At 36.4% G+C, this 59,419-nt stretch overlaps 2 protein-coding genes across 3 annotated transcripts; both read right to left on the bottom strand.

Annotated features, from left to right (window-relative positions):
* Window positions 1-4,545: 4,545 nt before the first annotated feature.
* LOC109805835 (1-aminocyclopropane-1-carboxylate oxidase homolog 12) lies at window positions 4,546-8,440 on the bottom strand. Of its 2 annotated transcripts, none has more exons than XM_020368065.3 (3): window positions 7,855-8,440; window positions 5,862-6,105; window positions 4,546-5,000 (listed from the first exon to the last, which is right to left on the bottom strand). In XM_020368065.3, exons 1-3 carry the CDS (start codon window positions 8,373-8,375, stop codon window positions 4,749-4,751), a joined length of 1,017 nt encoding a protein of 338 aa, XP_020223654.2. In that variant the 5' UTR covers window positions 8,376-8,440; the 3' UTR covers window positions 4,546-4,748. The 2 variants fall into 2 exon arrangements, with proteins under 2 accessions (XP_020223654.2, XP_020223653.2); XM_020368064.3 differs by having other exon boundaries at window positions 5,784-6,105; window positions 7,855-8,439.
* A 27,740-nt stretch (window positions 8,441-36,180) lies between these two features.
* Window positions 36,181-39,137, bottom strand: LOC145955729 (1-aminocyclopropane-1-carboxylate oxidase homolog 12-like). Its single transcript, XM_083070821.1, has 3 exons — window positions 38,444-39,137; window positions 37,727-38,048; window positions 36,181-36,949 (listed from the first exon to the last, which is right to left on the bottom strand). The coding sequence occupies exons 1-3, from the start codon at window positions 38,959-38,961 to the stop codon at window positions 36,698-36,700; spliced, it is 1,092 nt and encodes a 363-aa protein (XP_082926947.1). The 5' UTR covers window positions 38,962-39,137; the 3' UTR covers window positions 36,181-36,697.
* Between the last annotated feature and the right edge of the window lie 20,282 nt (window positions 39,138-59,419).

Below are 59,419 nucleotides of genomic sequence, written 5' to 3'. Positions count from 1 at the left end.
GAATATTTTATGAATATTATTTTTATAAGATTATTATACAAGCATACTCCACAATGATGAAATATTGTCTGCTTTGAGCCTAAGCCCTCACGGTTTTGTTCTTGATCATCACCCAAAAGGCTTCTCAATCATTGAAGTATGTTTATGTTATATAAGTTGTTATTTCTTATTTTATTTTATCGATGTGGGACTTGTTTGTATCCCAACAGGTCCACCTTCAGGATAAAATTAAATTTCCTTAATCTTCTGTGTTCATTTATTATGTTTTGTTTTGTAGAAAAACTAAGTGAGACGAGTAATACTAGTATTGGGTAAACGTAGCAACTCACTGTACTTTATTGAATAAGAGATGGCCTTTAAATAGCCATTGTACAACGTACCAAATTAACAAGAAGATAACAAAATATCTTATCAAAACAAATCTTATCAAAAACTATCTTATCTAAAATAAAACAAATAAAACAGATAAACTAACTCGGATATCTCTAAAATTTAAGATTATCTAACAAAACTCCCCCATAAGCTTAAATTTTTTTTTTCATTTCGGTGCCTCTTCTACCAGAGCGCGATACTCCTCCTCATACCATGGCCCCGCGAGCCACACGACGTCCAGCACCCCCGGCGCTGCGGTGGCCGATGCCTCTTTTGGGACACAAAAGTACCTGTTGTTCTTTGATCCACCTCTAAACCCAGAAAATACTTCATGATGCCCAAATCGGTCATCTCAAACTCCCTCTTCATCACTTCTTTAAACTCCTCAACTAACTCAGCTTTGCTTCCCATCTCACTCTTCTCAATTGATCCGATCTCCTCATCCATTTCTTTCTTCCATCTCTCATCAAGTACCGCCTCTTCAAATTTTATGTCTTCTGTTCCTGTCAATAGACATACTACATGTAACTCGTCAGTGGAGTTGTAGATGTCTTGCAAGCTCCGAGTTCTAAGTTGCTCAGGTTCATCATCTTCCTCGGAATGCTCATTGGTCCTATCCGAGCTTCTCCCTATTATCTCTGATCTCTCCCTCTCAAAGTTCGAGCTCCCCGAAGTCTCTTCAGAGTTACTCCAGCTTCACTCGCTTTCCTCATCTACCTGAACATCTCGGCTTACCAGAATTTTTCCTGTAACAGGGTTGTACAATTTGTAGGCTTTTGCCCTTTCATCATACCCGATCAAGATATACTTCTTGCTCCTATCATCAAGCTTCGTTCTGAGCTGAGCTGGAACATGACCGTAAGCAAGGCTTCCGAAGATCTTGAAGTGATGTATACTCGGTTTTTGTCCACTCCATGCTTCTTGAGGTATCACATCATCCAATTTTGAATGTGGGCACCTGTTCTGTATATATATAGCACACTGCACTACCTCTGCCCAAAACATCTCAGGCATATCCTTCCCTTTAAGCATAGCTCGGACCATATCAAGAATAGTCCGATTCTTTCTTTCAGCTACTCCATTTTGTTGTGGTGAATATGGAGCTGTGAGAAAACGTTTTATACCTTGCTCTTCATAGTATTCCATAAACTCTGCCGATGTGAATTCTCCACCTCTATCCGACCTCAAAGCTTTAATTTGCTTGTTAGTCTCTTTCTCCACCATGACTTTAAACTTTTTAAAAGCTTCAAATGCCTTTGATTTTTCTTGCAAGAAATATACCCAGGTCTTTCGAGAGAAATCATCTATGAAAGAGATGAAATATTTCTTACCACTGAAGGATGCAGGAGAGATTGGTTCACACAAGTCATTATGTATCAGGCCAAGTTGCTCCTTTACTTTGTACTCGGACGAGTTCGGAAAACTTGTTCTTGTATGCTTTCCGAGTACACACGCTTCACAAAACTTCTTGTCAAACTCAACACCACGTAGTCCGTGCACCAACTCCTTCCTTGATAGCTCGGCCAAACCTCCAAAGTTCAAATGCCCAAAACGAAAATGCCACATCATGGCTTCATCCTTCACGTCCAGCTTCAAGCACTTATTTTGAAGGATGTTCAACTCCAGTTTATACATCCGATTCTTTTTTATCTCTACTCGGGCTATTAAACGATCATGTTTATCCTTCAAATAAAGCACTCGATCCTTCATCAGAACCGAGTTGCCTTTCTCCATCATCTGCCCCATGCTTAAGATGTTATTCTTAAGCTCGGGAACGTAGTAGACATTCCTTATTTCTCCAACTCGTCCATCCTTCTGCATATGCCTGATGGTTCCACGCCCTTTTACCGCCACCTTTGAATCATCCCCAAATGACACGAATCCAACCTTCACCTTGATGAGCTCGTTGAAAAAACTTTCTTCTCCACACATATGATTGCTCGCTCCAGTGTCCAAATACTAGACCGAGTTGTTTAAGCAACTCGAATCAAGCTCGGCTTTTGACTTCTCATCTGAGCTTGGAAGCTCAACTACTGATCTCTCCACGCAACTCAAGTTTAGTTGATCCTCGGAGGCACAACTCGGACGTAGCTTGGTCTCCGAGCTCTGCGTCATCATCAAAATTCCTGCTTCCTCGTCCTTTTCTTCTGTGAGAATATTCTTCTCTTTCTCTTCACTTCAAATTTTAGCTCGGCAATACTTTGCTATGTGACCGTATTTGCCACAGTTGTAGCAATTTGCCGATCTGCATTCCTTTGCGTAGTGGCCGTGCTTGCCACACTTATAACATTCCACTTCCGACCTTGGCTGACTTCCTTGGCTACGATCACCTCATCCTTGTCCTCCTTCATTATCACCTCGTCCTCTACCTCGTCCTTGATCACCTCGTCCTTTGCCTCGTCCTTGATCACCTCGTCCTTGTCCACTTGATCTTCGGCCCTGGGTGTTCCGAGTTTCATTCAAATCAAGTTGCGCCTGTAATGCTTGATCAAGAGTACCCTTCATCTTCCTCCTCCTTTGTTCGTGGGCTTCGAGTGACCCAACGAGCTCTTCCACTGAGAGAACTGACAAGTCCTTTGACTCCTCAATTACGCATGCAATACTCTCGAAATCATCTGTTAATGATCTCAAGATTTTCTCCACAATTCTACTTGCTGGCATTGGCTCCCCATTCCTTCCGAGACCCGAGTTATGTACTCGGATACTTGTTCCTTATCCTCCATCTTTAAACACTCAAACTCTCCTCAGAGTGTTTGAAGTCGGATCTGTCTGACATGGTGGTTACCTCTGTGCGCAACCTCCAAGATCTTCCATGCTTCCTTTGAAGATGCAGTGTTTGCAATCTTCTCGAAACCTGACTCATCCACGGCATTGTACAAAAAATACAAAGCCGATTTGTCCTTCACTCGTGTCTTTTCCAATGCGGCAATCTGAGCCACAGATTGGTCTTCGTCCTCCTCGGGTTCTTGGAACCCCTTCTCCACTATGTCCCATAGACTTTGAGAACCCAACAGGGTCTTCATCTGTAAACACCAATTATCATAATTGGTTTTCTTTGACAGTTGTGGTACGGTCATTCCATTAACAACCTTCGCCATTACTCTCTCTTTCTTCTTTCTTCCCCTTCACAGGCGCACACTGTTTTCCTCTCACACTCGGCACTTAGAGCATAAAGCTCTGATACCAATTTGTAGAATAACAAGAGAGACAAGTAATACTAGTATTGGGTGAACGTAGCAACTCACTGTACTTTATTGAATAAGAGATGGCCTTTAAATAGCCATTGTACAACATACCAAATTAACAAGAAGATAACAAAATATCTTATCAAAACAAATCTTATCAAAAACTATCTTATCTAAAATAAAACAAATAAAACAGATAAACTAACTCGGATATCTCTAAAATTTAAGATTATCTAACATGTTTAAGAAAGAATAGTTGTATTTTTAAGTTATATAAATTTATACAATTAACCCAATGTAAACCATGTTTGAAACAATACACTAGGGTCTAGGGGTGGACTAGAATTAAGTTCTAACACTTCCTTTTAAATAACTAGAACTCTAAATTTGGTATATTTTTTTATGCTTATGTAAATTTGGTATAATATTACTTTTGTAGACTAATCTCCTAGGTCATTTATTTATTTTCCTAATTCAAATAAAATTAGTGGTCACTCCTTGAATTCTCAGTTTTTGTTACCCAGTGGTCTTCATTTTGGTCGTGACATTACTTTATAATTCTATCCAAATCCTATTCATTTTGATCCAAAGGATGACCATTTCATAGCTTGTTATTATATAACAAGAAATGAAAGCATCACTTGAGAAAAAGGAGTAAGGAGCTTCTATAAATGCTACTGAAAATTACCAAAAGTGAAAACTATATTTAGCAAATTTAACTTTTCCCTTACAAAGACAACTTGACAAAGCCTAAAACCATCTTACAAAGACAACTTGGCAAGCCTAAAACCATCTTACATAACTTTTAAAACTTGAAGACCTATATTCCAAATATGTAAAGGGCTATGTTGACTATAAATTATTAGCTCGAGTAGTACTTGACTCGGTACTTTTAAGAAAGATTTTAGTTCAAATTTTGTGAATTAAAAAAATATGATTTAGAAGAGAGACTCTAATACAAATAGTTAATTAAATTTTTCGATAAAAATAAGTAATTAATAAATATTTCATATCAATAACATGATTACAATAATGAAATAAATACCGTCATGCACTACTTGGTCTAAGTCATAGACTTAGAATAAAAACTTACACAACTTACTCTACCTTGTCAAAAAGTCATGTATCATGCCCATAAGAGTAATTAAATTATTTATTTATGCTAATAATATTTATCCTACATTTCCTATTTCAAATCCTGTAATGTGTAAGAGCACTAGTCCCATCAAGTCCTTTAGCTACATAGTAGGCTTGATAGCCAGCAACTGTAGTTTCCCTGTATTTGGGAGGGTTGTCTTCTGATAATAGTTCCCTTATAGGTCCATAAAGCTTTAAGGATCCCTTCCCAACAGAGCGAAAAAAGCATGCAATAGATATTCTTGGACCAACATCATTAGCAAGCACTCTGTGTTCAGCACTCTTGAATCTATCGTTTGATATGAGCTATAATTCACACTAGCAAACATTAGCTACTTGATTACATCTGATAATGCTCACTCATATAACAACAGATAAAAACAATATGTCTTACTAGGTGCAATCAGTAACATGGATCAAGTAAGAGAATTTAACTCAATCTTCTATACTTATGTACTAATAATAAAGAGGATACTTATCTTTGGTATACACATATTTTTACTGTTTTTGTCCTTCTTCTGATTATGAAAATTACACCTTGTTCACAATAATTATTTAAAAAAAATAACTCCTGAATCATGACAACTATTTACATCCTTTAACCATCTTTTATTTTTAATTAGAAAACTTAACTACATATATAATTAAATCTGACTATACAAAGCCTCAACTACATAGACAAGGCATGGAGTGCCTGTTTTTTCAACTAGTTCAATTATAGAAAATGGCAAAATGCAAACTATTTCGTACCTGGCATTCTTATTTCCTAACACAAGAAGGTGAAATAATACTATTATTTGTTTAGGGGTGAGTTCATTGAGGGTTATGTAGAAGTAGTCATTTTTCTCATACAGTAAGAAACATTATGATGGAAGATTAGATACTCAACATTTTATTTCAGGTTGCATTGCTTTGTACATTGTACAGGACATATTGTAATTACTTCATGTGTTACACTGTTGTGCCTTGATAATTTTTATTTTCACATCTTCCTTAGAAAATGTAGCTATAGATGTACTCACTATTCATCATAAATTAATAAAAGTTGCAGGAAATAAAGGCATAACAGAAGAAAAACAGAAAACTTGCCTGCAAAAGATCACCAATATTAACTACCAAAGCACCAGGTACGGGGTTTATATCAATCCAATTGTCATGATATCTTACTTGGAGGCCACCAATATGGTCCTGTAGAAGCACTGTGAAGAAATCACTGTCAGAATGAGTGGAGGTTCCTATAGTTAATTCTGGTTGAGGACAGGCTGGATAATAATGGCAAAAAGCAGTAAGCCCCTCTGCACATCCCATATCTTTTAGATAGTTTGGATTCAGACATAGAGCTTCTGATAACAACTCAAAGAGTAAAGTCCCCAATTTCATTATGTGTTTCCCATATTCCAGCAATATATCTCTGCAACAACGTGAAATCAATCAGAAGAATGAAAATTCAATGTTAGGCCTTATCAATTTGTGTCAGCTAGCTTCTATTGTAGTTGTATTTTTTCAAACTTTCATAAGAACATGAATTTAAACATAAATCAACTTTACAAAATCAGCTTGTGATAATTATACCACTTATATTCATTACTTTGGCCATATTACTAGTTGATATTACTAGTTGATGTGAGATTTTCAATATAATTCTAACGTTAAGGACTAGATATCTTAAGTGTGAAATTTGTAAAGCTACACATTTGCAAGTGATTTGATAGTGACCCAATAGCCGGTAGCATGATAGACCCAAAAAAATTCGCTAAAATAAGTATTGAAATCATCTTTAAAATGTGAATTTAAGCATAACTCAACTTTACAAAGCTGATTTTGTATAGTTCAGTTAAAATCAAATCCACTTTCCTAAGAAACTACATATTCTTAACTTTGATTTTTTAATATGTGAAAATGGAAATGAACACAACTCATGGGTTAACATAACTTTTCATTAGAAAATTAACAAATATAGGCCTCCAAGTTCGTATACTTTGACCTGAATAAAAGTATAAAACCCATTTGAAGGTGTTATAGGAACATAGCTCTAGATATCATTGTTTGAAGACAGCTAAACAATGAAACCATAAAACAAAAAATTATTAATGAGAGAAGTATGTAAAGAGAAGAGAAAACAAGGAAATTTTTTTTTTTCAGTGCTACCATAATGTTCTTCATATTTTCCATTCATATTTATATGAAACACTGCTAGTCCTAAACAAGAAAGAAAGCTGCCAAAGCAAACCCTACACAATAACGATCCGAGAAACACAAAAAGCACTAAGTACCCAACAAAAACACAAAACGTAATAAGGTAGAAAAACTGCAACAGCAAAATAAGAAGAAAAAAAATTAAAATTAAAAGAACACTACAATTAATGTGGTTTATATCCATGGAAGAAGGAAGTTTTCGATTATATGAAAAACAGGACCAAATCTATACAACAGAACAATCTTTTACACTTATCCATAACCTATTGATCTCTTTAATAGGTTCATCTTTTCTCTCTAGGAGTCTCCGTTATGTCCTCTGCACTTATGTTCTCACTCTCTTACTTTTCCCCTTACTGACACACTTAGATAAGATCCTAAAATAGATATAAATAGATATCCAATACTCCAAAAGTAAGCCTTATAAGACTAAACAGATTAAACTCATCAAACCAACAAAGACAAATTAAACAAACTATACCTATAAAATTATACGGACGATTAGGGACGGAGCCAGGATTTCAATACTGGGGGGCCGAGAATTGGAATGATCAAATGAGGCGCTACATTTTTAAAAAAAAAAAAAAATTCCAAAGTGATACCACATAGCAGGCCGTACCAGAAGTCCAAAAATTGAATAAAAAAATAAATTTGGGTTATTCATTTAATTATACATATGAGTTTATATTAAAAATAGGGGGTGCCATATAGTAATATATATGTATATAAAAAAAAATTAAAATTGTTGGGGGGGCCGTGGCACCCGTAGGTCCCCCCTCGGCTCCGTCCTTGCGGACGATCCACAAATTGAGTCAAACAAATGGACAACCTCATAGCTACTCAACAAAATACTACCAATAAAAGCAAGCAAAAATAATTAATCCCTAAACAAAGAAGTATTTTCGAAAAAATCTACAAGAGACACATACATATTAAGTACCAATAATTACTACCAATTAAGTACCTGCATGCTACAGGAATTTCTTCTGGTTTGGGGGTATCAGGATACAAGTAACACCTAAAAGAATCCCTCCAATTGAGTGCTGGTTGTGAGCCATACAGATCAAAATTGCTATTATACACAAACGATTTTAATCCATCTCGTGAATAGAATTCTCTTTTGGCTTCAGTATCCAGCTCATGAAACCTTTTCACCCCATTTTTCATCTCCTCAAGAACACTCACAGGGATGTCATGATTCACCACCTGAAAGAAACCCCATGTTTCAGATGCTTCCTTGATTATGTCAACAAGTCCTTGGCGTTTACTTGGATCTTTGCCAATACCTGCAAGGTCTATGACTGGAATAATATGCCTTGTGTTGCCTAAATTTGAGGCCTTCTCAAATTTATGAGGTTGATGATGGAATAAGCTTGGTACGCTCTTAACACCTGCATCAACAAGCCCCTTCACACCAGCTTTGGTTTCATCAAATGCTTTGCGTTCCCTCAAAACAGAGTCAAAGTCTGGCTTAGTTGTTCCCATTTTCCTTTGCTTGGTAGTGTAGCAGAGACTGGGAAGTTATGTAACAACAAAGACAAGCATAGAGAAAAGAAACAAATTTCGGAACTATTTGAGATTAAGAGGTATATTGGATGACTTTTTTACTATTAAAAAAATGAGTTAATTATCTATATACTCTCAGGGTAAAATTTTTTTTACACTGACAACTAATCAGATTTATTAATAGTATCATGTTATTTGCTCATTTAATAAAATAATAATAAAAAAGTCACTAATAACAAATCTGATTGGTTGCCAATGTATAGATTTTTAATTCTTAAAAAATTACGGTAAATTTTAAAAGATTTTATAAGAATTTATTAATTTTTAATATATTTTTATAAAAATATGATGACTGGTAATATTTGTTGTAAAACACTTTTTTAATCAAGAATTTATATTAGAAATTTTAAAGAATTTGTATCTTAATAATTTATCAGATTTATGAAAATTTTATTAAACTTTAAAAGACAATATAGATTTTTAGAAAACAAAAACGATTAATAAAAAAATAATATAAATGATAAAATTTAAATAAAAAATAAAATTAATAATTTTTTAATAAAAAATTAGTTCTTTGGTATATAAAAATAAATAACTGATTATGATTTGTGTTTTCTTAAATATCATTTCTTTGCGTACAATCTTTTATATATTTATATTTTCTTATTTATATTATTGAATTTAAATAATATATTCATAAAATTATAAAAAAAATTAATATATGTTTAAAATTTTAATATTTAAATATTAAAAATAAGTTTTTGTTAATTTTAATAATTTAAAATTTTAACAATATATAATATTTAATAATTCAAAATAATCCAACGCACATTAGGCTGTAGTATCTCACGCATGTTAATTCCTTCATTCAGCTCATCACACACCAAATTCTCATATTCATGAACCTGCTCCATGATTGGTTTGTCACCCAACATTTTCTGTCTTCCAGCATAATCAGCGCCATAATGTTTCTGTCAAATAAATTATTTGACTACATTATTTAATTTATAATGTAGAGAAGGAAACAATGTTGAAAATAGGAATAGTGAAACTTATCACATGTCTCATTGTGCCGTGGAAACCCTCTGCCAAGTGAAACCCGGCTAGAACTCGGTGCAATCCAAGGTTATAAAACACATGCATTCGTGGCCTTAGGCTATGGAAACCACAGAACAATTGCCCAAACAAAATTGTGTATAAAGAACAGAGATGGGAGAAGAAGGAGAAGAGCATTGAAAGGGAACAAATGTTTTTCCTCTATGGAGTGGGTGTATTAAATTGGAATTTTAAAGAACTTTTTTAGTTGAAAAAAGTCTTATAGATTTTTAAAAGACTTTGCAGGATTTTTATGAGTTTTAAAACTTGGTAGGATTCAGTAAGTTTTAAAAGACTTCGCAGAATTTTCATGACTTTAAAAACTTAAAAACTTTGTAGGGTTTAGTAAGATTTTAAATAAGGATTTTAATGAATTTTGCAAGACTTTTAAGTCAAGATTTTAATGAATTCTATAGGACTTTGTGGGCTTTAAGAATTTCGTGGATTTTTGGCATACGATAAGTGTTCAAGATTTTTTTTCATACATTCAAATTTAAAAAGAGTCAAAGATAAAAATAAAAAAAAACAACAATGTTTAGATAAATAATAATAATAATTCTTCGTAATATCATGTCCTCCTAAATAACATTCATCCACATATCTATAGCTATACTAATCCTCAAAGCATTAGCGCCTTCTCTCTCTTGCTCCTGGGTTTGAATAATAGGCTCAAAATTATGATCTTCATTAATCGATAAGGTTGAAGATGAAGGCTCATCCATCAGTTCAATTGGAAATTCATCAGAATCATAATGACATTATTTATGAAAAAAGTTATGTAGTGTTGCACATACTACAAGTTCTACTTGTGTCTTAAATAAAAATGGAGGCATTGACTTAAAAATTGTGAACCTTGATTTAAAAATACCAAATATCCTCTCGATCACATTCCTTAAAAACACATGCCAAAGATTGAATAATTCTTTCTCATTTTCAAGGTCATTACACTAACCTGTAAAATCTTGTAGATGATATCTTACACCTTGAAATGAAGCTAAAAATTGACATCGGTTAGGAAATTCACAATCCACCAAGAAATATTTACCTAATTACATATGAAATATATATATATATATATATATATATATATATATATATATATATATATATATGTACTATCCGTACTGCCATGCCGAGCTCGAGCTCGGCATCACAGCGTGAAATGACCTCGGAACATGCATTTGGAGACCTCGGTCTAAACGAGATCCGCAATCCAACCAGATCATCACTGATCTCAAGAGATCTCGGTCCAGACGAGATCCGCTATCTAATTAGATCATAACTGATCTCAGGCCCAAGGCCCAACGCAACCCTAATTCACACTAAGGTACGTGCATTACATATACGAGACATATACTCATACAAACCCTAATTTTGGCATCAGAGTCTCTTTTGCAGGTACCACCCCCATCTTGGAGCACTAGCATACTAGTGAAGGAGGCTCACCAATCTTACTTGGAGGATCATCTCTACGACAAATTCCCAGTAAGAACATTTGGCGCCCACCGTGGGGCCGATCAAGACAGCTCTTATCGGCCACGCTTATGGTATTCACCCAAAGCCATAGTAGACGCGCAATAGACGACGCAGATCACATGACAAGCATGGACAACGAAGCGGCACTGAGAAGGTTGATCGAACAAGTCGAACAGATGCGGCAACAGATCTGCAAAACATGCATGCCAAGCACGAAACTGACCTAGCCGCAATGCGGACTGCCAATGAAGCTGATCTAGTGGCACTACGCGCCGAAAACAAGCAGATTCGCGCCCAGCTCCCTCGACGCCCCTCTGACCATCCTCCTGAGGCGAGCAACCTCCACGAGGAAGAAGGGCATTCGGTCTCTCAACCCCGAACTGCGACTAGGGCACCGACTCCAAGACCTGCCACGCATCGGTCTCATGCACCGACGAACAAGTCGGCCCATGAACTAAACAAGGCCCCTACTCATGTCACGAGGGATCAAGCTGCCTTTCGCCGCCACCCTTTCATGGATGGCATCATGGAGACGCCGCTCCCACACGGATGGAAACCTCTCCACCTCGACCGTTATGACGGCACGACGGACCCAGATGAGCACATCGACCTGTACATAACGCAGGTAAACCTCTACACTAATAATGACGCTATACTGTGTAGGGTCTTTCCGACCTCGCTCAAGGGGGCTGCACTCAATTGGTACACCCAACTCCCCGCTAAGTCAATCGATAGCTTCAGCACTTTGGTTAGGCGATTCACAGTGCATTATGCAACGAGCTGACCTCATCATATCACGTCAGCTGCCCTGGCCAGCCTCAGGCAGAATGACGACGAGCCACTCCAGACGTTCATGGAACGATTTGCCGCCATCTCGGTAAAGATCCGAAATCTGAACCCCGAGGTCGCCCTGCATGCCATGCTCATGGCACTCAAGCCGAGGCCATTCGTCGACAGCCTATGTCGTGAGGCTCCTCGCGACATGGACGAGCTCCGCGCCCGCGCTGCGGGGTACATCCAGATGGAGGAACACTCCGCTTTCCGTGACCAGGTTCGCGGCAAGGGACCAACGAAGCCAGAACAGGGTCACAAGGACAAGATTAAGGTCAACAATGACAGCCAGTTCAAGAAGTCGACTAGGGCAAACAGAGGGGGGAGATATGACTTCTATACTCCCCTGAACACGCCCCGAGTACATATCCTAGAAGAGGCCAGTAACAGCAACCTGCTTACCCTACCCCCGCCAGGTCACACCCCCAACAGTGCCGATAAATCCAAGCACTGCCGGTACCACAGGAATCACGGTCACACCACTGAGGAGTGCCGCACACTCCGAGACCGTATTGAAGAACTCATCCAGGTAGGCCACCTTGACCAATATGTCCAGCGACAGCAGGGTCATCGAGGAGGCTATGGTGGATGAGGACGAGGCAGAGGTCGTGGTTTAGGAGCTCGCACGGACCAACCCTCTGGCTCTCAGTAAAATACCGGCAGAGTAGTGCAAGTCGAGGTAAGTCAGGAAACAGGGTTAGCTCCCCTACGGGGAGTAATCAATACAATTGTAGGTGGTTTCGCAAGGGGAGGCGCCAGCAGCTCGGCCTGGAAGAGACACCTGCGCAATATCAACAGCGTCCATTCCGCTACCTCGACTTCCCAGTGATTATGGAGTAAGCAAAACTTTTAATGTGAGTGATCTTATTCCCTTTGCAGGTTATGATGAGGAAGATGAACCTACAGATTTGAGGACAAATCCTTCTCAAGAGGGAGGGGATGATAGACCATGGGCCAAGGGCCCAGACACTAGAGCTATGGCTAGAAGAATCCAAGAAGAGTTGGACCTCTTGAAGACTAGTGGGCTTTCCAAGCCCAAGGTATTCTTCACTTGGACTACTCAATCATAAAGAGAAGGCCTAGTTCTACTAGTATATTTTGTATAGTTTTTACATAGTCTCTTGTATAGGTCATTTTTACTTTTGTATTTGTGAGGCACTTTACTTGTTTTTTCTAGTGTTTGTATATTGATTTTAAGGTAGGCTACTTGGAGAGTTTAGCTCCATTTAACCTCCCTAGTTGAAACATTCATTTTGTATTTTTTCAGTAGGGAAAAAGGGGTGGCATTTAGCAAAGTTAGGGAGTGTGTTTAGAAATTGGGCCTAAGTTGGGCCTAGGCAAAATTTTGCATATTGGACTCATTTTGCTCCTAATTTTTCATAGATTTGATTTAGCTAGATCTCATCATCATATGATGAACCTAACTAAACCAAATCAAGGATTTTCAAAATAAATCATGGAGCAATTTGGAACCAAGGCCGCCTAACTCATTTGTTCTTCCTTGGCCGAATTTCTAAGCTACACTTCTAGGTTTTTGAAGCTTGCCTTGCAAGCTTCTAAACCTTAGTAGGTTAAGGTTACCTTACCATGGTTCCTAAGTGAACCATGGTCAAGGTTAGCTTCTCCTACAAGCTTTCTAAACCGTGGGAGGTTAGCTAAACCTTACCATGGTTCCTAGTGAACCATGGTTAAGGTTAGCTTCTCCTAGAAGCTACCTCTCCCTATATATTTGTAAATACCTCTCATGTACTCACTTTTGAACATTTTGAGAAATATATCTTCAGATTTCTCTCACTCAAGAGTCCCTCAAAACCGTGGAGAATTTCTCTCTAAGGTTTCTATTAAAGTTCTTCAACTTTGTCTTGGTTCCTCAAGCTTCCTTCACAAGCTTAGGAAGTGGCCGAACCTTCTTCAAGAACTTCTCTTCCATTGAAGCTTCTTCAAAGGAGATTTCAGAGTTATAAAGGTGTCCACCTCAAGGAGCATCTCGGTCCTTGCATGGAAGCTTGGAAGAAAAACAATCTTCTCCAAGTGCTTCCATCATTTTTGGTATCTAGAGCCTAGTGCTCTTGAGGTTTTTGTTTCTAACTTTTTCTACTTGAATCCGTGTTGTCTAATCTTCCTTTTCTATGTCTGAAACTTGTGTTTGCTGTATGGATCTAGTTCTAATACAATGTTTGATGTTTCCTATATGTCAAGTATGAATTAATTGATTCATTTTTGCTTGTTCCTATTCTTGTGAATCAATTTCGGTTTTGAGCTTTAGGTACTCTTGAACTTGTGCGTTTTTGTTTTTGCTTGAGTCTTCTCCATTCATTCACATGTGTCCGTGATTGGACAACATTCATTGAGCATAGATTTTGTTTTTGAATCACTTGTTTTGTCATAGAAGTCATGTGTAGTCCTTTTGCTTGTTAAAACTTCCTAGACTAGCTTGTTTGACCTAACTTTTGCTTTGTGTTGTTGTGTCCAAAATTTTTGTGTCTTTTCCTTATTGAATTTGTACCTTACCATATGTGCTTTTGCTTTACATGTTTGAGTTCTTAATTTGCTATTAGTTCTAGCAAATTTCCTAGAGTTAGGTTTCTATTATGTCTTGTTAAAAGTTTTGTCAAAAAAATTCATAAACACTAATTCCTATTAATTTTTTTCCTTGAGTCTTGTTGCGGCTGAAACCTAATACAATTTTATAAACATTAAAACAGAGAAAAAACAGAGGTTTAAGTGTTCTAAATGCATGAGAAAAACAAAAGAATGAGTGCTTAAAAATTTGACCTAAAAACACTACAAAATTGTGAAGCACTAGTATAAAAATGCATGTGAACACCTCGTGTTTTGTGTGAAATTTTTGTTGCAGTTTTTCTAACCTAGAACCGAGACTTGTAAGTGATCAAAAGGCATTTAAACTCCTGATTACTCAAAGAAAAAGAAGTGAAAAATATTTTGCAAAAAGAAAGAAAGAAAATAGCAAAAGAAAAAGCCAAAAGGAGTGAAAAATCTAGTAAAAATAGCTCTCGGTTTTGGTGTGTGTTTGCTTACATATTTTTTCGGTCCAGCCACATAAATTGTGTCTTATTTTTGTTTCTAATCTTAGCTTTTGTTTTGTAATCCATTCTAGTGCCGTTGATAGGATATCTTTTGTGTACTAGCTTTCAAAATTAGCCTTAATTGTTGCTTGTCATTTTTGTGAAACTCCTTCTAGTTTGTCTCATTTTATTCTACCATTTGGTTTAGCCATTCTAAATTTTGCATTTTCAGTTTTACACTAATACTCCAGTCTTGAAGGTGGTTGAGTTCTTCTTAAAAGGTGTAGGAGGCCAAGTCAAAGGAAGTCAACTTGAAGGCTTTGGTGGTTGCTTAGGGAGCTTGTTCTCTCTCGGTGGCAAGATTCTTGAAAACACCTAGAAGTGACCAAAGTCAAGGTTGCTTCTAAAAAAGAGGAGTGAAACACCTTGTGAGGCTGCAGCTTGGTGGCTGAATTAGAGCAAGAAGGAGCAAAATTGTTGTGAAAATTTTTGTGAAGGATTTAGTAACAAATTTAGTGACGGAAATTTGTCTTTAAAAATTTTCAATACCAAATCCGTCACTAAAATTGTCACTAAATTAGTGGCTGAATTTTTGGTTTCTAAAACTCTTAGTGCAGCCATTAATTTCATTTGAATGTGAATTTACATTTCATTTGGAATGTGAATTTGCATTTCATTTGAAGAAAATTTGCATTTCAATTTTCTTGTAATTTTTTTAATTTCCAATTTTTGTACAAGGCCTTTATTAAGGAGTGTCTTGGAGTGCCTTTGGTGTATCTCCATCTCTCCTTAAGAGTTCTCATAGTAAAACCGTGTAGTACTTGTGAGAGTGGTCCTTGAAGGTCTTTGGTACCTTTCAAGCTCTCACCTAGGTTTAAATTGCTTACAACGCCTAGTTTATGTTTTCTTGTCTTTAAGTTTTCAAGACATTTATGTTTTAAGCAATTTATGTTTTCAGTCATTTAAGTTTTCAAGCAATTTATGTTTTTCTTGCCATTTATGTTTTCAAGCATCATATAAATTGTACACTTAGGCACTTGTTTGTTATTTTTCTTTGAGAAAGGATCTTTGTGAAAATTGTTTTGTGCAAGACAAAAGTACAAGGGGGTTTAGAGATTTTTACTTGAAGAGGCTTCGTTATTAAGTGGCTCTTTAGTAGCTCACCTGCCTCCAAAGTTCAATTTGTACTCTTAGACCTCCAAGTGCTAAGTCTAAAGCACTTCAAAAATCTTATTTTCATAAAAACTATTTTTGTGTGGAAAAATCTTCTTGAATTAAAATGTGTCAAAATTCCTCCAATAGTGAAAGTGATGGCTCTCCAAAAAGTCTTTCTTATATCACTAAAGAGCTCAAATCACTTAAGCTATGGAAAAAGCAAGAGTCCATTCAAAGAGAAAAAGAAAAGATTGAAAGAGAAGGACAACTTTCTTACCTTGAGGAAGAATTGAGAATTTTAAGACAAGAGGAAGAAAAATTGAAAGAAGACATGAGAAAACATAGAAAAAAGAGTAGGAGCTCACATTCCCAATATACATCCCCTAATGAAAGCATGAATCAAGGGAGTCACTACCAACATACTCCTAGGAGGACCACTAGGCCAAGGGAAGTCAAAGTTGACCTCCCACATTTCTTTGGCAAAGATGATGTGGAGTTATACTTAGATTTGGAAATGAAGGTTGAGCAACTCTTTGCTTGCCACAGGGTGAGTGAAGAGATAAAAGTCCCTCTGGCTACCCTTAGCTTCCAGGGGCATGCCATGTATTGGTGGACAACTCTAGAGAGAGAGAGACGCCTCCACAATTATCCTCCAATTCAATATTGGAATGATCTCAAAAGTGCTATGAGAAGGAGGCACATTCCCACCTACTATGGGAGGGAGCTTATGAATAAGCTCCAAAGGCTCCAACAAAGGGATTTGTCTATAGAACAGTACAGGCAACAAATGGAGCTTTTAATGATGAGGGCATGCATAAGGGAAGAGGAAGCTACAACTGTAGCTAGATTCTTAAGTGGTCTTAATTTAGAAATAAGAGACCAAGTGGAGCTACTACCCTACAGGGACCTAAATGACTTGGTCCAACTTTGTGTAAGGGTAAAACAACAAAGAATGAGAAAATCTTATAAAAAGGATAGCTCCCACTCTTCATTTCTAAAGAAAGATTCCAAGAAGGAGGGAAAAAATTTTGAGAAGAAGAAAACTTTTGAACCCTCCAAGAGTCTAGCAACAGAAAAAGATAAGGGAAAGGGGAAAGACACTACACACACTAGTTCTAGGACTAGTGATATTAAATGCTTTAAATGTTTAGGGAGAGGCCACATTGCCTCCCAATGCCCCACAAATAAGGTCATGATCATGATGGGGCATGACATTTATAGTAGCCAAGATGAGGCTACTACTTCCTCTAGTAATAGTGAGGAAGAAGCAAGTGAACGAGAGGAAGGTGTAGAGTCTACTTTTCCTTATGAAGGGGAGCTCTTAATGCTTAGGAGACTCCTCAACAACCAACCTAGTGATACTCTATCACAAAGGGAGAACATTTTTCATACTAGATGCAAAGTTTTAAATAGTGCATGTTCTCTCATTGTTGATAGTGGCTCATGGTGCAATTGTTGTAGCACTAGGCTGGTTGAGAAGTTGGGCTTAACTACTAGTCCCCATCCTAAACCTTATCAACTCCATTGGATTAATGAGGATGGTGACTTAGCAGTTGACCAACAGGTAAAGGTCAAGTTTTCCATTGAGAATTATGAAGATGAAGTGCTATGTGATGTAGTACCAATGGAAGCTTGTCATATCTTAATAGGAAGGCCATGGCAATTTGATAAGAAAACCATGCATAATGGCCTTACTAACGAGATTACCTTCACCCATAAAGAAAAGAAATTTGTGCTTCATCCTCTTACTCCTCAACAGGTGGCTGAGGATCAAGCACAAATGAAACTCAAAAGAGAGAGTGAAAAAAGATTTAAAAAAAGAGGAAAATAGAGAAAAAAAAAGCCTGTGAAAACTAAGGATAGAGAGGAATCTAAGGAGAAAGGAGTTCCCTCCCTAGAGGTTGTTACTCAAGAGAATGTAATTTCCAAACAAACCCTCTTGATTCAACAACCCTCTTATATCCTTCTCTGTAAAGGAACTCTTTCTTACACTGCCACATCTAGTGGACATGAGACTTTACCTAAGGGGGTAAAAGCACTTTTAAAATAGTTTGATGATCTATTTCCTCCCAAGGGTCCAATGGGCCTTCCTCCTTCAAGAGGAATAGAACATCAAATTGATTTGGTGCCTAGGGCTAGCCTACCTAATAGGCCTGCCTATAGGACCAACCCCCAAGAAACAAAAGAAATTGAGTCTCAGGTCCAAGAGTTGTTGGAGAAGGGCTGGGTTCGAAAGAGCTTAAGTCCTTGTGCTGTTCCAGTGTTGTTGGTTCCTAAAAAGGATGGCAAGTGGAGAATGTGTTGTGATAGTAGGGCCATCAACAACATCACTGTAAAGTATAGACATCCTATCCCTAGACTTGATGACATGTTAGATGAGCTTCATGGAGCCATCATATTTTCTAAAGTTGATCTTAAAAGTGGTTATAATCAAATAAGAATTAAAGAGGGTGATGAATGGAAAACCGCTTTCAAGACCAAGTTTAGATTGTATGAATGGTTGGTGATGCCTTTTGGACTCACCAATGCTCCTAGTACTTTTATACGTCTCATGAATCATGTTCTAAGGGATTGTATAGGTAAATTTGTTGTAGTTTATTTTGATGATATTCTTATATATAGTAGGTGCCTAAGTGATCACATAGGACACTTATGGCAAGTTTTCAATATTCTTAGGAAAAATAAACTTTTTGGTAATCTAAAGAAATGTACTTTTTGTGTAGATAGTGTTGTATTCCTAGGTTTTATCATTAGTAAAAAAAGGGTTCATGTGGACCCCGAGAAAATCAAGGCCATCCAAGAATGGCCCACTCCTAAAAGTGTTGGAGATATTAGGAGCTTCCATTGGTTGGCAAGCTTCTATAGGTGGTTTGTTCCTAATTTCTCCACACTTGCCTCCCCATTAAATGAGTTAGTTAAGAAAAATGTGGAATTTATATGGGGAGAGAAACAAGAAAATGCCTTCATAGCCTTAAAGGATAAGCTCACCCATGCACCTCTTCTAGCTCTTCCTGATTTTTCAAGAACTTTTGAGCTAGAATGTGATGCCTCTGGGGTTGGCATATGAGCGGTTTTGTTACAGGGTGGGCACCCTATTGCTTATTTCAGTGAAAAACTTAAGGGTGCCTCTCTTAACTACCCTACCTATGACAAAGAGCTCTATGCTTTGGTTAGGGACCTTCAAACTTGGGAACACTACTTTATTCCCAAGGAGTTTGTCATTCATAGTGACCATGAGTCACTTAAGTATTTGAGGGGTCAAGGCAAACTAAATAAAACGCATGCTAAGTGGGTAGAGATTTTGGAATAATTCCCACATGTGATCAAGTACAAGAAAGGGAAAAATAACATTGTGGCTGATGCCCTTTCTAGGAGACACACTTTGTTGATCTCCCTTGGATCTCAAATCTTGGGATTTGATCACATTAAAGAATTATATTCCAATGACTCATAGTTTAGTGAAAATTATACCCAATGCTTGGCTAAGACTCAAGGAGGTTTCTATATTTCTAAGGGGTACTTATATAAAGAAGGACGAATTTGTATACCCCAAGGATCTATTAGAAAACTCCTTGTAAGAGAAAGTCATGAGGGTGGTCTCATGGGGCACTTTGGAGTTGAAAAGACTCTAAGCTTTCTAAAAGAAAAATTCTTTTGGCCCCATATGAGAAGGGATGTTGAGAGGTTTTGCTCTAGATGTATAGCTTGTTTACAAGCAAAGTCTAAAGTAATGCCTCATGGCACCTATACACCCTTGCCTGTTGCTAACTCTCCATGGGTTGATATTAGTATGGACTTTATTTTCGGCTTGCCCAAGACCCAGAGAGGCATGGATTCTATTTTTGTGGTAGTGGACAGATTTAGCAAAATTGCCCACTTTATACCCTGCCACAAAATAGATGATGCAAGCAACATAGCAAGACTCTTCTTCAAGGAAGTGGTTAGACTTCATGGTCTACCCCAAACCATTGTTTCAGATAGGGACACTAAGTTCCTTAGCCATTTCTGGAAAACTCTTTGGAGTAGGCTAGGAACTAAGTTACTTTTCTCTACTACTTGTCACCCACAAACTGATGGGCAAACAGAAGTAGTTAATAGATCCCTATCTACAATGTTAAGGGCAGTCCTTAAGGGTAACCATAAGTCTTGGGATGAGTACTTGCCCCATATTGAATTTGCTTATAACATGGTAGTCCATAAAACTACCAAAATCTCACCTTTTGAGGTTGTGTATGGTTTTAACCCTCTTACTCCTTTGGACCTAATACCCATACCAGATTCTTCTCACTATTTTCATAAAGAAGGGGTATCTAGGGCTGAATTTATTAAGAAATTACATGAGAAGGTTAAAACTCATATACAACAACAAAATGAGAGAACTGCTTTGGATAGAAGCAAAGGAAAGAAAAACCTCATCTTTTAGGAAGGGGATTGGGTTTGGCTTCATTTGAGAAAGGAAAGGTTTCCTTCTCAAAGGAAATCTAAACTCAACCCAAGAGGAGATGGTCCCTTTCAGGTCCTCCAAAGAATCAATGATAATGCCTACAGGTTAGATCTTCCCAGTGATTATGGAGTAAGCAACACTTTTAATGTGAGTGATCTTATTCCCTTTGCAGGTTATGATGAGGAAGATGAACCTATAGATTTGAGGACAAATCCTTCTCAAGAAGGAGGGGATGATAGACCATGGGCCAAGGGCCCAGTCACTAGAGCTATGGCTAGAAGAATCCAAGAAGAGTTGGACCTCTTGAAGACTAGTGGGCTTTCCAAGCCCAAAGTATTCTTCACTTGGACTACTCAATCATAAAGAGAAGGCCTAGTTCTACTTGTATATTTTGTATAGTTTTTACATAGTCTCTTGTATAGGTCATTTTTGCCTTTGTATTTGTGAGACACTTTACTTATTTTTTCTAGTGTTTGTATATTGATTTTAAGGTAGGCTACTTGGAGAGTTTACCTCCATTTAACCTCCCTAGTTGAAACATTCATTTTGTATTTTTTCAGTACGGAAAAACGGGTGGCATTTAGCAAAGCTAGGGAGTGTGTTTAGAAATTGGGCCTGAGTTGGGCCTAGGCAAAATTTTGCATATTGGACTCATTTTGCTCCTAATTTTTCATAGATTTGATTTAGCTAGGTCTCATCATCATATGATGAACTTAACTAAACCAAATCAAGGATTTTCAAAATAAATCATGGAGCAATTTGGAACCAAGGCCGCCTAACTCATTTGTTCTTCCTTGGCCGAATTTCTAAGCTACACTTCTAGGTTTTTGAAGCTTGCCTTGCAAGCTTCTAAACCTTAGTAGGTTAAGGTTACCTTACCATGGTTCCTAAGTGAACCATGGTCAAGGTTAGCTTCTCCTACAAGCTTTCTAAACCGTGGGAGGTTAGCTAAACCTTACCATGGTTCCTAGTGAACCATGGTTAAGGTTAGCTTCTCCTAGAAGCTACCTCTCCCTATATATTTGTAAATACCTCTCATGTACTCACTTTTGAACATTTTGAGAAATATATCTTCAGATTTCTCTCACTCAAGAGTCCCTCAAAACCGTGGAGAATTTCTCTCTAAGGTTTCTATCAAAATTCTTCAACTTTGTCTTGGTTCCTCAAGCTTCCTTCACAAGCTTAGGAAGTGGCCGAACCTTCTTCAAGAACTTCTCCTCCATTGAAGCTTCTTCAATGGATATTTCAGAGTTCTAAAGGTGTCCACCTCAAGGAGCATCTCGGTCCTTGCATGGAAGCTTGGATGAACAACAATCTTCTCCAAGTGCTTCCATCAGGAGGCCGACGTTGAATCAGCTCGGAGCAGTGGTGTCCACTCCGCACCTCACCATGAAGTTCCCAGGAAGTGACGGTAAAATCATCTCCCTCAAAGAGAATTAGAAGACGGCTCGGCAGTGCTACACCGAAAGTCTGAAGATCTCCTCGTCTGGCGAGCAAAGCAAGAAGGATCCCCCCACCGTGGCTCACATCACCCACGTTGAAATCTTTGATCTCGATCCGAGATCCGACTCCCATGACGAGCGGCCAAGCCCCATTGACGAGCTTGACGACCTCCAGATCGAGAAGCTCCCCAGGCAGTGCACAAAAATCAGTAGGCAGCTGAGCCCAGAGTTGTGACAGCAGCTCGAAGTTGAGATCCTCAAGAACGTCGACCTCTTTGCCTGGTCAAGTGCCGACATGCCAGGTATAAACATTGACTTCATTTGTCACAGGTTAGCGATACACAAGGAGGCAAGGCCAGTGGCCCAAAGAAAGAGGAAGGTCGGTGGTGAAAGGCGGGAGGCCATCATCACCGAGACACAAAAATTGCTGAACGCCGGCTTCATCTGTGAAGTCAGATACACCACATGGCTGGCGAATGTGGTTCTGGTGAAGAAGAGCTCGGGGAAGTGGTACATGTGCGTCGACTACACCGAATTGAACAGAGCATGCCCCAAGGACTCATACCCCTTGCCGAGCATTGACAGGCTGGTCAACGGAGCGTCCAGGCATGCCCTCCTCAGTTTCCTCGATGCCTACTTCGGGTACAACTAGATAATGATGTACCCACCCGATGAGGTGCATACATCCTTCATCACCGACCACGCCAACTACTGCTACCGGGTGATGCCCTTCGGTCTCAAGAACGCAAGGGCCACTTACTAGTGACTAATGGACAAGGTTTTCCACCAGCAAATCGGGCAGAACATGGAAGTCTACGTCGACGACATGGTGGTCAAGACCACCTCGGCCACTGACCATACTACTGACCTCGCCGAGGTGTTCGCCCAGATCAGGAGGCACAACATGCGTCTCAACCCGGAGAAGTGCGTCTTCGGCGTCCAGGGAGGCAAGTTCCTCGGCTTCATGATCACTAGCAGAGGAATCGAGGCCAACCCTGAGAAGTGCAAAGCCATTATCCAGATGCAGAGTCTGCAAACTGTGAAGGAAGTCCAACGCCTAGCCGGACGCTTAGTCTCATTGTCCCGTTTCATCCCCATACTCGTGGAGAAGGCAGGGCCAATCTTCACCCTGTTACGGAAGCCAAAAAATTTCTGGTGGACGGATCAGTGTGAAGAAGCTTTCCGAAGTTTCAAAGCTTTTCTCACAACTCCGCCAATCCTACAGAGGCTGGATCACAAAACCGACCTCCTCCTCTACTTGGCCGTGGCAGAAAACGCCATCAGCACGGTGATAGTGCAAGAACATCAGAAAGTGTAGACATTGATCTACTTCATCAGCAGAGTCCTCCAAGATGCAGAGAAACAGTACCAAATGATCCTGAGAAAGCCGAAGCTCGCTAGGCGAATGATCGCATGGTCGGTCGAGTTGTCCGAGTTCGGCATCCAATACGAGAGTCGTGGCGCCCTAAAAGCTCAATGCCTAGCCGACTTCGTGGCCGAGCTCACGCCCACTACTGCTGAGGAACCCTAGGTATGGACTTTACACATTGACGAGTCCTCCAACTCTAAGGGTGGTGGTGCAGGTATCATATTGGAAGGACCAAACCAAGTCACTTTGGAGCAATCCCTCAAATTCAGCTTCAAGGTGACCAACAACCAGGCGGAATATGAGGCACTTCTCGTAGGATTGAGGCTAGCTCGCGACCTCGGGGCCCGAAGAGTGAGTTGCAACAGCGACTCGAAGCTCATGGTGGAGCAGCTCAGTGGGACGTACCAAGCAAAAGAAACTCTTCTACAAAGGTACTTCCACATCGCATCCCACCAGATCTCGTCCTTCGACGAGTTCACCATACAACATGTGCCGCGAGAACAAAATGCCCGAGCTGACCTCCTATCAAAGCTCTCCAGCACCAAAAGGCCTGGACAACACCGAACTATCATCCAGGAAACTTTGCACTCACCCAGCTTGGACGACAAAGTCGTCAACGTTAGTGACAGCGAAGACCAGGGGTGGATGACGGGCATCTGGAGTTACTTGAAAGAAGGAATCTTGCCTGAAGATAAAGACGAAGCTCGGAAGATGAGGATGAGATCGGCTAAGTTCGTCATTATCGGGGATGAGCTATTCAAGCGTGGCATTTCCATCCCACTGCTCAAGTGCTTGAACGTGCCTCAGGCAGCTTACGTCATCGAGGAAATTCACCGGGGCATATGTGGCATGCATTCCGGAGCTCGCTCAATGGCGACCAGAGTACTCTGAGTTGGATACTACTGGCCCACTCTAAAATCGGATTGCCAGGCGTACGTACAAAAATGCAAAGAATGCTAGAAGTTTGGCAACACACACTGGCAACCGCCCGAAACCCTCCACCATATGATGTCGGCGTGGCCTTTCTCCTAGTGGGGAATGGACATCCTCGGGCCATTCCCCCCTGCGAAAGGACAACTCAAGTTCCTCCTAGTGGCGATCGACTACTTCACCAAGTGGATCGAGGCATGCCCACTCGCAAAAATCACCACCAATAATGTGCAAAGGTTCACCTGGAGGAGTATTGTTTGCAGATTCGGAATCCCTCACACCCTCGTTACTGACAATGGCCGACAATTCATCGCACAGGGATTCGAGAACTTTCTCCGCGAGCTCGGTATCAAGCATCTCCCGACCTCGGTGGAACACCCCCAGACCAATGGCCAAGCTGAAGCAGCCAACAAGGTCATCCTCCGAGAACTTAAGAAGCGGCTAGGGAACTCCAAAGGACAGTGGGCCAACGAGCTCCCAAGCATCCTCTGGGTGTATAATTGCACCCCCTAGTCAACCACGCAAGAGACACCTTATAGGTTGACCTACGGAGTTGACGCAATGATCCTAGTGGAGGTCGGAGAGACATCCCACCGACGCCAAGTTTTCAATAGCGAGAAAAATGCTTAAGAGTTAGCAACCGACCTCGACTTGGTCGACGAGCTCAGAGACGAAGCTGAAATCCACGAAGAAGCCTGCAAACTCCAAGCTTCCCGAAGATACAACACGTGAGTGCGACCTCGCTCTTTCCGAGTTGGCGACTTGGTCTGGCGATTGCTAGGCGAAGCACGGAAAGACACGTTAGAAGGGAAGCTTGCACCGACTTGGGGCGGCCCATTCCGAGTTACCAAAGACTTGGAAAATGGAGCGTACCGACTAGAAGAGCTCAGCGGAAAACCTGTACCGCGAACTTGGAATGCTACACATCTCAAGTTTTATTTCAGCTAATTTTGTACGAATGAGCTGTGCACTCTTTTCCTGCCTCAGTCTTTTATCCCAAAAAATAGAAAAATGAGTTTTGGTTGAGAGGGTTTTTAACGAGGCACACTTACACAATCAATAAAATGACTCATTCTGTTTAACTCATATTTTCTTCGTTCCGGATCATTTTATGTTTTATGCTCAATAGAGGTCGAGTCCGAACCTTCACAAGAGTCACTTAACGAAAACCCGAGGTCGAGTTCGAACCTCGGTATGATTAACTCAAGGTCGAGTTCGAACCTTCACAAAGAGTTACTTAACAGAAACTCGAGGTCGAGTTCGAACCTCGGTATGATTAACTCAAGGTCGAGTTCGAACCTTCACAAAGAGTTACTTAATGGAAATCCGAGATCGAGTTTGAACCTCGGTATGATTAACTCAAGGTCGAGTTCGAACCTTCACAAAGAATTACTTAACGAAAACCCGAGATCGAGTTCGAACCTCGGCATGATTAACTCAAGGTCGAGTTCGAACCTTCACAAAGAGTTACTTAACAGAAACCCGAGGTCGAGTTCGAACCTCGGTATGATTAACTCAAGGTCGAGTTCGAACCTTCACAAAGAGTTACTTAACGGAAATCCGAGATCGAGTTCGAACCTCGGTATGATTAACTCAAGGTCGAGTTCGAACCTTCACAAAGAGTTACTTAACGGAAATCCGAGATCGAGTTCGAACCTCGGTATGATTAACTCAAGCTCAAGTTTGAACCTTCACAAAGAATTACTTAACAAAAATCTGAGATCAAGTTCGAACCTCGGCATGATTAACTCAAGGTCGAGTTCGAACCTTCACAAAGGGTTACTTAACGAAAATCCGAGGTTCGAATTCGAACCTCGGCATGATCAACTCAAGGTCGAGAGTGAATCTTGGAACAATCCACTCTGCCCCGAAACTCAGTCTGAATATCACAAAGAATAAAAATACACAACAGACATTGAACGTGAGTCTCAAAACACGCAAACACGAAAAAATCAAGCCTAACCGAAAAGGCAAAGAAAAGCGCAACGACAAATAGACAAAAAATATATATTCATATACAACAATGTTCTCGAAGTTCCACACTTGAATTCAAGAAGAAAAACAAAGCAACAAAAATTAAACTAGGCTATTACAAAATTAGCCTACGCAGAGGCGTTCTCGCTGGAGCTGTCCTCGACGTCATCCTCCTTTACCAGCTTTTCGAAGCGGACAACCTTCTCCACGTGCATGGCAGAGAGGTCGAACCCCGGCGCAAGGAGCCTGGTCTGGCGAGCTGCCTTGAGGAAACCTCTCTTATGCTCAACTATAATAGATCGCTCGGTTTCCTTAAGCTTCTTCTCCAACGCCGCCCTCTCCTCCTCTAGCTTCGCGAGGTCCACTCTCAAGGCGGCAACCTCCTCCTCCTTACCACCGAGAAGAACCTCGTCGCAGAAACGCTTCTCAGCTGCCACCACCAAGTCACCCTTCAGAGATGTCACCTCATCCTCCAAAGAGCGCACCCGACCCCGAGAAGATGTCACCTCGTCTTCCAGAAAGTGCACCTGATCTCGGGATGAGGCAGCAAGCTCCTGCAGCTCACTCACCTGGGAGGCATAATTCTCGTTAGAATGCAGGGCGATCTCTAGCGACTTCTAGACCCTCGCGAAGTCTCCCCTCGCGGCTCGAAGCTCGGCCCCCTGCATTTTTGCTTCACCAAGGGCGACACTCAGAACCTTGTTCTCCTCCTTCAGGGCTTTGTTCTCATCCCTCAGGGGTTGAACTCGGCCCCTCATCCTCACCAAGTCCTCCTGCTGCTTGGACCACTTGTGCTTCCAATAGTCCACAATGGCCATGCTCCTCTACAGAAAGACCTGGGCGGCATCAAAGCTCCCCACCGGCCCGACCGACTCGATCATAGACTGATCAGTCGTGCTCAGCGAGCCCTTGGGGAAGAACTTCTCCGTGGTCACCGCGGAGCTCCACAAAGATTCGATCTCATCCGAGGCACTCAAATGCTCCAACCGCACCTGAGAGCTTTCCATCCCGTAGCGGTGTGCAAGATACGGACGCTTCGGGGGGCCCTTCACCGCCGGGGCAGAGGTCGGAACATCAGAACTCAACCCCTCCCCACGAGCCTCGGCAGACGAAGAGGTAGGTGCCCCATGCTCAGCACCAAGAACACCCACCCCTGGCGCCTCAGAACTCAGGGTCGCCAAGACCTCGGCGGCCTTGCTCGCCTACAAAAACAACCACGGCACATTTTCATAAGATAACGGTCAAACAGGAAAGCACCATGCACAAGAAAAACCACAGAGTAAAACACTTACCTCAATAACATAGGCGGCCTCCTCAGTAGCCGGGGTAATTACCTTGGAAACCTGAACAACAGGCTCGGTGCCTCGCGCCACCCTCTCGGCAGCCGCTGGAGGAGCCTCCTCGGGCGGGGGACTCCCAGTGAGGTCCACCACGTCAGCATCGGCGACCTTGGAGGTCACCTCCTTGGCGCTTGGAGGGGCAGAGGTCCCCCCGACCTCCTTCTCTCCCCTCTTTCTTTTTTTGTTTGCCTTAAGGGGGGAGACCTCCTCCTCCCGAGGCTCAGGGACCTCGATCTCGACATCATTGTAGCGGTGCTTCAGCTCCCGCCACTTGTTCTTGCCCATTATGCTTGCAAAAACAGAAAATAAAGCACATCGGCAAAAGAAGGTCACACAAACCCTAGAAACCTAAGGAAAACGGAATACTCACTCTCCAAGCCGCTCTCCTTGTATGCTGAGTTCGCAAGCGACAGAACGAGCTTGCAATCCAGCGGACGAGGAAGCGCTGCGAGGTTCTCAACGGCGGCCACCTCCGAAGCCGTCAGTTTCAATTGGCCCACGCCATGAAACCTAGACGGTTTGGGGCACCAATAGAAAGGGAATTTCGGCAACCCGCCGAAGTAAAACGCCCCATCTTCCAACGGGTCGACATCCACAAGAGCAACCCAGAAAAACTCTTGTTTAAAATTTTTGTATGACTAGGAGAAGAGAGTGCATAAACCCCCATCCCTACTCCCACTCAGAGACAGTATGCCGTAAGGCGGAACGACTTTCTTCAACTGGTAAAAATGAAGAAAGACGAGAAGAGACACCTCTATCCCTAGAGCTGAACACAGGACCTGAAAAGCCCTCAAAAAACCCCAACTATTTGGGTGCAACTGGCAAGGAGCCGAGTTGATAAAATTCAAAAAATCACACTCGAATTGAGTGAAGGGAAAGCAGTCACCTAAATCCCTAAAGAAGCATTGGAAGACATAGAAATGGGGAGGGTCAGTAGACTTCCCCATGTACACTCCCTCTCCGGCCCGACAAGGCTCAAGCCGGATCATTCGGGAGATGGAAGGGTCACAAATTCTATGCGATTTCCAAATCGCATTGACCTCAAGGAAAGAGCGGAACACACTCTGGGCTTCACCCTTCTCACGCCGAACCCAATCGTACCCAGGAATGCCTGGAACGAGGTCCTTAGGCGGGTTCTCCACCTTCTTCTTCTCGGCGGCAGCCGTTCCGGTAGCCACTGCCTTGCCCCGCGCCTTACCCTTGCCCTTGGCAGGCGCGGAGGATCCAACACCACCCTCTCCAGCCATCGAGAAAGAAAGAAGATTTGACATGAAGGAGAAAGAAGGTTATAGAAAGGAAGTACCTGGTACTCTCCCTCAGAAAATAACCCTAACGACAATGGGGTTACCGAAAACGAGAACGAGAATAGCAAGAACGAAAGCCCAGGGAGCAACGTGCGCAAGAAGCTAAGGAAGAAGAAGAAACGAAAAGAGTAAAGTGAGTGAAGAGGCACGAGAGAAAGAGAAAAAAAGACCCAGTAAATTCAAACGGTCATGCCACGTGTCGAAGAGAGAAAGCATAACTGGAAACTCATTTAATGAGCCCCACTATGGCACTCACGATCATCATTACATAACCGCCACTCCTCATGAACACGCCCCTACACATTCTTAAGAACGAAGAGACAGATATGACACATGGCACCTTGACAGGCAGGCGTACGCGAAAGGTCACTGCTCCCTGACGAGCTCGGTCTTAAACTCCTCGACCCACGGTCTTCGGAGCTCGGGGGACTAGTGTACTATTCGTACCGCCATGCCGAGCTCGAGCTCGGCATCACAGCATGAAATGACCTCGGAACACGCATTTGGAGACCTCGATCTAAATGAGATCCGCAATCCAACCAGATCATAACTGATCTCAGGAGATCTCGGTCCAGACGAGATCTTCTATCTAATTAGATCATAATTGAACTCAGGCCCAAGGCCCAACGCAACCCTAATTCACACTAAGGTAAGTACATTACATATACGAGACATATACTCATACAAACCCTAATTTTGGCATCGAAGTCTCTTTTGCAGGTACCACCCCCATCTTGGAGCACCAGCGTACCAGTGAAGGAGGCTCACCAATCTTACTCGGAGGATCATCTCTACGACAAATTCCCAGGAAGAACAAATATATATATATATATATATATATATATATATATATATATATATATTATTTAAAGTATAACCATTTATCTTGAGCCACTTTAAGCCCATTCCTCCTTTTTATAGCATCATTTAGTAACTTAGAATCATGAGTCAAACCTTCTCACCCACTAAGAGCGTACATGAACTCCCAAATAAAAATTACAAGTGGCTAATACATTTTGTGATATCTTTCCATGACGATTATGATAACTGCTTACATCTCGTCCCCTCACCATTGCTGGAATATGTGTCCCATCAATAGCTCCAATGTAATCCTAAAATTTAACGTATATAATAGTCCATTGTATGAAATATAAATATAGTAGTGCCAAATTTAATTCTAATTTTTATTGTAAGATAATTAATACATACCTTGAAGAAAGGGAAGAATCTTGTGCTTTCTCTAATTTTAGACGACAAAGTTGATCCTGGTTTAGCCATCAAAGTAGGTGTTATCATATTCAAAGCCCTCAAAATCTTGTGAAAATTTTCACTTGCAACAAATTGTGATCGGCCAAATGTGTTATGAATTATACAATATTGAGTATTTTGACCAACAATTTGTAGGAATGATGCAAACATTTCTTCAACAAAAATATATCATGTATCCTCTATGTGACACCCTTACTACCCCAACATATATATTGTAATAATAAAAACTTATAAATAAATTTTTCAATTTCGGTAAAAGGGTTCACATGAGAATCTTAAAATTATCCTTCAATAACCACAATAACAAAAAATGAAACGCAAGAGTTTTCAAATTATTTTCAAAATAACATTTACAATAAAAATCTGTTCTAAAAATCCTTTTTGCCCCGATGTCACAATATCAAAGCATCCCGATAATTCAACCGTTGGCATTCTAGATACCACTCGTAGCCAGATCTTCCTCACCTAAAATATCCACAAATCGCACGGTGAGAAAAGAAAACATATATATATATATATAGCACATAAGAAAACACAATATATTATTTAATATTCGTAATTATTTCAACATATCGTATTTCAATCAATCATGCATTGTCATCACGTCATAATTCTCAATCAAACCAATCATCACAAATCTTGCACTTCACACTATGCCAAGGTCACGCTACCCATTTAACAGTCTCGGGCCGTGCTCACCCCTGATATAACACTGTGCCAAGGTCACATTATCCCTATCCTAGGGTCGTGCTCACCCCTGACATGTTAACCAAGGTCACGATACCCACGTAACAATCCAGAGCCGTGCTCACCCCTGATATAACACTGTGCCAAGGTCACGTTACCCCTAATCTAGGGCCGTGCTCACCCCTGACATGTTAACCAAGGTCACGATACTCATGTAACAATCTCAGGCCGTGCTCACCCCTGGTCATAGGTGTGAAGAACCACAACCACATCTCATTCACATTCCACACAACATCTCATAATTTAATTTCATACATATATAAGATATGTCCAAAATAAACAGTAAAACCCCTAATTGTTCCAAAACCTAGCTCACAGGCACTTTTCTACAATTTCGTTCTCTCTTCCCAGATCATCATTCTTACGATTTAAATATATATTTCTAATCCTCAACACATACGGAATCTAATGGTATAATTAATTCCTCAAACAAAAATAATCCAATTTTTCCAAAACCTAACCTACAGGCACTTTTCTATAATTTCGTTCTCCCTCCTAGAGCATCATTTTTACAAACAAATTATATATTTATTGTCCTAAATATATACAGAATCAAATAATGCCAATAATTCTTCAAACAGAAATATTTCTAAAATTGCTCATAATTCTAAGGGGTTCTTCCTCTACCCAATTCCCTCATGTAACTCTATATAAATAATTCCCTTTTCCCCCGTACCTGGATATGAAGAAGCTGAATCTAGACTAGATCTGGTTGATCTCCCTCGCTGGGTTCCCCTCGGTCTGAAGCAGAAAGTAGAGGAAAGAAGAGAGAGCAGAAGAAAAGAAGTCAGAAATGAGAGGTGTGCTTTTTGGGAGTGGCAAACAGCTCTATTTATAGGCTTTTTACGCTGGAACGGCCCGTTCCAAATCCGGAACGGCCCGTTCCGGACCCTTAAAACGTGGCTAAAAAATACATCCAGAACGGCCCGTTCCAAAACCAGAACGGCCCGTTCTGGTGTGCATTAATTACCCCCAACGGCCATAATTTTGGGAACGCCCCGTTCCAGGCCCGTTCTCATTTAGGGTTAAAGGCATATTAAATCGTCTGGAACGGCCCGTTCTACCTTGAGAACGGCCCGTTCTGGGCTATTAACTCACACACAACCTGGTAGTTTGGAACGGCCCGTTCCAATTCCGGAACGGCCCGTTCCAATTCCGGAACGGCCCGTTCCAATTCCGGAACGGCCCGTTCCGAGCTACTAAATCACATGTTTTTTGGTAGTTTGGAACGGCCCGTTCCAATTCCGGAACAGCCCGTTCCAAGCTACTAAATCACCCCTATTACCTTTGTAAAATTACCAAAATACCCTTAATTAAAAATAAATAAATAAAAAGTGAAATAAAAATTGGGATGTTACACTCTAAAAGTGTTTATATATATATATATATATATATATATAAATTAGTATTTTAGTTATATATTATATATGATAATTTTATATAATTAAAATTTAACAAATATTTTTAATGTTTAAATTATATTATAATTAAAATTCATAATAAATAGACATATTTAAATATATGAACTACAATTTGAATTTATAATCAACAATTATTGATATAAAATTATTTTAAATATTAATAATTTTTCAAAAATAAATTATTAAAATTAAATTAAAATATATAATTAAAATATAATAGACTGAATGGTTAGATAATTAAAAATTTATATATTAACATAAAAATGAAATAAATATAATTTAACAGATTTGAGAGAGTTTTTTTAATTACAAAAATAATGTGTAAAATTAATATTAAAAAAGATAAATAATATTTAAAAAATTAAATTAAAAAAAAATAATCAATTAAATATAAGTTAACGGAGGCATAAAATATTGGCTTAAATATGTTCAAATTACCTTCAATTAGGCCGATTTTTAGATTAGTACTTATTAATTTTTTTTGTTTTAATTACCTGACTAATTTTTTTTTAATTTAGTACCTGACGTTAGTCTCCCTTCATTAAATGATGATGTGGCTAACGGATTGTCACATCATCACCCAAACAGTGTCTGCCACGTCAAAGGGCTGCCACTCCTCCACCGTCGCTGATCGTGACCTCTTCCGCATCAATCTCGTTATCGCTCGCGCCACCGCCTCGATCCAATCGCACCTCACTATCTTGGAGCTCCTCTACACGAACAACTTCGCCGCCGCGGTGGACAGCGCATCCACGATGCTAGATTTTTTAGTGGTGGTGTTGGAGCTTCTCTTTAAGGAGTGTGTGCGTTGATGCGTTGATTTCCTGGAAATGGTGCCGTGGATGGACGAAGAGGAGAAGAGAGTAGTGAGATTGATCCCCTTCCTAAGCGAGGAAGAGTTGAAGGAACTCGTGGCTAAGGTTTCTCCTCCAGGAAAGGACTCGTGCGAGGCGATGCTCCAAGGACTCACTGTCCATCGCAGCAGTGAAGTCGTTCATGTAGAGAAGCTCCAGGACGGTGAGGTGCGATTGGATCGAGGCGGCGGCAGGGGCGACAACGAGGTTGAGGTAGAAGAGGTCGTGATCAGCGACGGTGGAGGAGTGGTAGCCCTTTAGATGACATGGTAGACACTGTTGGATATGATGTGACAGTCTGTCAGCCACGTCATCATTTAACGAAGGGAGACTAACATTAGGTACTAAATTAAAAGAAAAAAAAATAGTCAAGTAATTAAAACAAAAAAAAATAAGTAGTAATCTGAAAACTGGCCTAGTTGAAGGTAGTTTGAACATATTTAAGCCTAAAATATTTATAATGTAAATGTAAATTATTCTAAAGAACATTTCAAATTGTTTATAATTTGTGATTTAAAATATATATATAAAAAAATCCTAGTTTCACATAAAAAATTTTAAAAATAAAATTCATAGTGAAAAAAGAAATAAATAGATTTAAAGTTTAATTTTGATTCATAAAAGGAGGAATGATAATGCTAACAAATTCAAAGGAGGGAGTAGTTTTTGTGTTGAGAGAGTTCTTCCCCCAACTAAGATTCATTCTCATCTCATTCTACTCACAAAAACCCTAACTCAAATTCATCTTTTATATATTTTTTGTTCTAATAAAATCTAAATTGATTACAAGGTCTTGAAGATCTATAGTTGATAGTAGAGATCATGATATAAATTTCAGCTTTCACCTTTCTATTTTCTGGACACGTGTTATAAAAAAATTGTTATTTAAAAGTAAAAATTTCAAGAGTTTTTTGTGTTATATATGTGGGGAACAAACCCAACTAAATAGAGCAAAATGGAGCAAGTCAATTAAAGAGAATAGAGAGAAAAATAGAGCAAGTCAATGATACTGTCATTTACGTATTGGAGTTTTACCAAATAGGAAAATGGAATGGAAATAGTAATACAATATTATATATAAGCAGTAGTGTAGTATTATTAGCAAAAAAAAAAAGAGTAGACTGAAGCATAGGAAAAAAAAGATGAAAAACTCACTTGAAAATTCTTGAAGCACTTGAAAAGTCACTTTAAACAATCCTTCAAAATTTGATGGGTTTGGATGTGATTGTTTTATGAATTTGGTGTTTATAGATACCACTAAAAAGTTATTCAAAATCCCTCTAATACAACAATCCTTTAAAATCTTTATATGTTTGAATACCAATGAATTATTTTTAAGTTGTAAAAAGTTTCAAATGAATATCAATGGATTTTAATGGACTCTTTAAAAAATCTTGAAAATTCAGATTGAATACCACTGGATTGTTTTTAAGTGACATGTACATACTTTTTTACTTAAAAGAAGTATCTTAAAATCCTAAACCAATACACCATTCTAAGATAAAAAAACGGTTTATGTATTATCAACAAATGAGTCCCTCATATCCTAAAGAATAGCACCCACCTGGCCACCACTTCTACTTACGGGTGAGTACAAATATTATTTCATCATTATTCTCTTTGTCGGATAAATATATGCTCTTTACATGAATGGATATTCATCCATATAGATATCTATATTTGTACAGATATCCGTTAAGTAGGTACTCATGTATTTTTTTAATATTTATAGATATTTATAAATATCCGTAAATATTTATTTTAAAAATAAATAATTTTTAAAAAATCATTTTTATAATAATTTCTTTAAAAGTAATTGTTTAAAAATCAAAACTTTAATAATTCAAATATTATACACAATTTTATTAATTAAGATTCTTCAATTTAAAAATTAAATTTAATTGTTAAAGCATTTCATTTGCATAAAATTAAACAAATTTAATATAAAATTATGTAATTAAATATTAGCGAGTACCCGCATGTACAAATATTATGGTATCTGTATTCACCCAGTTAACATGTGGTATTAAAAATATTCGTTTTTATTGTCCACGAGCACAGATATAAATATTTTTTTACATCTCTACTTATGTTGTTTTAAAACGAAACATATCAGAAAATGGAAGTATTTTTTTCATGGACATTATCTATGTAATTTCCCAAAGGTGACTATTAATGTGTTTGGTGTGAATTCTGGCCAAACATTGTTATTTTATTAATCTACACTCGTGGCAAATCGAAATTGGAAGTACCAAACCTCCATGTCTTAGAACATGTTTTACAACCATTGTGTTAAGACGTTTGGTTGAAAATTGAAATTATTTGAAAATCCATTTATCTTTTTCATTTTTAAAAAAAGAAGAAATAAAGCAGTATAGAAAAAACAGTAATAAAATATATTCCTTTTTTTAACTGATGAGAGACATCAAAAGGCAGCGGCAGTAAAACTAAAAGGAAAAAAGCTGTAAAAACTAATACTTATTTCAGTTATTTGCCATTGTCCAACAGTAATTCATTGATTTCATGACGCTCAGTAACAAAACAAAGTTGCCTGATCATCCTTAGGGGCCGAATACAGAGGAATGGTTGCTGCTTCCTGTGAGCTACAGTGGCTCAATTATATTCTTAGAGGCCTTCATATTTCCAAAAAACAAGCAATGCTATTTTGTGATAACAAGAGTGCTTCACACATTGCAACAAACCTTGTTTTTATGAGCGCACCAAACATGTTATTATTGATTGTCACCTCTTTTGTTTTCAAGCTTGGATGCTAAACACCAATCATCCTCAGTTTGTGGGGCTGATAATCTTAGTGCATGTTTGGTTTCAGGAGTTTAAACAAGAATCACATCAAAATTAATGCAAAAGCAACTAATTATTGCTTCTCGTGATCCACATCCAACTAATATTGATATGAATCCAAACATGCTCTTGGTTCTACTCAGTTTAATTTCTTATAGCTAGTGACACTTATAACTATTTAATTATTGTTAGTCAATTGAATTTGTTGGTGACCGGTAACTAACTCCTTTATGTATACACGCTTACTATATAAAGGCACACAAGTTTATCATTTCCATTTCAGTAATAATATAAAATACACAGAATCAGAAAATGTAAAAATTTCACATAATATTTGAATAATCGAATAGAATCTTAGAATTCATAGTTTTCACATATAAGATTAGAAAAAAACACTAATCTTGATCCATGATGAGATTCATGACTTTGAATCTTGTAGAATTTGTAAGAAGAATCTTTTCTATCTCTTTCCCTTTATCTTTTCTTTGTACTCTTTATTTCTTGATGGTAATTTTAAGAGACAAACTTTCATAAACAGAGATAGGGACTGTTCATGTCCTTCCATTATATATATATATTGTTTCCATCAAACAATGTACCCCTTCATTAAAACATAATAACTCCTTCCCAAAAGTCATGCCCTTTCATTCAAAATAATTGAATAATATATCCTCACAAGTTATATCCTTTCATTTGCCACACATATGAGACATTAATTTCTTACAGAAAATTCTCTCTGTGACTTCTCAGAGGCTAATCTCTATCAGTTTGATCTTCTTCAACCTTTTACTAATCTTTAGTTTTTTCTACATATTTCCTAGATCAAATCCTGTAACGTGTAAGAGCACTAGTACCATCTAGTCCTTTTGCTACATAGTAGGCTTCATAGTCTGCAAATGTAGTTTCCCTGTACTTCGGAGGATTGTCTTCTGATAATAGTTCCTTTATAGGTCCACAAATCCTTAAGGATACCTTCGCACTTGGGCTGAAAAAGCATGCAATAGATATTCTTGGACCAACAAGATTTGCGAGCACTCTGTGTTCAGCACTCTTGAATCTGTCGTTTGTAATAAACTATAATTCAAACAGACAACAATTAGCAGCATGGTTACATGTAAATGATCATTCGAATAACAACAGATAAAAACAATAAATTCATGTCTCACTAGGTGGGAACAAACAAGAAGATGGATCAAATGTGTGATTCTGACTCTAGCATTCAATTATAACGAGAAAATGGAAAAATGAAAACTATTTTATGCCTGGCATACCTTCCACAAATTGGGGAATTCATATTATTATCTATTTAGGAGTGAGATGATTGAAGGTTTGAAGGATCTAGCCGTCCAGGTTATGCAGAAGTAGTAAATTTACTCATACATTAAGGAATATTATAAGACACAAAAGATAAAGCATCTCAAGAAAGATAGAAGATGGAGTAAGCAATACGAAAAATATATCTGGGCACCCAAAATACTATACAACGCAGTGAGAGAATTAGAGAAAGATAAAAGAGAAAAAAGTATAGATATGATAGGTGATATGATACGGTAGAAAGAGAGAGGTGGAGAAAAATCAGAAGAGTTGATAAATTTTTTTAAAACAAATGAGATGTCCAAAAATCATTGGTCCATTGCTGAAATTCACATAGGTCCTATGTGTTCAGTACCACTGCTGTCCTATTTTAGTAGCATTGGCTTATTGTACATTGAGCAGAATATACTCTAATTACTTCATTAGTGTAGTGTCATGATCATTTGTTGAAACTATAGATGTAAGTAATATCCATCATAGAATAGATTAACAAAAATTGCAGGAGATAAACACATCAAAGAAAAACAGAAAACTTGCCTGCAAAAGATCCCCAATATTAATTACCAAGGCACCAGATACAGGGGTTATATCAATCCACTTGTCATAATATTTCGCTTGGAGGCCACCAATGTGGTCCTGGAGAAGCACTGTGAAAAAATCATTGTCAGAATGGTTATTGGTTCCCATAGTCAAATCTGGTTGAGGACATGATGGATAATAGTGGCAAAGAGAGAAAAGCCCCTCAGCACATCCAATATCTTTCAGATAGCATGGATTCAGACCAAGAGCTTCTGAAAACAACTCAAGCAGCAAAATCCCAAGTTTCATTATGTGTTCCTTGTAATCCAGCAGTATATCTCTGCAAGAATATGCAATCAATCAAAAGGGTGACAAGTTTCAACTTTAGACCTTTCCAATTTTGTGTCAGTTAGCTTTAGATTAATCTTTCAAACTTCAACTTTTCAACTTTGATGTTATATTATATTATATGGAAATGAATACAAATCACAGATTAACATAACCTTTGAGTGAACCCATGTATTTTCAGCGAGAGTCAGAGACTAATTTCCTGTTATACTAAAATCTATTAAAGATTTGACTTTTCCCAACAGATATACTATGTCATATATACAAACTTAGAGATCAAACTCCTTACCACATACTTGAAAAACATGATTATCTGCTAAACATATCATACTATGGTGGTTGAGTAAAACCTATATAAAGGAATACATACTTGATACACATATATACCTGCATACTAAAGGAATTTCTTCTCGTTTGGTATCAGGATACAATCGACACCTAAAACTATCTTTCCAAATAAGTGCTGGCTGCGAGCCGTATAGATCAAAATTGCTATTATACAGAAAGGATCTTGATCTATCTCGTGAATAGAATTCTTTTTTGGCTTCAGTATCCAGCTCATGAAACCTTTTCACCCCATTTTTCATCTCCTCAAGAACACTCACAGGGATGTCATGATTCACCACCTGAAAGAAACCCCATGTTTCAGATGCTTCCTTGACTATGTCAACAAGTTCTCGGCGCTTACTTGGATCTTTGCCAATATTTGCAAGGTCTATGACAGGAATAACATGCCTTGTGTTGCCTAAATTTGAGGCTTTCTCAAATTTCTGTGGTTTGTGGAGGAATAAGGTAGGGACACTCTTAACACCTGCATCAGCAAGCCCCTTCACTCCAGCTTGGGTTTCATCAAATGCTTTGCGTTGGCTTAAAACAAAATCAAAGTCAGGGTCAGTTGTTCCCATTTTCCTTGGAACTTGAAGAGTGATAGGAAGAGCCTAGTAAGAATTATTTATGCAACACCAAAGACTTAAAAACGCATGTGTTGGTAAGCAATCAATGATGCACGATGCAGCAGTAATGGTTCTTATCTTCTTTCGATATCTTCCACTGCAACAAATTAAAATATTCACCAAAAACTAAAATTAATGAGTAATTTTCGTCGTGCTGATGCATTTCATGTTTTTAAATTAATTAAAATAATTTATTCTTTTAGTTTATGTACAAGTCTCTAAAACCTTGGCCTATTCATTTGTGATAGAAACTAAGAATTTAAATTTAATACTGTTATCCAATTCACGTGTATGAAGAGTTTATTAAAATGACGATTTCTGATTAAATAATAATTAATGTAAGCAAATGCATATTTAATTAATTATTCTTTAATCACTCTACAATATGGCTGAAGTATGACATTTCGGCTGTCCCTTGGATCATTGGTATCCCCAAGCATTTGTCTACTCTGGATATGCTTGAAATACCATCCAGAAAAAATAATCCACAAATCTTGGTCACCGTTGTCAGACGATCAAATAGTGATCAAAAACCATCCATGATCCCTCTTGCATGACCCACTTTCTACCAGCATCAACATCAAACTTCACCATATACTAACCATGTGACACATCCATTAGGTCAAAACCTCCTTCAGGTTTCCATATGGCACGTAACTTCTCTCACATGGTAAGAAAACCTACAGTACGTCCAAGAATTTTCACCACTAGGCATTTCTTCTAAGGGGTGCAAAGTTTCTGAAGCGTGGACTGTGCAATATTGAACTTGGGTAGCAACGGTCACTCCCTCGAAGTCTAGAGCATGGTTTTAAATGCGGTTGCGGTTGCAGTTACTGCGGTTATGAGTATTGCGAGTATTGCGATGCGGATTGCGGCTGTTGTGATGTGAAATTATTAATTATTTGCACTAAATATAAAAAAAATTGTAATTATTGTTATGTGTTTTATTTTTAAAGATTTATACATTTTTATTCCTTTTTTAAAATATTCTATTATTTTAATGAATGATTTAATTTATTTTAAAATTAATTTAAAAGTAAGAGAACACAATAGTTGTTACATTAATTCCCACTTAATATTTGTCATAATATCTCAAAAGCAAATTGTCTCATTGACACAAATAAAAAAACTTAAAGGTACACACATTTAGACAAATTTCAAATAGACAAGAAAGAAAAAAGGACATGGCTTGACATAAAGTAATATGATTGCCCACAAGTTTCATTGTCATCAATTATCTGAGAAGCAATGCCACCCTTCAGAGATGCATTTCACTACAAGGAAAAAATATGAAATTTTTATTAATATTGTAAAACTATAACACTACAAAAAAAAGTCAATTCAGTCACCAAAATTAGCGACCGATTTTTTTCATCGCTAATAGCGACCAAATCTGATTTGGTAGCAAATTTTATTTAACGACCAAATCAGCGACCGAATTTTTTAGTGGCAAATAATCGGTCGCTAAATCGGTCGCTAAAATAATAATTGTTGATTAAAATAGCGACGTAACGGTTTCAGTCGCTAAAAAAATTAAAAAATATATTATTATTTATAATAATTTTAGCGACTAAATTAAAATCAGTCGCTAAAAAAATAAAAATATTATTATTTATAATAATTTTAGGGACCAAATTAAAATCGGTCGCTATAAAAATAAAAAAAAGATTATTATTTATAATAAGTTTAGCGACTAAATTAAAATCGGTCGCTAAAAAAATAAAAATATTATTATTTATAATAATTTTAGCAACCAAATTAAAATTGGTCACTCAAAAATAAAAAAAATTATTATTTATAATAATTTTAGCGACCAAATTAAAATCGGTCGCTAAAAAAATAAAAAAAAAATTATTATTTATAATAATTTTAGCGACCAAATTAAAATCGGTCGCTAAAAAATAAAATATTATTATTTGTAATAATTTTAGCGGCCAAATTAAAATCGATAGCTAAAAAAATAGAAAATATTATTATTTATAATAATTTTAGCGACCAAATTCAAATCGGTCGCTAAAAAAATAAAAATAGTACTATTTATAATAATTTTAGCGACCAAATTAAAATGGATCACTAAAAAAATAAAAATATTATTATTTATAATAATTTTAGCGACTAAATTAAAATCGGTCGCTAAATGTAAATTTTTTAAAAAATTTAGAAATATATTTATTTTAAATGAAAGCAAATATAAAAATATATAATGTTATTTTTATAATGATAAAAATATTAATGATAAGAAATAAAAATCAGTACCCTCCCAATAAAATTAATTTATTTTTTAAAATAATACAAATTATATAATTTAAAATTAATAATTAATATATCATGATGTATTAAAAAATGAGAAACATAATGCTATAAAAGAAAATTAAATAATAATCTTTTTAATTGCATCTTTTTTAAAAAAAAATTAGACTAATTTAAATAATAATTTATCTAGAAAATTTATTTATTTTTCTCTTGAGAAATTTATTTCTCTTTACCATGCTTAATATTTTATTACATTATTAGATAATATGAAAATACATAATTTATTGTGTTTTCCAATTTTGTTAAGATAAATAAACTTCTTTTCATAAATCTTATTTTATTTTCATTATTATTTTCAAAATTGACTTAAACATTTAGTTCAATTAATATAAACACGTTAGTTCCATTAAATTAAAAATAATTGGCTTATATAAGGATTAATAAAAATTTATCAAACAAATCTAAAATTGATAAAATATAGTTAATGTTCCATTAGTTTAATAAATAAAAATTATAAAATAAATTATATATATAAATATATACACCAATAATACATGAGATCAATTACTTAAAATACGTTATACCATCTATCTTCGATTATGCTCGTACTACTTTGAGGTAGATATTGTTTATTTGAGGAGACATGATTCTATTATTATATATGAATATGATTTTACCATGGGAAACTGATTCAACAACAACCATATTTTGAAATATTTTTATTTTTTTTAATGATAAATTAATTTTTAATATAAAAATATTTATTTAAAATATATCTAATTATACATATATATTTTAAAATTATATTAATTAAATATGTATATAATAGTTTATCTTAAAAATCAATTCATTTAGATATTATAAAATATTTTATTTTAAACATCAATTAAATAATACCTTGCTACTTATAATTTATTTAAATATTTATAAATGAATATTACATTAACCCCATTGATTATTTTAATCCTTGTCTTTAATTTTATTATATATAAAAATTGTTTACCTAATATATTTTGAAATTATTTTCATGAAACTTATTTTATTTCAATTGTTATTTTAAAAGTTAGGCTTAATCATTCAATTCAATTGATATAATCGTGCTAGTTTCATTGTTTAAAAGCAATTGACTTATACAAAAAATTAGTAAGAATTTGTGAAACAATTATAAAATGAAATATTTTTAGTAATTTAAAAAAATTATTATCCTTTGATTTTAATTTACTCATAGATGTTCATAGTATTTAACTTATGATATATACACTTCCCTTTTATTACAATTACACCTATTTTGTTTAAAAAGGCTAAAATTGCTAACAGTAGAGCTCGAATCCACACACAGACTTACGTGAAGAAAATCTTAAGTCTTTCCCCTTAACTAATTGGGCAAACCACCCGCTGGTTCTTTTTGATCAGTTTTTAATACATCACAATGCGTTTCCTAGCTTTTTTCTCTATTAAATTAATAGAATACGTGACTGTTTTAACGGAGTTTTTTTATTCGCACATTTATTTTAAAGTTTCATGTTGAAATAAAATTCCAACACAAATTAACATATATTTTATAACTAATATCTTATTTTAAACTTGATATGAAAATATTATGATATAACTTGATAAGATTTTAAATTAGTATTTTATTAATGGTTGATAATTTGGTAATTAAGGACAAAACATTTTGAAAAGTGAAATATTGTGAAATAGAATTCTTGAGAGGCCAAATATAGTATTTCATAGCGACCGAATTTGCAATGTCTATAAAATTTAATAAAATAAAAAATAAATCTTTAGCGACCGAATTAGCGACCGATTTATTCGGTCACTAATTTGGTCCTCATACACATCATCGACCAAAATCATTGCAACCATTTTGCGACCAAAATTTTTGGTTGCCAAACCAAAATTTTCGGTCACTAAATAGCGATCAAAATTTTTTTGGTCGCTATATAGCTTTGCGACTAGGGTTTTTGAGACTACTTAAATTCGGTCGCTAATTCAGTTGCTAAGGCAAATAGCGACCGATTTTAGCAATTTAGCGACCGATTTTGGTGGTCGCTAAATGCAATTTTTTTTGTAGTAAAACAATGAATTTTTTTTCACAAGTAAAATATTATATATATAATAAATTTTTAACTCACATGATACTCATTACCACATAGTAGAGTGACGAGGATGATCATAGCCTCCACTCTCGCTTTGGCTATCCCCTTGTGTGGCTCCTTGTCCAAAAAGATAATAAAAAAATCCACCACTTTGTTGTTGATAATAAAGATCATTATAATTCATTGATGGTTGGTGGTATGAGGGAACTTGGTCACTTCCATATTGATTGTATGCATTAAAATAAGGATGTTGATAAACTAATGGTGGATAGTACCCTTGACTACTTTCTGAAGAATCATCAATATTAAAGTCACTAAAACTTTGTTCAATATGAGAAGATGAAGAATCTTGACATGACACATTTTGTTTATTTTTTCCTCTTCTAACTTGTGAATTGTCTCTTCTATTATCACCTGAAAATGAACGATCAGGAGGAATCATACCTGGCATAGAAGTAGTTAAATCAATTACCAGATTTGTGTCACGCCTATTATATGGAATCTCTTGATATGGATCATTTTGTCTTTGTTCATCCTCATCATCCTCACCATCATTTTCTTCACCTTCAATATCAACACCATCATCACCACTATTATTACTTGGTGGGCTTAAGTCACCACCATCATTATCACTATCTCCACCTTCCACATCTTCATCATCTGTATCAATTCGAGGCAACCACTCTGAATTTTGAACTCCATCTAAAATTGTATTTTCTCTTTCTTCTATCCATGCAGATAATGGATCATCTTCTCGAAATATATAATCAAGATTAATTGGATTGAAACTTGATTCAATTTCTTCTTGACTTTTTCTCATTTGATGCCTCATTTTCAATTTCATGTTGTAATGTGTAAAGACAAGTTTTTACAACTTTTTGTACTTAAGCCTATTCCTTGTCTTTGTATGAATATAGCTAAACGTACTCCAATTTCTTTCACAATTTGTGGCTGAAGTTGTTTGACTTTAAACATTAATAGCCACACGTTGAAGTTCAGGAGAGCATGAACGAAACATCAACCACCATTCAACTTTTTAAGAGATCAAGCAAAAAAAAGTTATTATTTATAAAAAATACATTTATTTATTGAGAAAGGAAGAAACTATATTTACCTGGATTCATTCTAGACCAAGCTCTGTGAACTTGAGGTGTAGCAAATGTTTCACCCATGTCTTTAAACAATACCAACTATATAACATTATATTGTATAAGATATCAATACATAGTTATATAACAATAATTTTAAAAAACAAAATATAATTATTTATTACTAACCGAGTTTAAAGCTTTAATTTGATCATTCATGTTTCTCTCCAATTTCATAATGACCTTTTTGGTCCCTTCAAATGTCTCTCGATATACATCAGATCGATGTTCAACTCCATATTGAAATTGTGGATTAAGAAAATACCCTAAAAAATAAATAGCTAATCAATATGTATCTATAATTGTACGTATTAATGTATTGCTTTATATAATAAAAGTAAAATTACAATGACATACCAGTAGAATGAAGATCAGAATGCATGAATCTCCAACGCTTGTCAATTATTTCTTGGTATTAAGAATAATAACAAGAAATTTTTTGAATTGATTGTTTTGCTCGATCAATTGCCTCATATATAAAACCCATTGTTGGTTTCTCATCACCATCAACTAGCCTCAAAACTTTTACTAAAGGCTCAAATACCTTCAATATATAATTAGCCTTGCTCCAAAAATCATTGCCAATAACAATTTTCTTGCTTCAAATGCCAATCCATTTTTGTCTTTTCCAAATTTAGATCGTCTAAATTCTTCTGAGTTGAACATGTTCCTCAAGCCTTGCTTTTGTTGCGCAATTGCTTGAAGTTGTAAATTGTGTTGCAAATCGGGTAACACCAGGACGAACAATTTCTCTACCTCCAGTGTATTTTTTCATGAGATTTACAATCCATGTGTGATTGTAGATAAAAGTTGTTACTACTTTTGCATCACTTAATAAATTTTGCACATTCTTTTTTTTTTCCTATATCCTCCAAAAAAAGATCCAAAAAATGTGCTGCACATGCAGTCCAATATAAATGTTGTCTCTTTTCCATCAACTTTTGACCAACTGCTTTAAGTGCTTTTTCATTATCTGTAACAACTTGAATTACAAATTCTTCTCCCACTTTGTGACACCCTCTACCCCAACATACATATGAAATAATTATAAAGCAAAACATTTTATTGGGTTTAAAATATGTAGAATTAAAACAACAATTCTAATAACATGAGAGTAGAGAATTCACATTCATCAACTTAAAACATTATCAAATGTGGAAAAGATAAAACATGAGTTCTTCCAAACAAAATACATTAATGAAATCCTAACTACACCTAGCTATGCCCCGATGTCACATATCCTATCAGAGCATGCCCAACTGAAGCCTAAGCCTCATCACCAACATCCTTATGCTGATGATCACCTGCAACACAATTGTAAACACGTACAAGGAACAACAAGGGAGTGAGAAACATCTCACTCGGTTCTAGATGTAGAAATAATAGTTAGGTAACACACACAAATCATACAATCACAATCATAACTACTCATTAATCAGATGCAAATTCAAATTATACATACAACAATAACACACGCATAATCATTCATCATGCAATAATCTCATGGACTCGACTCATAGATGCATGCATGCGACGCCAGTCACGTATCTCATGATCACATTTCTCATCATATCATCATGTTACGTCGTGGGTGACCCTACGGTACACCTTGTTAGCATGTTACATCACTGGTGACCCTAAGGTACACCTTGTTAGCTTGTTACATCACGTGGTAACACAAGGTACACCTGTTACATCACTTGGTGACCAAAAGGGACACCTGATTAGCTGGTTACATCACTTGGTGACCAAAAGGTACACCTGATTAGCTGGTTACATCACTTGGTGACCAAAAGGTACACCTGATTAGCTCATAAATGCAAATGATGCATGTCACACATTCACAATGGACTCATCACTTTACTTGTCATGGAATTTCATGTCTTATCACATTCATCACATTTCACATTCATCACATCTCACATTCTCATAGTTATAGCTTATCTCATTCACATCATGTCTCATGTCATTTGTTCATATTTCACACAGTCTTATTCATAATTGTTTCTTATAGGGTTTCGCATAGGAACTCACAGAGCACTCTAATTTATATCAAAATATATCTAATTTTGAAATTAATTACATATTTACACTCAACATCACACAAGGAACGCAATAGAGCATTCAAAAAGCAAAACATAAAACATTCTTATTTTACCTATTTCTCGTAGGGTTTCCCGTAGGAACCCATAGAGCACTCTAATACATATCAAAACATGATCATTCTCAAAATCAATCACATATCTACACATCACATCTAACAAGAAGCCCAACAGAACAACTAGGAGGCAAAATAGAAAACGTTCATAACGTTCATATGTTGCCTGTTCCTAGAAGCATGCATCAGGCAAGGGATTGGGAGCTAACCCTACTACCCAACAATTATTCTCACATCCCCGAGCGAGGTTTCTCACTCCCCCCTTACCCGGATAAGCAGAAGAAGACGCTAAAACTGGATCTTGCTGGTCTCTTCCTCTAGGCTCCCGTTGCTCTTCAGAGAGTGTAAAAGAAAAGAAGTCAGAAAATGAAAAGTGTGCTTTTTGGGAGTGGCAGAGAGCTCAATTTATAGGCATCAGGCTTCGCCGGAACGACCCATTTCAAATCTGGAACGGCCCGTTCTGGACTCTGACGGCATGTGTAAAATTCTCATCCAGAACGGCCTGTTCTCAAACCAGAACGACCCGTTCTAGGGTTGCTCTTAACCCACAACGACCATATCTGGAACGACCCGTTTTCAATTAGGGATTTAGGCATTTTTCGTGATTTGGAACGCCCCGTTCCAAATTGGGAATGCCCCGTTCCCATCTAAAATTTGTATACAATTTTTGTATTTTAGAACGGCCCGTTCCAGTCTGGGAACGACCCGTTCTGAACTACAAAATCACCCTCATTTTAGTAGTTTGGAACGACCCGTTCCAATTTGGGAATGGCCCGTTCTGGGCTACTAAATCACCCTGAAAATTACCAAATTACCCTCAATCAAAGTATGAGAATTGGGGTGTTACACACTTCGTCCACAACCTTATCCAATAACTGAAAGTAGTAATCAGTATTTCTATTGTTAACATTAGAAGCATCAATAGATTTCAAGAAAATCGTTCCCTTGCTACAATACACTAGAAAATTCATAATATGTGTATGATTTACACTATCTGTCCAACCATCACACATTATTGTTACTCCTTTTTCCTTCCATGTAGTTTTCAACTTGCTTATCCATTCTTGAATGCTTTTATATTCAGCTTCTAAATACACATCATAAACTTCATAAGGTGTAGGCCATATTTAACTGATGGACCTACCTCAGCTACTGCAATAATCAAATTATGCAACCATGGAGAATTTGATAAATTCATAGGTAAACGTTCATAAATTATAAACTTGCTTACCGCTTCTCCGAGCTTTTTCTTTAATGTTTTTATAAGACCCCCACCTATTTTTGGTTGTTTCATACTTTTACTTCTCACAAGATCCACATTTGTAGATCTTAAAGCAAAAGTAGCATCTTCTTTTCTTGAAGTTTGACTAATACTCATGCGAGAGCTTCCACCTGATTCATAGATGTTATTAGATCCCTCTATTTGTTGTCTGAATCGTTGTCTATCTTCCCACTCACGTTGTGATCTAATGCTTTGTTGCGAAGCTATCCTCATCTCCTCGTCACTATCTTCTTCATCATCTTCTCTTAATCGAGATTCAAATTCTTCTTTTCTTTTTATAAAGTCAATTTTCTTTTTCTTTTTTATCTTTGAGAAGTTTCATCATATTCTCCCTAACAAATGACGTGACTCTTGGACAACCTGCTACTTGAAGTTTATCATGTGCTATGTGTTGCTTCAATCTTGTAATGCCACCCCTTATTATCTTTTGACAAAGTTTACATTGGACATTGTTGCGATTTCCTGCTATAGGTACTCCAAAATGCCATCCAATATCGTCGCTTGGAGCACCTTCTAGTCTTCCTATAGGAAATTCTTCATTTGATGTCATTGTGTATATATATCTGTATAAAATTTTGAAAATATAATATCAATCAATAATTAAATTATATTTCAAACTTCAGAACAACGACTAATAAATTAACATAATAATAAAAATAAATATAAACAACCTAATATTGATATACATATAATTAGACTAAACATATTATTATATATAAAAATATTGCAAATATTCTAATAATCATTCACATCTATACTAATATATAAAGGGGATACCCTTTTTGGTAACCACTTTGGTCTCCATATTTTTTAACCATTATACCCTTCTATTTTAAAAAATTAAAAAAAAATTTTTTTATCAAATTTAAAAACTTAAAACTAATGGATTAATCATAACACTAACAAGATCAATATATTTGTATTATTTTATTTTTATTTTTAATAGAGACACAAAATATCTCGACCCTACTGATTAGAAAATAAAGAAAATACATTTAATACCATTTAACTTATACCTATGAACATGCTTTAGAAAACTTGAAAGCTTAAGTGGGAAAATGTCTAGCAAATATTTTCTTAACTATTAGAGATAATGATTTTTTTTTGGTAACCATAGATAATGGTTTTTAAATGAATGAGAAAGATTTATCTTCCTATTTATTCATTTTTTTTAATCTTTCTTTTCGATTTTGATCCTATGTCTTTTCTCCCTAAAAATATGTACTGAAATTTGGAAGCTATTAAAAGTTAATTATTACATCTAATTAGGATAAGAGTGATGTATTACATAGTTATAATTAAAATAAGTAAAAAAAATAAATTTAATAAAAGATATACATGTTATGTATCTTAAAAAATAACGAGAAAAGCATTATAAAATAATTGAAATTTCCTATTGGTACTTTCTTCACTTTTTTTATTTATTAAATTAGTTCCATTAAAATATGTTGAAGTTGATAATTTTTTTAACCCCATGAGTGAGAATGTCTTAATTGACTAACAAAAATACATTATTTCTGTAAAAATAAAACAAGTTGAGTTTAGTTTTTAAGATATGCTAATTTCATTTCGTTTAAATTAGATAATAATTATAATTATATTTTTTTATTTACTATTACAATATTTGTATATTTGGTGGTGATTATCATGGTAGAAAACATTTACTAACAAAAACATTTTTTTTGTCATTTTACTGGCTAAACAATTTTTAATTGTATGAAGAATTTTGCAATAATAAAATGGAAAATATGTTATTCTATTTTGTTATTAAAAAATCTTCATGATAGTAATAAAATAGAATACTAGATTTCTCATTTTATTGTTTCACACTAATTGAAACAATAAGAAAGTGTCCCTAAGAACTCTTTGGGCAAGTGAAAGCAATTTGAAATAGGGCACAGCCGCACATAATTCAATGGTTCAATGCTACATTAATAATAATAAATAATAATAATCTAATATAAAATTAAAATATTAGATATTCATTTTATTAGGCTTTCCAATAAAACAATTATTCATTTATGGCCAACGCAACACACAAAAAACGCTTCTATTACACTATTTATCAAAAGTTATACAAATTTACTTTGCAAGCTCTAGAAGAAACGACTAATCTCTAAAGGCCATTTAAAATTTTCATCAAAGGCCACAACCACAAGGCCCAAAGGCCCACGTCCAAACCACCTTGCATTCTAATTTTTTTTATGTGCCAGGTTAACTTGCAGCATTCACTAAGTAAAAAATTATATTAAAAGAAATTTCTAGGTTTCCATTCGTAAGGGTTGTTGGACTGCGCCGTTAATCCCCAAATTCCAGAATCCAGATTCACCACAGCAGAAAACCAAAATCAAGCAATTCAAGCCAAAATCAAGCCAAAATCATATATTCGTCCCTATTTACTCTGTGCGGAACCAATGGATTCGAGAGTGTGGGACAGTAACAAGCCAACAACACTGGCAAGGATATCAACGACAACAACAAAGAGAAACAGGGGTAAGAGGCAAAAAACTTACAATTAACAAGCAAGCTTCCTCTTCTTGGTAGAGATACAAAGGGAGTTTCAAATGAAAGTGTAAGTTCTATGTTGTTTTTCTCCTTTTAAGTCAAAGTTTGAACCATTATTGATCTAGTGAATAAATTCTCTGAATCTATGTTCTCTTCTTTGAAAAGATTCCCGAAAGTTAACTTCTTTTATTTTTAAAAAGTTACTTTTTTAAAAATGATTCCCTGTTCCACCTTTAAGTTGTCGTTTCCAGATTCAAAACAGAGGTGTTGCGGACGCAACACATTACTGAAAAATCTATAATTTACGATCTCACCGCAATTGCGGTCCGATGCCGTTGCGGACAAGGCTACAACCGTAATATTGCGGCTGCAATGCATGATGCGGTTCGCAATTTAAAACTGTAACATCCCAAATTTTTCTACTAATACTACAAATAATTATTATTTATTTTTGTATTTATGAAGATCATTTCCTTATAATTATTTTGATTAATTAAATGAGTTTGATTGAATTTTTAAATGTTTTTATTAATAATCATTTATGAAAATTATTTTGTATAATATTATTAATTATGATATTTTGTTATAATTATTATTTAAAGAAAAGCATGTTTTAAATTGTATTGATATGTTATTTTAATTTGATATATATATATAAGTATTTATTTATTTATTATTAAAAAAATTCTGGATTTTGATGGTCCCGGAACGGGCCGTTCCAATTCGAGCAAACATAGAAAAAATTTCAACCCAGAACGGGCCGTTCCAATTTGGGAACGGGCCGTTCTGGATGAGGTTTTAGAGAACAAGTATTGACCCCAGAATGAGACTTTCTGGTTTTGGAACGGGCCGTTCTGGGAGATGTTTTTGCACATGTTTTATTTGTCCAGAACAGGTCGTTCCGGATTCGGAACAGGCCGTTCTGGCCACGGCCTGATGCCTATAAATGCATTCTGGCACTCCAGAAAAACGCATTTTTCACTTTTGACATTTTTCCTCCTTCCTCTCTGAAGACGAAGGGGAACCTAGAGGGGGCGACCAACAAGATTCAGCTCCTTCTTATCGAGGTAAGGGAGGAGTGAGAAATCTTGCTCTGGGTGTGGGAATATATGTTGGGTAGTGGGATTGGCCCCCAATCCTGTGTATTGCTGTATTTTTGTATGCTCATGTATGAGGGGTTTCTCCCAATTGTATCTGTTTTGCTTATTATTTTTCTTATATGCAATTAATTATATGATTTTAGATTTCTATAGGTTCCTATGGGAAACCCTATGAGAAATAGACAATATGAATATTTTCTGTTTTGATTTCTGATTGCTCTATTGTATTCCTTGTTAAATGTAATGTGTAAGTATGTGATTAATTTTGAAAATAAATATGTTTTGATATGATTTAGAGTGCTCTATGGGTTCCTGCGGGAAACCCTATGAGAAATAGACAAAATATGAATATTTTCTGTTTTGATTTCTGATTGTTCTGTTATATTCCTTGTTTGATGATATGTAAAAATATGTATTTAATTTTATAAATAAACGAGTTTTGATATAAATTAAAGTGCTCTGTGGAGGCTTTGTGAATATGATGAGATAATGTGAAATGTGATTGAGATATGAGATATGAAATGTGATAATGAAATATGATGACGAAATGTGATGATGTGAAATGACCATGGGAAATGATAATGTGATATGAGAATGCATAGAGTCTTGATTGACATGCATCATTTGCATAAGTGTTTTAAGGGTACGATATGGAATACACCGCCAGAGAAGGCCCCCTAGTGTAAAAGCTTTGGGGATTAGTCCTTGGGAATAGCTCGGTTTGGAAGTCCCAGTCTCGCCCATTGTGTGCATGGGATGTATCTTGCGCGACTTAGCTATCCCGACGAGACTCTGGTAGGATATCCTTCTAGTGAGAGTGCGCAGAGGGTGTGACTATGCCATGTGATGTTTTACTGGCGCCACATGCATGATAATATGTAGTCTGTGTCCATACTTATGCATTTTAATGTTATATGATAAAGTGATAATTTATGTCTTGGATGAGTTTGATGTTATTATTAACTTATCTATGTTATACTTGTTTTATTTGTGTTTGGCTATTCGACATACATTTTTACACTGTGAGCTAGAGTGAGATGTTTCTCACTCCCTTTTCTCGTGTTGTTTTGCTTTGACTATTATACAGGTGATCATCAGCGTGAGGTTGAGGATGTTGGTGATGAAGCTTAGGCTTCTATGTTGGGTTTTGCTCTGATAAGACATGTGACATCGGGACATAGATAGGATTAGTTTAAGATGTTCTTATTAAATTATTTTAGAAAATTCAGTTTTATTTCTTTATAATTTTATTGGCATGTTATTTGGATTAATTAAGTTTATGAATGTGAACTCTTTACCCTTACGTGGTTAGACATTTTATTTTTATTGATTTTTTTTATAACTACTGTATATGTATGTTGGGGTAGAGGGTGTCACAAAAACCGTGGTCTAGAGTCATGACTTCATCCTTAATAAGGCTGTGCGAGGATGTGGATTTGGAAAGGCCACCAAAAACCTTCTCCTTAAAGGATCAAACTGAACCAGTACTATTGTCAAGAGGCTCCTACGAAACTGCATACTTTCGGGCACTTGCATCTCTACGTAGTTCACACTCCCCATCTTTGATGCAAGTATATGCAAATTTAGCGGTTAAATATGTGTTTTAATAAAAGAATTATATTTTTAACTTAATTAATTTAAATTATTTGAGTTAGTAATATATACAATGACGGATTTAGTTATTAGTAGTGGGGGCAGTTACCGGCACTAAATTTTTTTTCATTCTTTTTATAGAATACTAATTGTTTTATAAAATATATATTATTAATTATATTTTAATTATTCTATTATATCTAATATAATAAAATATATTAATATTTTATTTATTTTATTTTATTATTTAGTTGTTTTCACTTTGTGACAAAATTATCTTAATTTTTTATGAGAAAAAAATTCATTTACTTCAAGAGTAAGTTTTGATAGATTTATTTTATTCAATAACTAATATTTTATATCAAATTTTTAAAAATTTAACTGTTAAATTAAAATTTTTTAATGTATATATCAAATTTAAAAATTTTTAAAAAATTAAAAAGTATATGATACTTCGTTAGATAGATTCAAAATAATATATAAAATATTTTTTTATTATCTATTAATTTAAATTAATCAAACTGAGTATCAAATAATTTTTAACTTTTCAAAAATTTTATAAATTTAATTTATACATTAAATATTTTTAATTGAATGGTTGAATACTTTATGTAAAATGTGAATTATTAAGTGAAATAAGTCTATCAAGATTTATTCTTAGAATAAGTATATCTTTTCTCATTTATTATTATTATTATTATTATTATTATTTGATGGAGGAAGCCCATGGGCCAAGGGCCCAACTACTAGGGCTATGGCAAGAAGGATGCATGAGGAGTGGGCCCAAGCCCAAGGGAAGCCTATCACTTTATTTTGTTGGGCTTTGTCTCAAGCCCAAGTAGATTAGGGTTAGTGTAGGAATGAGCCTTAGTGCCTTGTATTTCTTTTGGGCCTTGTATTTCCGGCCATGTAGCTTAGGATTTACATTTGGCAGATGATAAACACACCTCCACTCTCGTATAAACACACCCCCTTTTTTAAAAAATATACACAAAATATCTAAATTACCCTTAAAAAAAATGAAATTTCAAAATTTACACTCCCTTCCCCGCACCCCTGTACCCCGCACCTCCACCCCACACCCCAACTCAGGGACTGAATCTTGACGGCGGCGCAAGTTTCCTCCGCCGAGCGCCGGTCCTGCGACGCCGTGGCAGGGTGGCTAGCGAGAGCAGCGGTGGCGGTGGTGAGCCTGACGACCTCGGCGGCGGCGTGTGCGGCAGCGAGAGTGGCCTCGGCGACTGCTGCGGTGGCGGCGGCGATGGCATGCTTGTTGGCGTTGAAAGAGTGGGTGAAGGGAGCAGAAGAGGTGGTGGGGTTGTGGGTTGCGGTGTGTTTAGAGAAGGGCCAAGTTTTTTTGGGCTTGGGAGCGATGGTGTGGGGGTTTGGCAGATTGCGGTGTTTTTTGGCGCCGAAGAGTCGACGGAGAAAGGCCATGAAGGGAGTTTAAAGCATTGGAAAGTGAAAGAGAGATAAGAGAAGTAGAGAAGGAGTGGAATGGAAGAGTTGGAAGAAGGTGAGACTTAAAATGGAGTTTGGATTTGGAAATGTGTTTACTGTTTTATGCTACCTTCCCACGCGACTTTGCTTATTACGCGCTGATGCGGGGAAGGGAGGTGCGGGGTACAGGGGTCGGGGAAGGGAGGTGCGGGGTATAGGAGGGAGGGGTCGGGGAAGGGAGGTGCGGGGTATAGGAGGGAGGGGAGGTGTAAATTTTAGAATTTTTTTTTAAGGGTAATTTAGATATTTTATATATTTTTTTTAAAAAGGGGGTGTGTTTATATGAGAGTGGAGGTGTGTTTATCATCTGCCTTTACATTTAGAGGTCATTTGAATTTATGGTTATTTAGGTTACATGTGTAGTTGCATTAGCATGTAATTAAAATCACATTTGGAGTGCATTTCGGCCATGTGCAACACATGCACATGGTGTGATCCGAAATGCAACTCAAATGGATTTCTAATTACATGCCAAATGAGATAGCACATGGGTGTCCGGGTTTTAAGCACCAAAATTTGAATTTTGAATTCAAATTTTGGGCGCCTAAGGTTAAGTGAACCTTACCTTGGTTCCACTTAACCTTAGGCTAACCCATGGTCACTTTGACCTAATTTTCTCCTATAAATCACTATGGCCGAGACTTGTATGAACACTTTGGATATATTGATGAGTTTTCTCTCTTTGAATTCATCTCCTCCGAAGTCACCTTGCTTCCTAAACTCTACCCTCCTTGAGTGCTTCTCCTTGTAGAGCTAGGAACCATAATCTTCTCCGGACTTAGCTTCTATGCAAGCTTAGGTCACATTGAGCCTTGTGGAGTCTCCATCCTTGAAGCTTCTTCCAAGGATTTCCGTGAAGGCTTGAAGAGTTCTTGTGATTTCCAAGTGGAATCACATCATCATCATCATTATTATTATTATTATTATTATTATTATATACTGTATTTTTTGACTAAATGATTTATTACTTCTTTACTCATTAAAAATGTCATAATTTAGTTTACTAATGTAGGTTGTTTTTCAATTTTTATTTTATTTTTTAACCCTTTGATCATGTATATGTGTGTTGGTAGAAGAGGATATACATTAAGAGTAACGAGAGTAATTGTCACATAGTTTTTTTTTAACTTAAATATATTTAAATAAAGAAATATACTCTTATAAAAAAATAGACATTGCACTCATAAAATATTTTTGTTTTAAATAAGTGTAGAAATTTAGAAGACACTGAAAGAAAATAAATTAATAATTTTATTATTTTTATCCTATTAATTTTTACCATTAAAAAATTATAAAATGACACTTAAATATAATTTCAGAACAAAAGAGAAAAAGACAAAATTATCACTCTATTTATGAGATAATTATAATTTATAAAAATAAGATATTTTAAAATTTTTACAATAAAAATATATTTTCCAAAAAAACTTATATTGTTTTTAGTAAAAATGATATAAAATATTTTATTGTCCTCACTTAACAAATTTTATGGATCTGTCACTCTATAGTTTATATATATGATTAAAATGTTTTATTGGATAAAATAAAAAGAATGGGCTGTGATCTTGTGGGTTAGAGAGAGGTTTTGAGTTAGACCATAATCTCAAGGCTTATTAAAAATAAGAAGAAAAAAAAATGTTATCTTTACGTGTCTGTTTTAAATTTTAAAAGCACATGTAAAAAAAATCTAGATGGAACTATTGGAGAATGCGCAAGGCAACACAAGATCAATAAAAGAGCATGTTTATGCTACAAAAGTTGTCACTCAAGAGTAAGAAAAAGTGAGGATGTTTCATCTATGTCACTCAAAGGTAAGGTGTGACACCCTCTACCACGACATAATACACAATAATTGTAAGATAAAATTTGAATAAATAAAAACTTTCTCAATTAGAAAATAGGTAAAGGATTTACATTCACATACATAATCATAGTTCACTTGCAGAAATTACAAAAGAAATAAAGTTAAAGGTTTTCCAAACAAGAAAGAAACTAACGTCCTAAACTAGTCCTAACTATGCCCCGATGTCACATATCCTATCAGAGCACTCCCAATTGAAGCCTAAGCCTTATCACCAACATCCTCATGCTAATGATCATCTGCAACATAATAAAAATACACATAGAGAAAATAGGGGAGTGAGAAACATCTCACTCAGGTTCAGGTGCAGAAATAAAGGTTAGACAGTACACACACACAACAAACATAATACAAGTCACATATAAACAATACACATACACAATCAGTATCACATGCACACTCATTTATCATGCAATGATGTCATGAACCTCGACTCATAAATGCATGCATGTGGCGCCAATCACATATCACATATCACTGGTATGCTGCCTAAACAACACACCTAAGGTAGTCTAGGAGTACATATAGGGAGCTACCCATACACTCTCAACTAGAAGGATGTACTGCTAGGGTCTAGTCGGGATAGCGAAGTTGTGCAAGTTACGCCTCGTGCTCATAAACGGGCAGAATCGAGACATCCAAATCGCACTATTCCCTAGGAATCCCCCAAGCTGTTACACAAGGAGGGTCTTCCCTAACGGTGTATTCTATATCGTACCCTTCACATAGATGCACATGATACATGTCACACACATTCACACTTCATGGACTCATCACTTTACTTGTCATAGTTACTCATATATCATGTCTCATTGTCACATATCATCATATTTCATATCTCATATTCACTTTTCACATTGTCTCATCATATTCACATAATCTCCATAGAGCACTGTAATTCCTATCAAAAAATATTCAAACTCAAAATTAAATATACATTCATGCTTAGTAATCATCAAGAAACACAACAGAAAACTCAGAAAGTAAAATAGAAAACATTAGAAATTTGCCTATTTCTTATAGGGTTCTCTCAGGAACCCACAGAGCACTCTAATTCATATCAAAAATTGTTTATTTTCAAAGTTAAACACATATTTACACTCAACATATCACACAAGGAATGCAACAGAACATTCAAAAAGCAAATTACAGAAAACTTCATATTTTGTCTCTTCTTAGAAGCATGCATTAGGCAAGGGATTGGAGGTCGTTCTGCTACCCAACAATTATTCCCACACCCCTGAGCGAGGTTTCTCACTCTCCCCTTACTTGGATAAGTAGAAGATGAAGCTAGAGCATCTGATTGATCTCCTTCTCTTGGTTCTCCTTGGTCTTCAAAGAACGTGTCTAGAAGCAGTGCCTGAGTATACTATTTATAGACGTCATAAGTGGCCAGAACGACCTATTTCAGATCTAGAATGGCCCATTCTAGATTCATTCGTCATGTGTTAAATTCACATCTAGAACGACCCGTTCTTAAACCAGAACGACCTGTTCTAGAGTTGAGTTTTAACTCATAACTGCCATGTTTGGAATGACCCGTTCTGGATTCGACTTTTACTCATAACAGTCTGTGTTGGAATGGCCCGTTCCAATCTAGGGTTTATAGGCCTTTTTAGTAGTTTGGAACGACCCATTCCAGTTTGGAAACGACCCGTTCTGGGCTACTAAATCACCCTTATTGGGCTTTGAGCCTTCATATAATTTGTGAAAATCGGGGTGTTACATAAGGGAGGAATGAAGATGGTTTATTTATGGGTATGCATGGAGTGTATGGATAGTGAGACGGATCCTAAACCCATAAGATCTTTGATTGAATTTCTATGGATGATTATACATATGACCTTATGCCAAAATACTATTTTACTCTTGCATTTTTGTGCATGAATCTTGATTGATTAAGATCTAATGATAATTTGAAGTGTTTGAGGGTTATAAAATTCAGAGTTTTGATTGGAATGAATAGTTTTGAACAAATTGGTACTTTGTGAAAGTTGTATGAGTCATATATGATGTTTGTATTGAATTTTTTCATGATAGAAGGTTGATTTGGTAGTAGTTTAATTTATAACAATATTTTCTTAACATATAATCAATACTATTCAACAATTATTCATCTATCATTGTTCCTATTTTCATGGGAGTAAATTATGACTTTTGGAGTGTTGAAACGAAGATATTTTTTTTTTGTTTTCAAGAGTTATGAGATATTATAGAAGATAGATTCATTATTCCTATAAACATTTTAATTCACTACAACTCAAAAATGAATTGAAGGAAATAAGCATAACTACAAGAAAAATCCAGATTATTTACGGAAAAATCCGTAGATAAGCATGAAAATCCGTAGATAAGTGTCAATTATCTATGGATTATTTACTGAAAAAAATTCGTAGGTAATAAGGTCGTAGATAACGTTATCTACGAGAAATTTCATAGGATGTTATCTACAAAATTTTTTGTAGATAATGTTTCGTAGATAAGTTATCTACGAAATTTTCCATAGATAACCCACGAAAGTTGTTATCTACGGATTCTATTCGTAGATAACCTTCGAAAAAAATTTGTTTAATTTTAATAAATTTATTAATGTAACAACCCTCATATTTGGCCTCTCAAGGATGCTATGTCATTACACTTCACTTTTCAACGTGTTTTGTCCTTACATTACTAGAAAGTTACTGTTCAACATCGTCAATTCTACATCGGTTTAGGTAGAACCGATGTAAAAATTGGATGCGATGGCATGCTCGTAAATATGAGTTGAATATAAAGCAAATTTACATCGGTTATATACAAAATCGATGTAATTATTGAACATTTTACATCATTTTTAATTGGATCGATGTAGATTTAAATGCACGGTGACAATTTTGTAAATATTTACAAGTAGATCTACATCGGTTTTCAA

The sequence above is a fragment of the Cajanus cajan genome, chromosome 3 (assembly GCF_000230855.2).
Source record: "Cajanus cajan strain Asha chromosome 3, NIPB_CcT2T_4, whole genome shotgun sequence".
Classification (NCBI taxonomy): domain Eukaryota; kingdom Viridiplantae; phylum Streptophyta; class Magnoliopsida; order Fabales; family Fabaceae; genus Cajanus; species Cajanus cajan.
The sequence above is the reverse complement of the archived record's forward strand: the minus strand, read 5'-3'. Positions and strand labels throughout refer to the sequence as shown.

What these genes read in the sequence shown, in the direction of transcription:
- LOC145955729 (XM_083070821.1), bottom strand. Translation starts at nt 38,961, where the DNA reads ATGGGAACAACTGACCCTGACTTTGATTTTGTTTTAAGCCAACGCAAA. An exon ending in GAAATTCCTTTAGTATGCAG is followed by an intron (nt 38,049 to 38,443) that starts GTATATATGTGT and finishes ATATTCTTGCAG; the next exon opens with AGATATACTGCTGGATTACA. An exon ending in ATATTGGGGATCTTTTGCAG is followed by an intron (nt 36,950 to 37,726) that starts GCAAGTTTTCTG and finishes TTTGAATTATAG; the next exon opens with TTTATTACAAACGACAGATT.
- LOC109805835 (XM_020368064.3), bottom strand. Translation starts at nt 8,375, where the DNA reads ATGGGAACAACTAAGCCAGACTTTGACTCTGTTTTGAGGGAACGCAAA. An exon ending in GAAATTCCTGTAGCATGCAG is followed by an intron (nt 6,106 to 7,854) that starts GTACTTAATTGG and finishes ACGTTGTTGCAG; the next exon opens with AGATATATTGCTGGAATATG. An exon ending in ATATTGGTGATCTTTTGCAG is followed by an intron (nt 5,001 to 5,783) that starts GCAAGTTTTCTG and finishes TGTGAATTATAG; the next exon opens with CTCATATCAAACGATAGATT.